We start from the raw sequence: 72,089 nt of genomic DNA, 5'->3' as shown, positions 1-72,089 counted from the left end.
ATTCTGTGATACTCTTAATTTTTTTTGGTGTGGTACCCATATTAAGTAATTTAATAGATTATTATCACGTTATTCAAGGTAAATACTACATATTTAGATTTTACTTTACTTATCAATTAACTTCATCTCAAGAAATTCATTTTTTTAACTAAAAATGAATGAGTGGTGGAAACGAATGATGATGATGGAGATGCGCGTAAAATGACTATGGTTGACGGATGAACAAAGCTCAGAAAACACAACTCACAAATCTCACGTCCCTAAGAATGAAACACTGCATTACTACGATAGAACAAAATTAAAATTTTAACCGGTGCAAGAGTCTTTATTATCAAACCAACTCATTTTGGGTACCACACCTTAATCTGGTGTAAGGTACCACATCAAGCACCATAATTTTAATACAAATAAGATGGATCCACGAATCATATTAGTCACGTTTTTACAAAAACTCAAAACATGATCGGCAAGTCTGGCTCTGATACCACTGAAGAGAATCATACGGTTGATTAGCGCAACAGAATAAAATTCCCTATATATCTTGCAAAATGCATGCTTCAAAGTTCATGTTGCAATCAAACACGTATAGGGGTAATAAGAATTACCTATTGAAGACAGTTTGGGCAAACAAAGCACTGGTAGTCTCGTCTCTACATCAGTCCACGCAAACTCTTCCACTAGATCTCCCTTGCGGCTCCTTGTACTAGGAGAGACAAGAGTGTGTAATTTCTTGATCAAGGGTTTGAACATCTTATGCTCTATTTATAAGCCCCCACAAGGAGGCTAACCTTAATTCTTATTGGAGCCTTATTGGGGTTATCCAATGGGCTGGTCCAATAAGACATATTTTCTAGTGGGCTAATTCTATGTGTGAGACCCTATAGGTATTTCTTACATATTTAGGTTGTAATATTTAAATATGAATATTAAGCTACTAGTGCATAAACCAACATCTTCAACATCAACATCATCAAAATAATAAGTACCTGTCATAGCATATATCTATAAACTCAGTAACCAAGTATTACATCATAACAAAATAACACCCATCATAGGGTCTCAAGGGTACAAACCCTTCAAGCGCTAACATAGTGATATTAATAATTACAACTCAGAACAAGAAAACGACTCTCTATCCCTATGGCTGCATCATACTGGAGTCGACCAAAAAGAACATACTAGCCACCGCACAATGGAGGCATACCAAAGCAAGTGACGACTCTTGGGAAACTCGGCAAAGCCCAGAAATCTGCTACACAGCTGCTTGTGAATCTAAAAAAATGGAAATAATAATGGGGTAAGTCACAAAGACTTAGTAAGGCATAAAAAATAAAGTGTGCGGAAAAAAGAAGCACTTAAGGCACGATCATTAAAACCAGATCTTAGGCATACCATATTTATATAACAAACTTGAAATCAATTTCTCGTGGACATCTTTATATTTATGACAGCTCCGTACACTTTCACACAAGCTTTTGATCCTAAAACAGAATAATAAAATTGGGAAGCAACTTCATCCTCCATCATTCAACAACAATCACCTCCATAAAATATATGCATATAGGCCGCATTGTCTCTTCGTTGCGACAAACTGTACGCTACTATAAAGCACGAATTGCATAGGTCAAATTATCTCTTCGTTGTGACGAATAGTATCATACTATGCCATAGCGTGCATAGGTCGCATTATCTCTTCGTTGCGACGAACAATACATATGTCGTATTATTTCTTCGTTGCGGCTAACGACTTTCCAAAATAGAACTCATCACATATATATTCCAAACATAAGATTTGATAGAGTACAATTTTAGATTTAGCTCAGATACTAATATATATATATATATATGTATGTACTTACATTTCACATCTCATTGAGCTTTATTTCCCCTCTCATAAGTTTAACTTCTAAACTTTCACATAGTCCTCACATCACATTCTTGAATCGTCTAAAATCCTTAAAAGCGTAAAGCTAAAAAAAAAATAGCACATAGAGTCTAGAAAAACATCACAAGTGATCAAAAGTCAAGGATTTACATATAGAGAGGAAAAGGCAGCACCAACAAAACCGAGTTTAGGCACCAATGAAGTCATATGCTTCAAACATGGAATAAAACTCATGGACATAAGATATAATATCTATTAAGAGCTGAAAATATGGTTTTTACTTCTCCCATTAAAAATTAAATGTAAAAACTTGCCACTTTATAAACTATACACTCACAACTATGAAGAGCAAGCTCAAATCCCTTTCGTGCCCTCCGCTGGAACAAGAGAAGCGTCACCTCGTGAATCTGAGCATCAATAACGGGTAACAAAAGAGATTATGCAAAACCCCCAATTTATGAGACTTAGGGTTTTAGAGAAAGTCATGAAAATAAAATAAACTCTTGATTTCCTACTATGCTATGATAATTCCCACTACTAATTCATGCCATAAAATCAAATTTTTAAGTCTTCGGGTTGCAAAGTTTACCTCAAAGAGCTCTAAATACCCGAAGCCAAAATATGGATAACCTTCTAACCACCCAATTTCCAAGCTCAAACAACAACGATATTAATGTTTTTCTTCTGTTGAGTGCGTGAAATAAAAATGGTGAAGATGAAGGTATTAAATGAGGATTAAGAATTTTTAGAGAGAGGAAGATTGGAATGGATATAGAAGGGAGGGGGAAAGCTTTTGGGAGACAGTAGAAAGATACAAATGGGTGTATTGAACTTGAGACAAAGAAGGTGGATGGAGCTTTTGAAAGACCATGACTGCACGATATTGTTTCATCATGGAAAGGCAAATGTGGTCGCTGATGCTTTGCGTAGGAAGTCCATGGGAAGTCTTCCGCACATAGTTGAAGTTAGGAAACCAATAGTGATAGAGTTTCAGGATCTTGTGTCAGGTGGTGTAAGATTTGAAATTGCGGGCACAAAATTACTTTTAGCCCACGTACAAGCTCGTTCTTCTTTGGTAGACAATATTAAAGAATCTCAAGGAGAAGATCCCAACTTAAGGAAGATTATGGAGGAGGATCAAACAGAGAAGGTTTCAGAGTTTGTGATTGATTCTGAGGGTGTTCTTTGTTTTGGTACTCGGTTATGTGTTCCTGATGTTGGTGATTTGAGGAAGAAGGTTTCAAAAGAAGCCCATCATTCCTCTTATACCATTCACCCAGGTTCTACAAATATGTACCGAGACTTGAAGCAATTATATTGGTGGGAAGGGATGAAGAAAGATGTGGCTGAATTTGTATCTAGATTCATGATATGCCAGCAAGTCAAAACAGAGCACCAAAATCCTGGAGGTGTGTTTCAAAGTCTTGAGATACCTGATTGGAAGTGGGAAAGGATCACCTTGATTTTGTGACATGATTTCCTAAAACCTCACGAGGATATCATTTAGCGTGGGTAATTGTAGTTCGGCTGACAAAAACTGCACACTTCTTACCCGTGAAAACTATGTACCCAACGGCTCAGTATGCGAAGCTTTATATAGAGAGGATAGTTTCATTGCATGGATTTCCCTTGTCAATAATATCATATCGAGGACCTAAGTTCACAGCTAAGTTTTGGAGGTCCTTTCAAGCAGCATTAGGGACTAGGTTGGATTTGAGCACTGCTTTCGACCCCAGACAGATGGCCAATCGGAGAGGATGATACAAATTCTAGAGGATATGCTTCGTGCTTGTGTGTTAGACTTTGGAGGTAGTTGGGATTAGTATTTTCCATTGATGGAATTTGCTTATAATAATAGCTACCAGTCTAGTATTTGCATGGCACCATTTGAGGCCTTGTATGGCAGACGTTGTAGGTTGCCGATTGGATGGTTTGAAGTAGGAGAGTCTAAGCTTGTAGGTCCAGATCTAATTCAGGAGGCTATTGAGAAAGTTAAGATGATTCGAGATCACATGATAACTGCTCAGAGTAGACAAAAGTCATATTCAAATCGAAGGCGTCAACCTTTGAGTTTAGTGTTGGAGAACATGTGTTTCTGCGTGTGTCTCCAATGAAGGGTATTCTGAGGTTTGGTAGGAAGGGAAAAACCCATTTGTTTCTTTCTACTGTCTCCCGGAAGCTCTCCTCCTCCCTTCTGTTTCCATTCCAATCTTCCTCTCTCTCAAAATTCTTATTCCTCATTTAATACCTTCATCTTCACAATTTTTATTTCAAGCACCAACTTAACAGAAGAAAAACACTAATACCGTTGTAGTTTGAGCTTGGAAATTGGGTGGTTAGAAGGTTACCCATATTTTGGCTTGCGTGATTTAGAGCTCTTTGAGGCAAACTCTGCAACCCAAAGACTTAGAAATTTTATTTTATGGCATGAATTAGTAGTGGGCATTATCATTGCATTGTAGGAAATCAAGAGTTTGTTTTATTTTCATGACTTTCTCTAAAACCCTAAGTCTCATTCATTGGGGGTTTTTCCTAATCTCTTTTGTTACCCGTTATTGATGCTTAGATTCATGAGGTAACGCTTCTCTTGTTCCAGCGGAGGGCACGAAAGGGATTTGAGCTTGCTCTTCATAGTTGTGAGTGTATAGTTTATAAAGTGGCAAGTTTTTACATTTAATTTTTAATGGGAGAAGTAAAAACCATATTTTCAGCTCTTAATAGATATTATATCTTATGTCCATGAGTTTTATTCCATGTTTGAAGCATATGAATTAATTGGTGCCTAAGCTCAGTTTTGTTGTTGCTGCCCTTTCTTTTCTATATGCAAATCCTTGACTTTGATCACTTGTGATGTTTTTCTAGACTCTATGTGTTATGATTTTTTTTAGCTTTACGCTTTTAAGGATTTTAGGCAGTTCAAGAATATGATGTGAGGACTATGTGAAAGTTTAGATGTTAAACTCATGATAGGGAAAATAAAGCTCAATGAGATGTGAAATGTTAGTACATGATATATATATATATATAATATTTATTTGTATTTGAGCTAAATCTAAATTTGTACTCTATCAAATCTTATGCTTGGAAAATGTATGTGATGAGTTCTATTTTGGAAAGCCATTAGTTGCAACGAAGAGATAATGCGACATATGTACCGTTCTTCGCAACGAAGAGATAATGAGACCTATGCACTGTATGGCATAGTATGATACCGTTAGTCACAACGAAAAGATAATGTGACCTATGCAATTCGTGCTTTATAGTAGCGTACCGTTTGTCGCAACGAAGAGACAATGCAGCCTATATGCATATAATTTATGGAGGTGATTGTTTTTGAATGATGGAGGTTGAAGTTACTTCCCAATTTTATTATTCTTGTTGAATGATGCAGCCATAGGGATAGAGAGTTGTTATCTTGTTTTGCGTTGTAATTATTAAACTCACTATGTTAGCGCCTGAAGGGTTTGTACCCTTGAGACCCTATGATGGGTGTTATTTTGTTATGATGTAATACTTGGTTACTGAGTTTATAGATATATGCTATGCAGGTACTTATTATTTTGATGATGTTGAAGTTGAAAATACTAAGGAAACTCTGTCGAAATTTCAGTAAAACTTGACACTTTGATTTTAAGTGTTCATAGTGTGGTTTATCTTTAAGCTTTCTAGGTTAGTTCAGAGTATGATTGTTGCTAGTCTTTGCGTCGGTAACGCACTTAGAGTGGGTCGTGACTGAGATCTATTAATATCAGACAAAATAATAATGAGAAGATCCAGGTCCCTTCCTTGTAGTTTATTTTTGGCATCATGATCCTCCGGTGTCTTAAGAACCTTCTCAACTTGATTGTGTCGACCTGATTATAGAACGCAGTGCCATTGTACATTTAATCCAGAGTGCTCGACCTGATTATAAGGTGCCCGACCTAATCAAGTCGAGAAGGTTCTGAAGACACAATATCATGGTGCCTAAAATAAAGTGCAAGGAAGGGAGTTGATCTTATCATTGTTATTTTGCTTGATAATAACAACTTTCTCTATTGTATGATTCTTTGAATGATCTTTGTATCTTCCCTTTCTAATAATCAGGTATTCAAACATATACTGATATATTATGCAAGTGATGTCTAACGTATATGGGGGATTGATTTTGGGCTTATTTTTCAATGTTGTTCGACCAAACATGTTTTTAAAATGAGCAAGCAGTACCTTGAAAATGTTGGGTTGATAATTAATTTGAAGGTGAGAGGTAGGATGTAGGAACATTGTGCTTGTTGTAGTTGGTAGACCTTTTTTTAGTGTAACATTACAATTTTTTTTTAAAGTAGTTGTTTTCTGTTTTGTTATCATTTCTCCCTTACATAATTTTATTTATTGATCTATGACTCTTGATCATCAACCTAAAATAATATTTTAATTATGTCTTTTCTAATAAGGAGTAATTATTTTTTGTGATATTAAAATTTTCTATAATTATATGTATTTAGTTTTATGTACATTTAATTCATTGATGATTTTTCAATAAAATTCTCCTTTAATTTCTTATTTAATGAGTTTTATTTTGTGTGTTTTATTTAGAGTTTATTAGTCAAACGATTTTTCTCAAAAACATAAAAAAAAATAAGTCAGTTTTATTTGGGCTTAAATTGGTAAAACTCATTATTAAATTAAACATGACAAATGGAAGACACTATTTAATTCAAGTTTAATTTGAGGTTGGAAATATAAAAGGGCGAGGACATTCACACGAAGACACAACTACTAGAATCTTGAGAGAATGCAAACATAGATGCAACAACAAAAAAATATGCAGCCAAAGCCATTGGCATATAGAGTCGAAATTCCTGGTCCTTGATAAAAGAAAAATTGGAAGAATTCAAAAAAAGAAATAGGAATGAAACATCATTTTCGAAATCTCAAACCCATAACATAAAAAAATCCTAGATAGAAAGTTCCAGTTTTCTCTCACTTTCTCAATTTTATGGAAAACTCATATAGAATGAGAGATCGAAAACTCAAATCACTTACATACAACCAAAAAGAGCAAAATTTACCAGCGAAAGTTGTTGGGGGAGATTCTTAGTGAACTTTCCAAGATCTGAATTATGCAAACATTCACCCGGTAATCAACAACATGCAACAGGCAAAAGAGAGGAGAAAAGAGTGAGATGAAAATGGGTAATAAAGCTAAAAGAAAAAGACCCTATGTATAATGAAAGATTGAAAACAAAAATCACTCACATACAATAAAAAAGAGTGGAAATTTACCAGAGAAAGTTTTTGGGGGCGATTATCAGTGAACTTTCGAAGATCTGAATTATGCAAACATTCACCTGATAATCTGCAACATGCAACGGGAAAAAGAGAGGAGAAATAAGTGAGATGAAAGGTGTAATAAAGCTACATGAAGCAAATCCGGATTTGAAAGCTACCTGGTAATCTGCGATTTCGTTTAGCGATGTAGTCTGACTTGATCTTCTTTCAGATCTTGAGGGATTCCTTATCCTATTCTCAACGGTTGAGGTTGTGACGTCGTGAATGAAGACAAATCTGGAAGCGACGACGATGGTATCATGGTGGCAAGGTTGAGGTGCGATGATGGTGTTGTTTGGGTTCGGTAGTTGAAGGTTAAAGTCGTGAAGGAGAAAAGTGAGAATAAAAGGTTGTGGTGGTGGTTGTGGCTGTTACGATTTGCTTACAAGGGTAGAATTTGGGAGGAACATAGAGGTGGGGTTGGCGGCGGCAGCAGATAGAGAGTGGTAGAGAGATTGAGAGACTTGAGAGAGAGGGGGGGGGAGAGGCTGAAGGTTAGTGGAGGCTAAGGGTGGAGAGTCAGAGAGAGAGAGAGAGAAAGAGGGACGCGTGTGGTGGTGGAGCTTCAGAGGTAGTTGGTGGCTAAGGTTTGTGAGCGAGGCTGAAGGGAGGTTGAAGATTTAGGGTTAATGGGTTCATGTGAGTATTTATATGACTTATGGTTTTTTTGAACGGTGGCTTAGGTTTAGGTTGGATTGGGCCTTTCCTGAGGAGTCTAGTTTTTTTTTTGTTATCAAAGTTGGACCGATCGGTTCAGAGGTCAAATTGAACTCGATTTAACAAACCACCAAAAACTGGTTTTTGACACCTTCAAACCCGCGAACCGCCCCGCCCGGCCTGAGAAGCCTAATTTTGCAGCAGGCCGAACGGTGTCGGACGTGCCGCAAAAAATGGACAGATCTACTATAAAGAAGAGAGTTGAAAAGGGCAGAAGAAAAATGGGATGATGATGATGTATGCATGTATCAAGAACATTTTTTGTGGGCCTAAACTAAGTTAGGAGGTCGTTATATAGTTGAAAAAGTGGTGAGAGGATCAAGGAACCTAAAAGTAGATAAATATTGGCTTTTATTGCCACATTAAATTGCCAAAATTGTCTTTCCCTAAAAGAAAAATTAATAACATGAGAGTAGAAAAATATCTGTTACAAAATATAATATTAATATAAATCATAAAGCATCGTTGAATGTTATAAAAGCATTGACTGTTAAAATAGAAAATATGTTTTAAAAATAAAATATTTAATGTTATTAATATAAAATATATTTAAAATTCAATTTATTTTAACCAATAATATCATTACTAAGTCAACTTGTTCAAGTATGTACCAACCAATGTTCTAAAGCATTGACTGAAAATGAAATATTCAATGAAATCAAAATATCAAATTTTGAAATATAATATTTGATATATTTAATGAATATTTTGCTTAAAAATTGTCAATGAATTAAAAAACATAAATCAAATGCCATAACAAGATAATATATAAAATTCTTTAAAATAAGTATAAATTTACTAATGATATTTTACTTAAAGAAGTATAAAATATAAATTAAAAACTTTTCTGATAAATAGTAATTCTTGACCACATGATGATAGTAGCTTTGACTTATATATTTTTTTGAGTAGGTGTTTTTGCTTCTTAAAAATCAATTCTCGATCACAGAAATATATTATCATTATTATTGTTAATTTTATTATATTTTATCTTAAGATAATACTATCGTTTATAGTTAATACTAACCTAGTTACTAGAGTGGGAAAGGGACGTGTACTTTTTAAAAGCTCAATATTGTAAATTTTTTTAAAGACTCTATGTAGTGTTTTTTTATATTTGTTTATCTTTCATCTCATATTACCTAATCAAATTATTTTATTTTATGGACAATAGTAGCAACCATATTTAGGTAATATTTGGTAATGAACGGGAAAAGACATAACAAAAGAAAACAAAATGTATATCACACGCCTGAAGCGTGGCCGACCTGCAGGTTCCAAAGATAAAAATTCTCGAAAAAGAAAAGGAGATAAGAACCAAAATGGCATAAACGAGGATATGATAGCTCCGGCAGAGCAGCAAGACATAATTAAAAGTACAGTTTCAGAAGAAACTCAAGTACCTGAAATTATTGAAAATGATGAGATTTCAATTAATTATGTCATGAATAAAGTAAGATGAGACCGAAGAAAAGTCAACATTGATGATATTTTTGCACATAGCACATCATTAGATGTGTTAAACGATAGTGAGGATCATGAGCCAAAATCTGTTAATGAATACAAACAAAGAAATGCTTGGCAAAAATGGAAAGACATAATCGAGGCTAAGTTAAAATCGCTTGAGAAGTGTAAAGTTTTTGGGCCTGTAGCTCGTACATCTGAGGGTGTAAACCCAGTTGGATATAAATGAGTTTTGGTACGGAAAAGAAATGAAAATGGTGATATTGTCCGATATAAGGCAAGGCTTGTTTCCCAAGGTTTCTCACAAAGGCTTGGGATTGATTTTGAAGAAACATTCTCGCCTGTGATGGATGCAACTACTTTTCGATACTTAATTAGTCTGGCAGTATGTGAAAAACTTGATTTGAGCTTAATGAATGTTGTTACAGCTTATTTGTATGGATCACTTGATAGCGACATCTATATGAAACTCCTTGAAGGATTTAAGTTTCCTGAAGCACACATTGCTAATACTCGGGGTGATCATTCGATTAAATTGAATAAATCAATCTATGGTCTAAAGCAATCTGGGCGTATGTGGTATAATCGCCTTAGTGAGTATTTGCTGAAAGAAGGATATAAAAATGATCCAATTCGCCCTTCCATATTCATGAAAAGGTCTGGGCATGAGTTCGCCATAATAGCTGTTTATGTCGATGACTTGATCATGATTGGAATTCCAAAAGAGCTTCAAAAAGCTGTAGATTGCCTAAAGAAAGAATTTGAGATGAAAGACTTGGGAAGAACTAAATTTTATCTAGGCCTACAAATTGAGTATCTAAATGATGGAGTATTTATGTGTAAGATCAAGTTTTGATCAAGTAGTACAACTCTATGTTTTGATGATTACAAGTTAACATTTGAGTATGAACAATTATGGTACTCTAACGTGTTTTTCTGAGTGTGCTATTTACAGGCTCTGACCTCAATTCAAGCTCACACAAATCAGAAGCACTATGCATAAAGAGTGACCCAAGCAACGCTTTCGCAACATCTATGTTCACTATGAACAGTAGAAATGCTTCAGAAGATCTGAAGTTATACAAGCTCTGATATGGACTCAGTCACTTGAAGTTCTGAAGATCCAGAAGTTCTGACAACCAAGAAACTCTGAAGGATCAGATGTTCTGATGGTGTAGAAGACTCTGAAGATCCAGAAGCTGAAAAGTGGAAACTCTGATGTCCAGAAGCAAGATGACTTTGAAGACCATGTACTTCCCTCTGAGTTCAGAATCAGAAGATACAACAGTCAGAGGATCTGTGCTTTCCCTCTGACTTTGATCAACTGGCTTCACAAGTTCCAACATGAAGCATTCCCCTGATCAGAAGTCTCCTAGGTTTAAAGGTCAAGTCACTATCCAAGTACAAAAGCAAATGTACTATCCTGACGACCTACCTAACGTTCTCAGCCACAACAGAAGCTGGAATTTCCAGAACTGCCCTCCAACGGTAGCATTTCCATGCAGCGTTCAAACCCTAATCCTTGGAGTATAAATAGAGGCTGAAGATTGAAAGATGCGGTTGGAAGAATTACACACGCGCAAGCTATATTCAAAAAACCTTCTAAGCATTCTTTCATCTGAAATTATTGTGTTTACTATTAGCTTTTCAGAAGCAAATCCTTTGTAAACATTCTTTGTTAAACAGTTTGTTTAGTTACCTTTAGGAGATCAAGGTTGATCGGATCCTAGAGAAGACTAAGAGAGTGAATCTTAGTGTGAGCTAAGTCAGTGTAATTGTTAGTCACTTGTAGGTTTCAAGTGCAGTTGTAACACTTACCTGATTAGTGGATTGCCTTCATTCTAAGAAGGAAGAAATCACCTTAACGGGTGGACTGGATTAGCTTGAGGGATTTATCAAGTGAACCAGGATAAAAATCTTTGTGTGCTTTTCTATCTCTTATCTTTAGCACTTAGTTCTCGAAAGATTTGTTAAAATCTTTAAGGTGGAAGTTTTATCTTGAAAACGTTATTCAAACCCCCCTTTCTACCGTATTTCATCCCTTCAATTGGTATCAGAGCGCAAGTTCTGATTACCACACCTAACAGTGTTCAGTGATCCGGGCCGGTGTGAAAAACAATGGCTACCACCAGTGAAACTCAAAGAGATGGTTACAATGCAAAGCCTCCCATGTTCGACGGTCAAAGGTTCGAATATTGGAAAGATAGACTTGAAAGTTTCTTTCTGGGTTTTGATGCAGATCTCTGGGATATTATTGTGGATGGCTATGAGCGTCCAACTGATGAAGAAGGCAAGAAGATCCCAAGGTCAGAGATGACTGCAGATCAAAAGAAGCTTTACTCACAACATCACAAAGCTAGAGCAATTCTTCTAAGTGCTATTTCTTATGAGGAGTACAAGAAGATTACAGATCGTGAGTATGCAAAAGGCATCTTTGAATCCCTGAAGATGTCTCATGAAGGAAACAAGAAAGTCAAAGAATCAAAGGCATTGTCCTTGATCCAAAAGTATGAATCCTTCATCATGGAGCCAAACGAGTCCATTGAAGAAATGTTTTCCAGATTTCAGTTGCTTGTAGTTGGAATACGACCTCTCAACAAGAGCTACACAACAAAAGATCATGTCATAAGGGTCATCAGAAGTCTTCCTGAAAGTTGGATGCCCTTGGTGACTTCAATAGAGCTCACAAGAGATGTTGAGCGTATGAGTTTAGAAGAACTCATCAGCATACTGAAGTGCCATGAGCTGAAGCGCTCAGAGATGCAAGATCTGAGGAAGAAGTCAATAGCCTTAAAATCCAAATCTGAGAAGGCTAAAGCAGAGAAGCCAAAAGCTCTTCAAGCTGAAGCAGAAGAATCTGAAGAAGCATCAGAAGATTCTGATGAAGATGAGCTGACTCTGATCTCAATAAGACTCAACCGTATCTGGAAGCACAGGCAGAGCAAGTACAAAGGCTCTGGAAAGGCCAAAGGAAAGTCTGAATCCTCAGGTCAGAAGAAGTCCTCAATTAAGGAAGTCACATGCTTTGAGTGCAAAGAATCAGGGCACTACAAAAGTGACTGTCCAAAACTAAAGAAGGACAAGAGGCCAAAGAAGCACTTCAAGACCAAGAAAAGTCTGATGGTGACTTTTGATGAATCAGAGTCAGAGGATGTTGACTCTGATGGTGAAGTCCAAGGACTCATGGCCATTGTCAAGGACAAAGGAGCAGAGTCAAAGGAAGCTGTTGACTCTGACTCAGAATCAGAAGGAGATCCTAACTCAGACGATGAAAATGAGATATCCTTGATAGCTCCACTGAAACACCAGTCATGGTATCTGGACAGTGGATGCTCGCGTCACATGACGGGAGAAAGGCGTATGTTCCAAGAGCTAAAACTTAAGCCTGGAGGTGAAGTTGGCTTTGGTGGCAACGAAAAGGATTTGAGTATAAATGTTTCTTACAAAGGCAAAGCTCCAGAGGAAGCTGAGCCAGAGGAAGATGAACCAGAAGAAGCTGGTCCCTCTGATTCACAAACTCTGAAGAAGAGCAGAATCACTGCAGCTCATCCTAAGGAATTGATTCTGGGCAATAAAGATGAACCAGTCAGAACCAGATCAGACTTCAGACCCTCTGAAGAGACCCTGCTTAGTCTGAAAGGATTGGTGTCCTTAATTGAACCCATGCCAATTGATGAAGCTCTTCAGGACAAGGACTGGTTTCTGGCAATGGAAGAAGAATTGAATCAATTTTCCAAGAATGATGTTTGGAGCCTAGTGAAGAAGCCTGAAAGTGTCCATGTAATTGGAACAAAATGGATGTTTAGAAACAAGTTGAATGAGAAAGGAGATGTAGTCAGAAACAAGGCAAGGCTAGTTGCTCAAGGCTACAGCCAGCAGGAAGGAATAGACTACACAGAGACATTTGCTACAGTAGCAAGACTAGAAGCAATCAGGCTGTTGATCTCTTTCTCAGTAAATCACAACATAATTCTACATCAGATGGATGTTAAGAGTGCCTTCCTAAATGGATACATATCAGAGGAAGTCTACGTTCATCAACCCCCAGGTTTTGAGGATGAGAAGAACCCAGACCATGTTTTCAAGTTGAAGAAATCACTCTATGGTCTGAAGCAAGCTCCCAGAGCATGGTATGAGAGACTCAGCTCATTCCTTCTGGAGAATAAGTTTGTAAGGGGTAAAGTAGATACAACTCTCTTTTGCAAAACTTACAAAGATGATATCTTAATTGTGCAAATTTATGTTGATGATATTATATTTGGTTCTGCTAATCAATCTCTATGCAAAGAATTTTCTGAGATGATGCAGGCTGAATTTGAGATGAGTATGATGGGAGAACTCAAGTACTTTCTGGAAATACAAGTTGATCAAACACCAGAAGGAACATATATCCATCAGAGCAAGTACACGAAAGAATTTCTGAAGAAGTTCAATATGCTGGATTCTACAGTGGCCAAAACTCCAATGCATCCTACATGCATTCTGGAGAAAGAAGATGCAAGTGGTAAAGTCTGTCAGAAGCTCTATCGTGGTATGATAGGATCACTTCTATACTTAACTGCTTCTAGGCCAGATATATTGTTTAGTGTTCATTTATGTGCTCGTTTCCAATCAGATCCAAGGGAAATCCACTGAACTGCTGTTAAGAGGATCCTAAGGTATCTGAAAGGCACCACTAACCTTGGCTTGATGTATAAGAAAACATCAGAGTATAAGCTTTCAGGTTATTGTGATGCCGATTATGCTGGAGATAGAACAGAGAGAAAAAGCACTTATGGAAATTGTCAATTTCTGGGAAGCAACCTAGTCTCATGGGCAAGCAAGAGGTAATCAACCATTGCACTATCAACTGCAGAGGCAGAATATATCTCAGCAGCAATATGCAGCACTCAGATGCTCTGGATGAAACATCAGCTGGAGGATTATCAAATCCTTGAGAGCAATATCCCAATCTATTGTGATAACACTGCTGCAATTTCATTGAGTAAGAATCCTATCTTACATTCAAGGGCAAAGCACATTGAGGTAAAGTATCATTTTATTAGAGATTATGTACAGAAGGGCGTACTTCTTCTGAAGTTTGTTGATACTGACCATCAATGGGCAGATATCTTTACAAAGCCCTTAGCAGAGGATATATTTAATTTCATTCTGAAAAATCTGAATATGGACTTTTGTCCAGCATGAAGATGGATCAGAACCTCTGACTATGATGCTTCTTCATCAGAAGATGTCTAGTCCAGAAAGTAACTCTATCAGAGTTTATGTGCCCATTGGTACTGACTCTGAAGCTGAGACAGTAAACGTGTGTTAGTATCTATGACACATAGTTCCTTGTGCCCGTGCTGACAAGTCTGTTGTAATGAGTGTTGATGTGCTTCTCTCCTGCGTGTGATAGGTGTATTTACTGTTACTATCTATCTTTAATTTTTAACCGTTGATTTTAAATTGCTTTTTGAATCAACAACGGTTATTTGTCAAAACCCACTATACACACACGATCTCAACGGTTTTACACTCTCTCTCTTCAGTTTTTCAAAACTTCTTACCCACGATCTCTCTCTCGCTCTCTATTCATCCTTCACCTTCACCTTCAACCCAAAACCTTCAACCAACTCAAAAATGGTGAGACAAACCAGAACTGAAGCTGCCGATGCAACCAGGTTCCATCACATGGTAGTAGGTCAAGCTACATGCCAATTGGGTCCTGAAAATCCAAATCAAGGTCAAGCGTCAGAGAAGATGATCCCAATCACAGAACGAGGCTGTGCCGTTCACTGCGTTTATGCTCCGGAAGAACTCCAAGTACTTGCAGAATGGAGATTCGACCTAGACAACATTGCTGCAAATGGGTATGACCTGCGTCCTGACGTTCAAGCTCAGGGATGGGAAGAGTACTTCAACAGGCTCAGAGGACCAATTTATGACAAATTGGTCAAGGAATTCTGGAAGCATGCCGACTGCGATGACACTCAAGTGGTCTTCTACATTGCTGGAAGGAGGATCATCATCACTGAGAAGTCGATTGTGAATCTGCTGGGTGCAGACACTGGAAATGTGTATCGATTTCAACTGACAGAATCGAAGCTGAAACCCAGAACCAAGGATGAAACCAACAAGGCTCTGTACACCACCTACAAACCGGGCAAGACTGACTACAAGGTGGTGGATCTTCATCCCAAGCTCAGAATCTGGCACAAGATTCTTCTTCACTGCATCAATCAAAGGCCGAAGGGTAGCTCTCCTGACTACATCAACTTCTGCCAGAAGGCGATGTTATTCTTCATTCAAGATAAGAAGAAGATCTGCCTCCCCTTCTTCTTGTTCTCTTACCTGAAGGAATGTATCAGGAAGTCAAGAACTACTGCCTCCATCAAGTCTGCCATCAAGTACATCCCTTTTGGGAGACTGCTATCAGATCTCTTCATTGAAAGTAAATTCGTAGAAGATCTGATCAATGCAGGATGCACAGAGGATCTGTCCACAATCGTTAGTGATGTCTTCACAGCCAATTCTTTGAAGAAGATGGGCTTGGTCAAGAAGAAAATAGCCCCTGCTCATGAAGATACGTTTGCTAAAATCAGACAAAGAAGGGTGCCTCTGAATGACTTCCCTCTGTGGACCCAAGCAGACAACCCTGAAGCAATATTGTGCTATATTGATGGTCTGAAGCAACAAGGATATGAAATTGATGTAGATGAGTTCTTCAGAAGATTGCCCCCAGCTCCAGAGTTTGACTCTCCTCCCAAGAGGAAAGTTCAGAGGAAGATGGTCTTAGAAGAATCCTCTGAGGAGTCTGATGTTCCTCTGAAGAGGAAGAAGAAGGCTGACTAGCCTAAGAGGAAACATGCTGAAACCACCAAGCCAGATGATGGTGATGATGGTGATAATGAAGATGGTCCTTCTCCTCCCAAGAAGAAGAAGAAACAAGTCAGAATCGTGGTGAAGCCTACACGTGTGGAACCTGCTGCTGCAGTCATCAGGATGGAGACTTCTGCCAGAGTGACTCGGTCTGCCGTGCGTACAAGTAAGTCTGCTATCATTGAATCTGACGATGATTTAAATTCTATTGATGCACTTCCCATTTCTACCCTCCTTAAACGCACCTCCACCCAACTCACTACTATCCCAGAGTCTCAACCAACTGCACAAACCACATCTCCACCAAATTCCCCAAGGTCTTCCTTTTTCCAACCTTCCCAACAAGAAGCCCCTCTGTGGAATATGCTTCAAACCCCACGACCAGATGAACCAACCTCACCCATCACAATCCAACAAGAACCCATAATTCTTGAACCCTCTGAACATGAACCAATCATTCCTGCACAACCAGACCATGAACCCAGAACGTCTGATCACTCTGTCCCTAGAGCATCAGAACGTCCGGTTGCAAGAACCACTGATACAGATTCTTCCACTGCCTATACTCCTGTATCATTCCCAATCAACGTTGCTGACTCCTCACCTTCCAACAACTCTGAGTCACTTCGTAAATTCATGGAAGTCAGAAAAGAAAAAGTGTCTGCCATTCCAGAGTATTACCTTACGGTCCCAAGCCCTAGGAGATACCCTGGACCTAGACCAGAACGTCTAGTTGACCCAGATGAACCTATCCTGGCTGACCCTTTACATGAGGCAGACCCTTTAGCCCAACAAGCTCAACCTGACCCTGTCCATCAAGAGCCAATTCAACCAGAACCAGAACACTCTGTGTCTAAAACCTTTGACATTGGCTCATCTGGTTGAAACTTCTGAACCTCACCTTGGAGCCTCTGAACCAAATGTCCAAACCTTTGACATTGGCTCTCCTCAAGGTGCTTCTGAGGCAAACAATAGCAATCACCCAACCTCTCCTGAAACCAACCCCTCCATAGTTCCCTACACTTACCTCAGACCAACCTCTCTCTCTGAGTGCATTAATGTTTTTAATCATGAAGCTTCATTGATGCTACGCAATGTGCAAGGTCACACTGACCTGAGTGAGAATGATGAATCTGTTGCTGAAGAGTGGAATAATCTGAGTACTTGGTTAGTAGCTCAGGTTCCTATTATGATGAGGCATCTGACTGCAGAAAGGGATCAGAGGATTGAGGCTGCTAGGCAGCGGTTTACAAGGAGAGTGGCTCTGCATGAACAACAGCAACGAAATAAGCTCCTTGAAGCTGTTGAAGAGACCAGAAGAAAGAAAGAGCAAGCAGAGGAAGCTGCACGTCAAGCAGCAGCTCAAGCTGAATAAGCACGATTAGAAGCTGAGAGACTTGAAGCTGAAGCTGAAGCCCTTAGATGCCAAGCACTTGCACCAGTGGTCTTTACTCCTGCTGCATCTGCTTCCATTCCAGCACATCAATCTGCTCAGAATGCTCCTTCTAGTTCTACACAGTCAAGTTCTTCCAGACTTGATATCATGGAACAACGTCTGGATACTCATGAGAATCTGCTGATGGACATGAAGCAAATTCTTACAGAACTTCTGCGTCGCTCTGACAAGCCCTAGTCTTAGGATCTCTTCGTTTTCTCTCTTAACTTAGTTTTATTTTAACTTCTTTTTCTTTTTCTTTAAGTTTCTTTAGTTGTGATGCTTTGTTAGTTGTTGTTTATCTTTGCACATACATACATATATATATATATATATATATATATATTTATCACATTGTGTTTGCAAAATTTTCTTTTCTTTATTCATAATCATTATGCTTTTACATCAAACATTTCCTTTTCCCTAAAATCTAGAATGGAGGAGCCCTCCTCATTCTTCTGCACTCTTGGCGCTGCTCTGACCTCTCTTTCTCCAGACGATCCAATGAATACTGGATGTTGTTGAGATTGACGTTTAGCTCATCTCTCTCCAGAATCTCTTCTGTCGTCTTGAGCTTCTTTTCTATGGTTTCTTTCTCTCCCAGCAGCCTCAGCTCAAGCTGGCTGAGTTATTGAATTTCTTCCACGAAGGCAAGGAATTCCTTCAAGTCATTCTTCAGCTCTGGACAAAGGTCCTTTTCAAGTAGTGTCTTTGTCAGCTCGTGTATGGTCTTTGTACCATCTGGATGTCTTATGTTAAGTAACATGTCCTCCTCGAAGGCTTTCCTTCTGAGCTCTTCCAGTGCAACCATGTATGATGCCATTTTCTTTTTATGGAATTGATCGAGTGGTGAAGCTTACCCTCTTCTAAATCGCTTTATATAAGCTTCATTCTCTTCTTGGAAGTTATTGCTCCTACAGTTTCTCGAGGTTAAGTCCTTGGTAACTGAAGTTCTCTTTACTCCCGTGGCCGGTGGTAAACGATTCTTATTCTGCCTTAACTCCCTTTCTTAATTCGCGTAACTCTCATTCTTACCGCGTTTATTTCTCCATCTTTTCACTCAGACCTTCTCTGAGGGGGAGTACCTTGTACTTCTAGCTGAGTTTTTCACACCCCATTCTTTTTGCTTATGACAAAAAGGGGGAGTACACCTAGTTTTTGATGTGTAAGTGTGATTTATTTTGGAGAATTTAAGAGTTCCACTGTTATGACCATAGATGTGTCACTGGGCAAATACAAGGAATACATTTCACTTCTTCTGAAGTGATTCTATTTGACTCTGATACCACTTAACGTTGACTCTGAATACTTATGCGCTCTGATTATTCTATTTCATCTATGTCATGCGCCTTCACTCTGAACTCTTACATTATTTAGCTCAGAATCTAGACATTTCTAACGTTTTCATTAAGTCTTAGATTCAGGGGGAGCTATGCTCAGAATCAAGCTGTGACTTGGATTCAGAATGAGCAAGATAAACTATTCACATCAGGATAAGTCTTATTCTATATCTCTAAACTCTGAGTGAATTCAGTTTATTGTTTCAGAATTGTTCATCAAAATACTTAGTTTTGTCATCATCAAAAAGGGGGAGATTGTAAGATCAAGTTTTGATCAAGTAGTACAACTCTATGTTTTGATGATTACAAGTTAACATTTGAGTATGAACAATTATGGTACTCTAACGTGTTTTTCTGAGTGTGCTATTTACATGCTCTGACCTCAATTCAATCTCACACAAATCAGAAGCACTGTGCATAAAGAGTGACCCAAGCAACGCTTTCGCAACATCTATGATCACTATGAACAGTAGAAATGCTTCAGAAGATCTGAAGTTATACAAGCTCTGATATGGACTCAGTCACTTGAAGTTCTGAAGATCCAGAAGTTTCGACAACCAAGAAACTCTGAAGGATCAGATGTTCTGATGGTGTAGAAGAAGCTGAAGATCCAGAAGCTGAAAAGTGGAAACTCTGATGTCCAGAAGCAAGATGACTCTGAAGACCATGTACTTCCCTCTGAGTTCAGAATCAGAAGATACAACGGTCAGAGGATCTGTGCTTTCCCTCTGACTCTGATCAACTGGCTTCACAAGTTCCAACATGAAGCATTCCCCTGATCAGAAGTCTCCTAGGTTTAAAGGTCAAGTCACTATCCAAGTACAAAAGCAAATGTACTATCCTGACGACCTACCTAACGTTCTCAGCCACAGCAGAAGCTAGAATTTCCAGAACTGCCCTCCAACGATAGCATTTCCATGCAGCGTTCAAACCCTAATCCTTGGAGTATAAATAGAGGCTGAAGATTGAAAGATGCGGTTGGAAGAATTACACATGCGCAAGGTATATTCAAAAAACCTTCTAAGCATTCTTTCATCTGAATTCATTGTGTTTACTATTAGCTTTTCAGAAGCAAATCCTTTGTAAACATTCTTTGTTAAACAGTTTGTTTAGTTACCTTTAGGAGATCAAGGTTGATCGGATCCTAGAGAAGACTAAGAGAGTGAATCTTAGTGTGAGCTAAGTCAGTGTAATTGTTAGTCACTTGTAGGTTTCAAGTGCAGTTGTAACACTTACCTGATTAGTGGATTGCCTTCATTCTAAGAAGGAAGAAATCACCTTAACGGGTGGACTGGATTAGCTTGAGGGATTTATCAAGTGAACCAGGATAAAAATCCTTGTGTGCTTTTCTATCTCTTATCTTTAGCACTTAGTTCTCGAAAGATTTGTTAAAATCTTTAAGGTGGAAGTTTTATCTTGAAAACGTTATTCAAACCCCCCCCTTTCTACCGTTTTTCATACCTTCATTATGTACCAAGAGACTTATGTCGCAAAGTGTTATATCCAAGAACATAGAGATAAGGTATAGTACCTAGAGTGAAGGGATTGCAATGTGAGAATCTAGAAAGAGAGAGCGCGTAACCGCTTAGAGAGAGAATATAACTGAATTTTAAGTTTGTTATTTCTCAAATGAGTTAAGAGTCCCTTACAATTGGTAACCGCCCCCTATTTATAGGCTTGAGGTTGGACCTAGCGTCTCTAACCGTCCTTAGTGGGCCAGTCGGGCCTCTCGGGGGAGGCCCAACTCCCTGGCTTGTGCGTCGCCCGGAGGCAAGCATCCCTGGGCGAGGGACATTGGGGTCTTGGCCAGTCCACAAGTCCACAAGACACCGAGCTCGAAGTATGAGAGCTAAGAGTGTCTTTAATAACGGGGCGACAAGAATAAGAAAAACTATCTAATGTCAAGGCCTAGTGATCGAGGCTGATTGCCGACATGGCATAGTAAGCAAAGCTAAAGCTGAACTTTGATTCACTCAACAGGTCCCTCTGAGTCCACGGGTGATCCCGCAACGACAACGCTTGACTCTCTCGCCCAACTTGCGCTGTGACCGTCGTGAGTTATGGTGGCTTGACACGTGTAGGCCGCGTTTGACATACTGGAGAAATGCAGAGGTCAGCGAATCTTTAGAATCTCAACCGCTTTCTTCGAAGCGTCCCCTCAAGTCGCAATAAAGCCTGCTAATTTGAATTCAAACCAATCAGCTTCAGCTGTTGGAACTTCCATTTATTGTGCCGTTCCCACTCCCCAAAATCCCTCAACTGCAATAATTTTCCTGCCATTATGGTGCACGATTCTCCACCTTTCCCCCACGTTCACCAGCAACTAACCATAGAATTCCTACACGCGTCTCCCCTTGACAACCACCTCCTTCCTATGAAGACGTTGTTACCTCGCCCCTCACTTCTTTTGCAACCTCAACTCCTAGCCACCCTCTTTGTACGCAAAAGCCCTTCAACAACCGCTATTTCGGCACCGGCAACGCCCCTCGCGCCGCCCCTCTTTCCGCTGAGTTTCTAGAACCTCAAAGTCGCTTTTGTTTCTCCCATTTCATCCCAAAATCACGTGCCCTTTTCTCCCATGGCATCAAGACGCCGAACCAAGAACTCCTCCCGCGACGTTACCGTCGCCACCCCCTTGCTGTATGTTCCACTGGTTGACCTTCCCCCCCTGGGGAGTTCCTCTTGACCAAAAGGATATTGCCGCTTTCCGTCTTAAGTCCTCAGAATCCTTGCCAACTCCTGCTCTGAGGGGCCTTCCAGCTGGGACAATCCCCAAACAACCATCCTGTTTAGAGCAGTGGAAATCAATTTGTGACCTCTCCTCGAGATCCGGTGGGTTTTGTCATGAGAAGCCCCTTGACAACATTCTCTACTACGGCGGTTGCTCAGCCTCCGAACGTCATTGGCTTCGCCGCTCTTATAATGACGTGAGCGACTCTCATTTTTTCTACGTGTACGAGGAGAATATCCCAGCTACCACCTCCACCTCTAGTGAGCCCGGCAGGCCTCCCCAGACGACTCATCCTAACGGGCCTCCCAAGACGACTTAGCCCAGCGGGCCTCCCGAAATGACTCTAATCCCCTCATCTGATGTACGGGGTGGGCCCATTAACAGAGCGTCCCCTGGTGGAACGGTTGCCCCGCCGCTTGCCGGGCAAAGCTTGAAACCACCCGCTAGTTCAACGCAGCCGCCGCCTCCGGGTCATAAGCCGCTTCAATTCCCGGCTTCTGAGAATCTAGGGATGCAAATTACCCTCTCCTTCCCACCGGCGCAATCTGTGAAGATGGACGGAGTTGTTCAAAGGCAGGGCTTAGACAGAGTGTCCGAGGGCGCCTTGGCGACACTGCTCCATGCCTTTCATCGCTACAAGTGGTCTGACAGAGATGCCGAAGCTCTGCGGCCAGAGGTAGTTCGCCTTCACACCCTTAACTCCAAATTCGTTGAGGAGCGCAAGGTGATCCTGGCTAAGCTAGCTTCCGAAGAGGCCGCTTCCTCCGAAAAGCTAGCCGAACAAGCTAGACGTTCTGAGGTCAGCCTGGAATTCCGAGACAAAAAGATTTTGGAATTGGTGGGCGCGCTTGAGAAATTCAAACAGGAGGCGTGATTGGAGTCTGACGCAAAAGAGGATTTGGTGGCCTCCAAAGATCAAACCATCTCTTATGTGGGAGAGGAACTTGAGGCTCTCCGTGCAGAACTGGTAAGGAAAGACGAGGCTCTGTTTGCAGCAAAGGTCCAAGCCCAGTCCGACGCAGAGGTTCTTGAAGATAAATTAAGGTCAGATGCCATTGCAGTTGCTGTTTTCGAGAGCGGTCGCGGCTTCTTCCTCGCCAAAACCCAAATTCAACACCTCCACCCTCAGCTAGACCTTAGCCTGATGGGGGCGTTCAAAAAGATCACTCAAAAATGATTAGCCGGTCCCGAAGATCCTCCGGGCTTTGTCGCTGAGCATTTCCTAAATGAAGAAGACGTAGAGCAAGACCAAAACATTAATAGTCCTTAGATCAATCGTGTAATAAATAAATAATTTAATTATTTTTAAAAAAAACGCTTGTAACTTTTCTGTCCCCTTTAATGAGAATAGTTGTTTTGAGCACCTTCGTTCTCCCTTTGCTTGTCGCCTCGCCGTTCTTTGCTTTTGTGTGCTGGGTATAACTAGGACTTTTGCTCAGTTTTGGACTGAGGCTTTGTTCACACGCTTTTCCCGTAAGATCAGGTGTGGCCTCGACAGCTTTATTTGGCGAGGACTTACGGTGGCTCGGGTCCCAATGGCCATGTGGGTTGCCCGAGGCTTAGCCTAGTTAGAAATGCTCGCCCATGTTTCGAGGAGGCTTTTGCTCGCCCATATTTCGGGGAGGTTCTTGGGATAAGAAGCTTATCCGCACACATCGCCAACGGGCGGTAGCGGTTCATGCCGGACTTTCCGGAGCGATCCCTAGACATCAAGGTCGTGTTGGGATCGCCACCTTCAGGGAATTTTTCCCACTGGGCGACCATTTCAATTTAGTTGAATGTTAGGAGTATTGCTGAGAATATCCTTTTGTATTTGATTGTAAAAGAGATTTTACATTTCTTGAGGGATGCCTCATTAAAAAACTCCCGTGGTGGAGAAAAAGAGTGCATCTTTATTTTTTGACCTAATTCCTGCTTCCCCTTGCTGCGCCACTGCTCCTGTCGTTGGCCCTCCCGATCAGAGCAATGTAAGATCAAGTTTTGATCGAGTAGTACAACTCTATGTTTTGATGATTACAAGTTAACATTTTAGTATGAACAATTATGGTACTGTAACGTGCTTTTCTGAGTGTGCTATTTACAGGCTCTGACCTCAATTCAATCTCACACAAATCAGAAGCACTGTGCATAAAGAGTGACCCAAGCAACGCTTTCGCAACATCTATGTTCACTCTGAACAGTAGAAATGCTTCAGAAGATCTGAAGTCACACAAGCTCTGATATGGACTCAGTCACTTGAAGTTCTGATGATCCAGACGTTCTAACAACCAAGAAACTCTAAAAGTTCAGATGTTCTGATGGTGTAGAAGACTCTGAAGATCCAGAAGCTGAAAAGTGGAAACTCTGATGTCCAGAAGCAAGATGCTCTGAAGACCATGTACTTCCCTCTGAGTTCAGAATCAGAAGATACAACGGTCAGAGGATCTGTGCTTTCCCTCTGACTCTGATCAACTGGCTTCACAAGTTCCAACATGAAGCATTCCCCTGATCAGAAGTCTCCTAGGTTTAAAGGTCAAGTCACTATCCAAGTACAAAAGCAAATGTACTATCCTGACGACCTACCTAACATTCTCAGCCACAGCAGAAGCTGGAATTTCCAGAACTGCCCTCCAACGGTAGCATTTCCATGCAGCGTTCAAACCCTAATCCTTGGAATATAAATAGAGGATGAATATTGAAAGATGCGGTTGGAAGAATTACATACGCGCAAGCTATATTCAAAAACCTTCTAAGCATTCTTTCATCTAAATTCATTGTGTTAACTATTAGCTTTTCAGAAGCAAATCCTTTGTAAACATTCTTTCTTAAACAGTTTGTTTAGTTACCTTTAGGAGATCAAGTTTGATCGGATCCTAGAGAAGACTAAGAGAGTGAATCTTAGTGTGAGCTAAGTCAGTGTAATTGTTAGTCACTTGTAGGTTTCAAGTGCAGTCGTAACACTTACCTGATTAGTGGATTGCCTTCATTCTAAGAAGGAAGAAATCACCTTAACGGGTGGACTGGATTAGCTTAAGGGATTTATCAAGTGAACCAGGATAAAAATCCTTGTGTGCTTTTCTATCTCTTATCTTAAGCACTTAGTTCTCGAAAGATTTGTTAAAATCTTTAAGGTGGAAGTTTTATCTTGAAAACGTTATTCAAACCCCCCCCTTTCTACCGTTTTTCATACCTTCAATTGGTATCAGAGCTCAAGTTCTGATTAACACACCTAACAGTGTTCAGTGATCCGGGCCGGTGTGAAAAACAATGGCTACCACCAATGAAACTCAAAAAGATGGTTACAATGAAAAGCCTCCCATGTTCGACGGTCAAAGGTTCGAATATTGGAAAGATAGACTTGAAAGTTTCTTTCTGGGTTTTGATGCAGATCTCTGGGATATTATTGTGGATGGCTATGAGCGTCCAACTGATGAAGCAGGCAAGAAGATCCCAAGGTCAAAGATGATTGCAGATCAAAAGAAGCTTTACTCACAACATCACAAAGCTAGAGCAATTCTTCTAAGTGCTATTTCTTATGAAGAGTACCAGAAGATTACAGATCGTGAGTATGCAAAAGGCATCTTTGAATCCCTGAAGATGTCTCATGAAGGAAACAAGAAAGTCAAAGAATCAAAGGCATTGTCTTTGATCCAAAAGTATGAATCCTTCATCATGGAGCCAAACGAGTCCATTGAAGAAATGTTTTCCAGATTTCAGTTGCTTGTAGCTGGAATACGACCTCTCAACAAGAGCTACACAACAAAAGATCATGTCATAAGGGTCATCAGAAGTCTTCCTGAAAGCTGGATGCCCTTGGTGACTTCAATAGAGCTCACAAGAGATGTTGAGCGTATGAGTTTAGAAGAACTCATCAGCATACTGAAGTGCCATGAGCTGAAGCGCTCAGAGATGCAAGATCTAAGGAAGAAGTCAATAGCCTTAAAATCCAAATCTGAGAAGGCTAAAGCAGAGAAGTCAAAAGCTCTTCAAGCTGAAGCAGAAGAATCTGAAGAAGCATCAGAAGATTCTGATGAAGATGAGCTGACTTTGATCTCTAAAAGACTCAACCGTATCTAGAAGCACAGGCAGAGCAAGTACAAAGGCTCTGGAAAGGCCAAAGGAAAGTCTGAATCCTCAGGTCAGAAGAAGTCCTCAATTAAGGAAGTCACATGCTTTGAGTGCAAGGAATCAGGGCACTACAAATGTGACTGTCCAAAATTAAAGAAGGACAAGAGGCCAAAGAAGCACTTCAAGACCAAGAAAAGTCTGATGGTGTCTTTTGATGAATCAGAGTCAGAGGATGTTGACTCTGATTGTGAAGTCCAAGGACTCATGGCCATTGTCAAAGACAAAGGAGCAGAGTCAAAGGAAGCTGTTGACTCTGACTCAGAATCAGAAGGAGATCCTAACTCAGACGATGAAAATGAGGTATTCGCTTCTTTCTCAACCTCTGAACTAAAACATGCTTTGTCTGATATTATGGATAAGTATAACTCTTTATTGTCTAAGCATAAGAAGCTGAAAAAGAACTTATCTGCTGTTCCTAAGACTCCTTCTGAACATGAGAAAATCATTTCTGATTTGAAAAATGATAACCATGCTTTAGTGAATTCTAACTCTGTGCTTAAGGAACAAATTGCTAAGTTAGAAGAAGTTATTGCCTGCGATGCCTCTGATAGTAAGCATGAATCTAAGTATGAAAAATCTTTTCAAAGATTCCTGGCTAAAAGCGTAGATAGAAGCTTAATGGCTTCAATGATCTATGGCGTAAGCAGAAATGGAATGCATGGCATTGGCTATTCTAAACCAATTAGAAATGAGCCTTCTATGCCTAAAGCTAAATCTTTGTATGAATGCTTTGTTCCCTCTGGTACCATTTTACCTGATCCTTTACCTGCTGAAGTTGCCAAACCTCCTCTTAAAAAGGGATCCTTCTCCATGTCTAAATATCTTGCAAAAATTCCTTTACATTACCATGTTGAGAAACCCAAGGTGATCAGAACCTCTGGGGTAACTAACAAGAGAGGACCTAGAAAGTGGGTACCTAAGGATAAGATTATGTGTGTTGCAGATATCCTTGATAGCTCCACTGAAACACCAATCATGGTATCTGGACAGTGGATGCTCGCGTCACATGACGGGAGAAAGGCGTATGTTCCAAGAGCTAAAACTTAAGCCTTGAGGCGAAGTTGGCTTTGGTGGCAACGAAAAGGGTTAAATTGTTGGTACTGGTACTATTTTCGTAGATGGTAGTCCATGCATTGACAATGTTTTATTGGTACACGACTTAACTCATAACTTATTGTCTATAAGTCAATTAGCTGACAAGGGTTATGATGTTATCTTTAATCAAAAGTCCTGCCGGGCTGTAAGTCAGATCGATGGCTCTATACTGTTTAACAGCAAGAGGAAGAACAACATTTATAAGATCAGATTATCTGAGTTGGAGGCTCAGAATGTGAAGTGCCTTCTGTCTGTTAATGAAGTTCTCTTCAGACGCTCTTTGTGAAGCATGTCAGAAAGGCAAATTCACAAAAGTCCCTTTCAAGGCAAAGAATGTTGTCTCAACCTCAAGGCCGTTGGAACTTCTGCATATTGACCTATTTGGACCAGTGAAAACTGAGTCTATAGGTGGCAAGAGATATGGGATGGTCATTGTTGACGACTATAGCCGCTGGACATGGGTAAAGTTTCTAACCCGCAAGGATAAGTCTCATGCTGTGTTCTCTACCTTCATAGCCCAAGTGCAAAACGAGAAGGCTTGTAGGATTGTGCGTGTCAGAAGTGACCATGGTTGAGAGTTTGAGAAAGACAAGTTTGAGAGTCTGTTTGATTCCTATGGTATTGCACATGATTTCTCTTGTCCCAGAACTCCTCAACAAAATGGTGTTGTTGAGAGGAAGAACAGAACTCTTCAGGAGATGGCTAGAACCATGCTCCAAGAAACTGGCATGGCTAAGCACTTTTGGGCAGACGCAGTAAACACAGCGTGTTACATTCAGAACAGAATCTCTGTGAGACCAATTTTGAATAAGACTCCCTATGAATTGTGGAAGAACATAAAACCCAACATTTCTTACTTTCATCCATTTGGTTGTATTTGTTATGTTCTTAATACGAAGGATAGATTGCATAAATTTGATGCTAAATCATCTAAATGTCTATTACTTGGTTACTCTGAGAGATCTAAAGGTTTTAGATTCTATAATACTGATGCTAAAACAATTGAAGAATATATTCATGTTAGATTTGACGATAAGCTTGACTCTGATCAGTCAAAGCTAGTTGAGAAATTTGCAGATTTAAGCATAAGTGTTTCTGACAAAGGCAAAGCTCCAGAGGAAGCTGAGCCAGAGGAAGATGAACCAGAAGAAGCTGGTCCCTCTGATTCACAAACTCTGAAGAAGAGCAGAATCACTGCAGCTCATCCTAAGGAATTGATTCTAGGCAACAAAGACGAACCAGTCAGAACCAGATCAGCCTTCAGACCCTCTGAAGATACCCTGCTTAGTCTGAAAGGATTGGTGTCTTTAATTGAACCCAAGTCAATTGATGAAGCTCTTCAGGACAAGGACTGGATTCTGGCCATGGAAGAAGAATTGAATCAATTTTCCAAGAATGATGTTTGGAGCCTAGTGAAGAAGACTCAAAGTGTCCATGTAATTGGAACAAAATGGGTGTTCAGAAACAAGTTGAATGAGAAAGGAGATGTAGTCAGAAACAAGGCAAGGCTAGTTGCTCAAGCCTACAGCCAGCAGGAAGGAGTATACTACACAGAGACATTTGCTCCAGTAGCAAGACTAGAAGCAATCAGGCTGTTGATCTCTTTCTCAGTAAATCACAACATAATTCTACATCAGATGGATGTTAAGAGTGCCTTCCTAAATGGATACATATCAGAGGAAGTCTACGTTCATCAACCCCCAGGTTTTGAGGATGAGAAGAACCCAGACCATGTTTTCAAGTTGAAGAAATCACTTTATGGTCTGAAGCAAGCTCCCAGAGCATGGTATGAGAGACTCAGCTCATTCCTTCTGGAGAATAAGTTTGTAAGGGGTAAAGTAGATACAACTCTCTTTTGCAAAGCTTACAAAGATGATATCTTAATTGTGCAAATTTATGTTTATGATATTATATTTGGTTCTGCTAATCAATCTCTATGCAAAGAATTTTCTGAGATGATGCAGGCTGAATTTGAGATGAGTATGATGGGAGAACTCAAGTACTTTCTGGGAATACAAGTTGATCAAACACCAGAAGGAACATATATCCATCAGAGCAAGTACACTAAAGAACTTCTGAAGAAGTTCAATATGCTGGATTCTACAGTGGCCAAGACTCCAATGCATCCTACATGCATTCTGGAGAAAGAAGATGCAAGTGGTAAAGTATGTCAGAAGCTCTATCGTGGTATGATAGGATCACTTCTATACTTAACTGCATCTAGGCCAGATATATTGTTTAGTGTTCATTTATGTGCACGTTTCCAATCAGATCCAAGGGAAACCCACTTAACTGCTGTTAAGAGGATCCTAAGGTATCTGAAAGGCACCACTAACCTTGGCTTGATGTATAAGAAAACATCAGAGTATAAGCTTTCAGGTTATTGTGATGCCGATTATGCTGGAGATAGAACAGAGAGAAAAAGCACTTATGGAAATTGTCAATTTCTGGGAAGTAACCTAGTCTCATGGGCAAGCAAGAGGTAATCAACCATTGCACTATCAACTGCAGAGGCAGAATATATCTCAGCAGCAATATGCAGCACTCAGATGCTCTGGATGAAACATTAGCTGGAGGATTATCAAATCCTTGAGAGCAATATCCCAATCTATTGTGATAACACTGCTGCAATTTCATTGAGTAAGAATCCTATCTTACATTCAAGGGCAAATCACATTGAGGTAAAGTATCACTTTATTAGAGATTATGTACAGAAGGGCGTACTTCTTCTGAAGTTTGTTGATACTGACCATCAATGGGCAGATATCTTTACAAAGCCCTTAGCAGAGGATATATTTAATTTCATTCTGAAAAATCTGAATATGGACTTTTGTCCAGCATGAAGATGGATCAGAACCTCTGACTATGATGCTTCTTCATCAGAAGATGTCTAGTCCAGAAGGTAACTCTATCAGAGTTTATGTACCCATTGGTGCTGACTCTGAAGCTGAGACAGTAAACGTGTGTCAGTATCTATGATACATAGTTCCTTGTGCCCGTGCTGACAGTCTATTGTAATGAGTGTTGATGTGCTTCTCTCCTGCGTGTGATAGGTGTATTTACTGTTACTATCATGTCTTTAACTTTTAACCGTTAATTTTAAATTGCTTTTTGAATCAACAACGGTTATTTGTCAAAACCCACTATACACACACGTTCCCCTACACTTACGGTTTTACACACTCTCTCTCTTCAGTTTTTCAAAACCTCTTACCCACGATCTCTCTCTCTCTATTCATACCTTCAACTTTCATACTCTCTATTCATCCCTCACCTTCAACCCAAAACCTTCAATCGACTCCAAGATGGTGAGACAAACCAGAACTTAAGCTGCAGATGCAACCAGGTTCCCTCATATGGTAGTAGGTCAAGCTACAGGCCAATTGGGTCCTGCAAATCCAAATCAAGGTCAAGCGTCAGAGAAGATGATTCCTATTGCAGAACGGGGCTGTGCCGTTCACTGCGTTTATGCACCGGAAGAACTCCAAGTGCTTGCTGAATGGAGATTCGACCGGGATAATATAGCTGCAAATGGGTATGACCTGCGTCCTGAAGTTCAAGCTCAGGGATGGGAATAGTACTTCAACAAGCTTAGAGGACCAATCTATGACAAATTGGTCAAGGAATACTGGAAGCATGCCGACTGCGATGACACTCAAGTGGTCTCCTACATTGCTGGAAGGAGAATAATCATCACTGAGAAGTCCATTGTGAATCTGCTGGGTGCAAACACTGGAACTGGGTATCGATTTAAACTGACAGAATCGAAGCTGAAACCCAGAACCAAGGATGAAACCAACAAGGCTCTTTACACCACCTACAAACCTGGCAAGAGCGACTACAAGGTGGTGGATCTTCATCCTAAGCTCAGAATCTGGCACAAGATTCTGCTTCACTGCATCAATCAGAGGCCAAAGGGTAGCTCTCCTGATTACATCAACTTCTGCCAGAAGGCAATGCTATTCTTCATTCAGGATAAGACGAAGATCTGCCTCCCTTTCTTCTTGTTCTCTTACCTGAGAGAATGCATCAGGAAGTCCAGAACCACTGCTTCCATCAAGTCTGTTGTAACACCCCGATTTCGGTGGCGTCACTTTAGTAACCAAAATAAACTTAAGGCGGAAAAACGTGAATATTTTTTTTTTTTATAATAATAACTAAGACAAGACGGAATTAAATAAAACCCAACAATAACAAAATCAGAACTATTATACAATGTATAAACAGCCCCCGCTGTAGTAGTAACCTCGTCACGAGTAAACCTCCAGTGACGGAAAGAAAAGTGTAACGCCCGAAGGCAATATATACAAACCAAAAGAAAAGGGTGAAGTGCCCGCAACACCATCCCTCAAAACTGAGAATCAGCTGACCCAATGGCCTGAAAATAAGACCTCCTAAGTCCAACCAACTCTCTGTGATTCCCGTAAGGAAACCACACAAAAAGCTATAGGCGGATCTACCCTGTCCCCTACGTAACAAATGAAGCAAGACTGTCAGAGCTAAAACTCTACTCCTACACTAATCCTAACTCGAGGAGCTCATACCAACACTCAAAACTATGTGCTAGCATGATCGTCGTCTGAATCAGAATCCAGAACGACCAAGTCTACTAACCCTATCCGTCCTCTCCTCGCAACCGCAGTGCGCTCCGATGCTGGACTCACGGGCTTAGGGCCCGAACCCTGATCATCGATGATCGCAACGGTGGGTGCACTAGACCCTGCCGAAGGCACTCCCACTGGAATCTCCTCTGAGGGATCCTCCTCGTTTGAAGACAATGGTGGTGGTGGTGGTCCTCCAAGTCCTGGTCCATAGTGAACGCCCGGTGGCAAGTTGAAGCTGATAGAGCATCGCCTCAACACTCCTGACCTCAGAAGTCCTCCGCTATCCACGTGATCCTCCATGATGCGCCCCGAATACGTCGCTCGATGGCTCGCGGGGTCAACCACCCACGACCCGGGGTCGTCCTGATCGATCATCTCATACCTAATCCCCCCTGAAGGGTGGACCATGGTGTACCAATCCGCAATATTCATCTGACAAAAGGCGTTGTCCGCCAAAACACACACAGAAGACGCGAGGGTCAACTCTAAAGAACTATGTAGATAATAAACCCAATAGGTACAAGTAATAGATAGCCACTTAGGCTTATAACTAGAGATATCATTCCTAGGGTTGCATGTTCCACAAAATCATAACGACAATAATAACAATTAGCATGTTCCAAGTAAGTTTATCAAATAGCAACCACACTCATCAACTAAGTCAGTATGCATGTTGCGTGATATGTATGCAGGTTAACCCAGTCAACCAATATGCAATCCGGAACGGATGGACATCAACGGATCAGCCCTTCACCAGCCACGGTGGTGCCATTTCGGCCCGCGTGTCTCTTACTCCAACAGGGGTAGTCAGATCAGCAGTAAACCCGTAGGTCTGCCATTTCGGTCTGCTACAAGAGACGTCTACAAACGCTCTTTCACGGCATTCCGGGTCTTATGACCATTTTGGAAACCGACGAGGTCCAGAGTACGTCCTGTGTTAATACCTCATTAATGTTGCATGTATGCAAAATGATTAGTCAAACAACGTCTCCGACCTCACTCGACACGTCGCCACGTGTTCTAGGGAAGTTAAAGTCTCTAAAAGCTTACCCTAAGGTAAATTCGATTCTGCGACCAAAAGACACACTTCATAACGACACATAGCTGCTCCAACAGCACCACAACACACGCTGCTCCAACAGTACAATAACACACGCTGCTCCAACAGCACAACAATAAACGCTGCTCCAACAGCACAACATCAAACGCTGCTCCAACAGCACAACGACAACATACTCAACACTTGGATCCGACGACACTCCTCGCTTTTCCAAAACCATGATTTGACTTCCAATGCCTTCCTTCGAGGTTGTTATCATTACTTAAAGATTTTGAGGTTATTTAAGGTCTTATGAATTTTCTTTATAAAATAGATTCCATTTTGTCTTATCGCAAGTCTTATACATTTGCAGGATCTCCCAATCCCAAGTCGCTTCCAGAGGATGTCTCGATCCACTAAACAAAATCAAGGCCCGAACCTCGTTCGTCCTATAAAACTTTCTCAAAAATCAAGTTTTGATCTTGTAGTACAACTCTATGTTTTGATGATTACAAGTTAACCTTTTGATATGAACAATTGTGGTACTCTAACGTGTTTTTCTGAGTGTGCTATTTACAGGCTCTGACCTCAACTCAATCTCACACAAATCAGAAGCACTGTGTATAAAGGGTAACCCAAGCAACGCTTTCGCATTCACCATGTTCAGTATGAACAGTGGAAAAGTTTCAGAAGTTCTGAAGCTATACAAACTCTGATGTGGACTCAGTCGCTACAAGCTCTGAAGATCCAGAAGTTCTGATAACCAAGAAACACTGAAGGTTCAGATGTTCTGATGGTGTAGAAGACTCTGAAGATCCAGAAGCTGAATAGTGGAAACTCTGAAGTCCAGAAGCAAGAAACTCTGAAGGCCATGTTCTTCCCTCTGAGTTCAGAATCAGAAGATACAATGGTCAGAGGATCTGTGCTTTCCCTCTGACTCTGATCAACCGGCTTCACAAGTTCCAATATGAAGTATTCCCCTGATCAGAAGTCTCCTAGGTTAAAAGGTCAAGTCGCTATCCAAGTACAAAAGCAAGTGTACCTTCCTGACGACCTACCTAACGTTCTCAGCCACAGCAGAAGCTGGATTTTCCAGAACTGCCCTCCAACGGTAGCATTTCCCATGCAACGCTCAACCCTAATCCTTGGAGTATATATAGAGGCTGAAGATTGAAAGAAGCGACCAAAAAAGAAACACATATACGCGCAAGACATATTCAAAATATTCTAAGCCTTCTTTCATCTGAAATTCATTGTGTTTACTATTAGCTTTTTAGAAGCAAATCTCTTGTAAACAATTCTTTGATAAACAGTTTGTTTAGTTCCTTTAGGAGATCAAGGTTGATCGGATCCTAGAGAAGACTAAGAGAGTGAATCTTAGTGTGAGCTAAGTCAGTGTAATTGTTAGTCACTTGTAGATTTCAAGTGCAGTTGTAACTCTTACCTGATTAGTGGATTGCCTTCATTCTAAGAAGGAAGAAATCACCTTAACGGGTGGACTGGAGTAGCTTGAGTGATTTATCAAGTGAACCAGGATAAAATCCTTGTGTGCTTTTCTATCTCTTATCTTTAGCACTTAAGTTCTCGAAAGATTTGTCAAAATCTTTAAGGTGGAAGTTTTGTTCTGAAAACGTTATTCAAACCCCCCCTTTCTACCGTTTTTCATACCTTCAATTGGTATCAGAGCGCAAGTTCTGATTACCACACCTAACAGTGTTCAGTGATCCGGGCCGGTGTGAAAAACAATGGCTGCCACCACCAGTGAAACTCAAAGAGATGGTTACAACGCAAAGCCTCCTATGTTCGATGGTCAAAGGTTCGAATATTGGAAAGATAGACTGGAAAGTTTCTTTCTGGGTTTCGATGCAGATCTCTGGGATATTATTGTGGATGGCTATGAGCGTCCAGTTGATGCAGATGGCAAGAAGATCCCAAGGTCAGAGATGACTGCAGATCAAAAGAAGCTGTACTCACAACATCACAAAGCAAGAGCAATTCTTCTAAGTGCTATTTCCTATGAGGAGTACCAGAAGATTACAGATCGTGAGTTTGCTAAAGGCATTTTTGAATCTCTGAAGATGTCTCATGAAGGAAACAAGAAAGTCAAAGAATCAAAGGCATTGTCTTTGATCCAAAAGTATGAATCCTTCATCATGGAGCCAAATGAGTCCATTGAAGAAATGTTCTCCAGATTTCAATTGCTTGTAGCTGGCATACGACCTCTCAACAAGAGCTACACAACAAAAGATCATGTCATAAGGGTCATCAGGTGTCTTCCTGAAAGTTGGATGCCTTTGGTGACTTCAATAGAGCTCACGAGAGACGTTGAGAATATGAGTTTAGAAGAACTCATCAGCATTTTGAAATGCCATGAGCTGAAATGCTCAGAGATGCAAGATCTGAGGAAAAAGTCCATAGCCTTGAAATCCAAATTTGAAAAGGCTAAGGTTGAGAAGTCAAAGGCTCTTCAAGCTGAAGAAGAAGAATCTGAAGAAGCATCAGAAGATTCTGATGAAGATGAGCTGACTCTGATCTCCAAGAGACTCAACCGCATCTGGAAGCACAGGCAGAGCAAGTTCAAAGGCTCTGGAAAGGCAAAAGGAAAGTATGAGTCCTCAGGCCAGAAGAAGTCTTCAATCAAGGAAGTCACATGTTTTGAGTGCAAAGAATCTGGGCACTACAAAAGTGATTGTCCAAAGTTGAAGAAAGACAAGAAGCCAAAGAAGCACTTCAAGACGAAGAAGAGTCTGATGGTGACATTTGATGAATTAGAGTCAGAGGATGTTGACTCTGATGGTGAAGTCCAAGGACTCATGGCAATTGTCAAAGACAAGGAAGCAGAGTCAAAGGAAGCTGTTGACTCTGACTCAGAATCAGAAGGAGATCCTAACTCAGACGATGAAAATGAGGTATTTGCTTCTTTCTCTACCTCTGAACTGAAACATGCTTTGTCTGATATCTTGGATAAGTATAACTCTTTATTGTCTAAGCATAAAAAGTTGAAAAAGAACTTATCTGCTGTCTCCAAGACTCCTTCTGAACATGAGAAAATTATTTCTGATTTGAAAAATGAAAATCATGCTTTGGTAAATTCTAACTCTGTGCTTAAGAACCAGATTGCTAAGTTAGAAGAAATTGTTGCCTGTGATGCCTCTGATTGTAGAAATGAATCTAAGTATGAAAAGTCTTTTCAAAGATTCCTAGCTAAAAGCGTGGATAGAAGCTTAATGGCTTCAATGATCTATGGCGTACGCAGAAATGGAATGCATGGCATTGGCTATTCTAAACCAATTAGAAATGAGCCTTCTGTGTCTAAAGCTAAATCCTTGTATGAATGCTTTGTTCCCTCTGGTACCATATTGCCTGATCCTGTACCTGCTAAAATTGCTAAAAACCCTCTTAAAAAGGGATCTTTCTCTATGACTAAATATCATGCAAATATTCCTTTAAAATATTATGTTGAGACACCCAAGGTGATCAGAACCTCTGGGGTAACTAACAAAAGAGGACCCAGAAAGTGGGTACCTAAGGACAAGATTATCTATGTTGCAGATATCCTTGATAGCTCCACTGAAACACCAATCATGGTATCTGGACAGTGGATGCTCGCGTCACATGACGGGAGAAAAGCGTATGTTCCGAGAGCTGAAACTTAAGCCTGGAGGCGAAGTTGGCTTCGGAGGAAATGAAAAGGGTAAAATTGTTGGTACTGGTACTATTTGTGTAGATAGTAGTCCATGCATTGATAATGTTTTATTGGTAGATGGCTTAACACATAACTTATTGTCTATAAGTCAATTAGCTGACAAGGGTTATGATGTTATATTCAATCAAAAGTCCTGCCGGGCTGTAAGTCAGATCGATGGCTCTGTTCTGTTTAACAGCAAGAGGAAGAACAACATTTATAAGATCAGATTATCTGAGTTGGAGGCTCAGAATGTGAAGTGCCTTCTGTCTGTTGATGAAGAGCAGTGGGTATGGCATAGACGGTTAGGGCATGCCAGTATGAGAAAGATTTCTCAGCTGAGCAAGCTAAATCTTGTCAGGGGCTTACCCAATCTGAAGTTCGCTTCAGACGCTCTTTGTGAAGCATGTCAGAAAGGCAAATTCACAAAAGTCCCTTTCCAGGCAAAGAATGTTGTCTCAACCTCAAGGCCGTTGGAACTTCTACATATAGACCTTTTTGGACCAGTGAAAACTGAGTCTATAGGTGGCAAGAGATATGGGATGGTTATCGTTGATGACTATAGCCGCTGGACATGGGTAAAGTTTCTAACCCGCAAGGATGAGTCTCATGCTGTGTTCTCTACCTTCATTTCTCAAGTGCAAAACGAGAAGGCTTGTAGGATTGTGCGTGTCAGAAGTGACCATGGTGGAGAGTTTGAGAATGACAAGTTTGAGAGTCTGTTTGATTCCTATGGAATTGCACATGATTTCTCTTGTCCCAGAACTCCTCAACAAAATGGTGTTGTTGAGAGGAAGAACAGAACTCTTCAGGAGATGGCTAGAACCATGCTCCAAGAAACTGGCATGGCTAAGCACTTTTGGGCAGAGGCAGTAAATACAGCATGTTACATTCAGAACAGAATCTCTGTGAGACCAATTCTGAATAAGACTCCTTATGAATTGTGGAAGAACATAAAACCCAACATTTCTTATTTTCATCCTTTTGGCTGTGTTTGTTATGTTCTCAATACTAAGGATAGATTGCACAAATTTGATGCTAAGTCTTCTAAGTGTCTATTACTTGGTTATTCTGATAGATCTAAAGGTTTTAGATTTTATAATACTGATGCTAAGACTATTGAAGAATCTATTCATGTTAGATTTGATGATAAGCTTGACTCTGACCAGTCAAAGCTAGTTGAAAAGTTTGCAGATTTAAGCATTAATGTTTCTGACAAAGGCAAAGCACCAGAGGAAGTTGAGCCAGAGGAAGATGAACCAGAGGAAGAAGCTGGTCCCTCTAACTCACAAACTCTGAAGAAGAGCAGAATCACTGCAGCTCACCCTAAGGAATTGATTCTGGGCAACAAAGATGAACCAGTCAGAACCAGATCTGCCTTCAGACCCTCTGAAGAGACCTTGCTGAGTCTGAAAGGATTGGTGTCCTTAATTGAACCCAAGTCCATAGATGAAGCTCTTCAGGACAAGGATTGGATTCTGGCCATGGAAGAAGAATTAAATCAATTCTCCAAGAACGATGTTTGGAGCTTAGTGAAGAAGCCTGAGAATGTCCATGTTATTGGAACGAAATGGGTATTCAGAAACAAGCTAAATGAGAAAGGAGATGTAGTCAGAAACAAGGCAAGGCTAGTTGCTCAAGGCTACAGCCAGCAGGAAGGAATAGACTACACTGAAACATTTGCTCCGGTAGCAAGACTGGAGGCAATCAGACTGTTGATCTCCTTCTCAGTAAATCACAACATAGTTCTACATCAGATGGACGTAAAGAGTGCCTTCCTAAATGGTTATATCTCAGAGGAAGTCTATGTTCATCAACCCCCAGGTTTTGAAGATGAAAAGAAACCAGACCATGTATTCAAATTGAAGAAATCACTCTACGGTCTGAAGCAAGCTCCCAGAGCATGGTATGAGAGACTTAGCTCATTCCTTCTGGAGAATGAGTTTGTAAGGGGTAAAGTAGATACAACTCTTTTTTGCAAGACTTATAAAGATGATATCTTAATTGTGCAAATTTATGTTGATGATATTATATTTGGTTCTGCTAATCAATCTCTATGCAAAGAATTTTCTGAGATGATGCAGGCTGAATTTGAGATGAGTATGATGGGAGAATTAAAGTACTTTCTGGGAATACAAGTTGATCAAACACCAGAAGGAACATATATCCATCAGAGCAAGTACACTAAAGAACTTCTGAAGAAGTTCAATATGCTGGAATCTACAGTGGCCAAGACTCCAATGCATCCTACATGCATTTTGGAGAAAGAAGATAAAAGTGGTAAAGTATGTCAGAAGCTCTATCGTGGAATGATAGGTTCACTTCTATACTTAACTGCATCTAGGCCAGACATATTATTTAGTGTTCACTTATGTGCTCGTTTCCAATCAGATCCAAGGGAAACCCACTTAACTGCTGTTAAGAGGATCCTAAGGTATCTGAAAGGCACCACTAACCTTGGCTTGATGTATAAGAAAACATCAGAGTATAAGCTTTCAGGTTATTGTGATGCTGATTATGCTGGAGATAGAACAGAGAGAAAAAGTACTTCTGGAAATTGTCAATTTCTGGGAAGCAATCTAGTCTCATGGGCAAGCAAGAGGCAATCAACCATTGCACTATCAACTGCAGAGGCAGAATATATCTCAGCAGCAATATGCAGCACTCAGATGCTCTGGATGAAACATCAGCTGGAGGATTATCAGATCCTTGAGAGCAATATCCCAATCTATTGTGATAACACTGCTGCAATCTCATTGAGTAAGAATCCTATCTTGCATTCAAGGGCAAAGCACATTGAGGTAAAGTATCACTTTATTAGAGATTATGTACAGAAGGGCGTACTTCTTCTGAAGTTTGTTGATACTGACCATCAATGGGCAGATATCTTTACAAAGCCCTTAGCAGAGGATAGATTTAATTTTATTCTGAAAAATCTAAACATGGACTTTTGTCCAGAGTGAAGATGGATCAGAACCTCTGACTATGATACTTCTTGATCAGAAGATGTCTAGTCCAGAAGGTAACTCAATCAGAGTGTGTGTGCCCACTGGTACTGACTCTGAAGCTGAGACAACAACACGTGTGTCAGAATTTATGATGCATAATTCCTTGTGCCCGTGTGACAGTCTGTTATGATTGCGTGTAGATATGCTTATCTCCTGTGTGTGATTGTGTATTTTACTGTTACTATCTATCTTTAATTTTCAACCGTTGATCTTAAAGTGCTTTTTGAATCAACAACGGTTATTTGATAAAACCCACTATACACACACGTTCTCGTTCACTTCCGGTTTTCACTCTCGCACTCTCTGCTTTTCAAAACCGCCTCTTTCTTGATTTCTCTCTCGATCTCTCTTCATCCTTCAAACTTCATCTTCTACCTCAAACCTTCAACCTCTTCAAAATGGTGAGACAAACCAGAAGATCTACTGCAGATGCACCTCAGTTCCCTCACATGGTAGTTTGTTTGGCAACGGGTCAAAGGGGCTCTGAGAACCCGGCACAAGAACAAGTTCAAGCTCAAGAGCAGATTGTTCCAATTGCAGAACGGGGATGTGCCGTTCACTGCGTATTTGCTCCTGAGGAACTCCAAGTCCTGGCAGAATGGAGATTCGACCTCGACAACCTGGCTGCAAATGGGTTTGATCTTCGTCCTGAAGTCCAAGCTCAAGGTTGGGGAAACTACTTCAACCGACTTCGAGGACCGGTGTATGAGAAGTTGGTCAAGGAATTCTGGAAGCACGCCGACTGCGATGATACTCAAGTGGTATCTCATATTCTTGGCAGGAAGATCATCATCACGGAGAAGTCATTCGTGAATCTGCTAGGTGCAGACACTGCTTATGGGTTTCGATTCCAATTCACTGAGTCGAAGCTGAAACCCAGCACCAAAGACAAAACCAACCAGAGCCCAACCAAACAGAACCACAACCCAGAACGTCTGATCACTCTGCTCCCAGAGCATCAGCACGTCCTGCTGCCAGAACCACGGATACAGACTCTTCAACAGCCTTTACACCTGTATCCTTCCCAATCAATGTTGTTGATTCTTCTCCCTCCAATAACTCTGAATCAATTAGAAAATTCATGGAGGTTAGAAAAGAGAAGGTGTCTGCCTTGGAAGAGTATTACCTTACCTGTCCAAGCCCTAGGAGATATCCTGGCCCTAGACCTGAACGTCTAGTTGACCCAGATGAACCTATCTTGGCCAATCCTATCCAAGAGGCAGACCCCTTAGTTCAACAAGCTCACCCTGTCCCTGACCAACAAGAGCCCATTCAACCAGACCCTGAACCCGAACAATCAGTGTCTAACCAATCCTCGGTTAGATCACCTCACCCTCTGGTTGAAACTTCAGACCCTCACCTTGGAACCTCTGAACCCAATGCTCCCATGATTAACATTGGTTCTCCACAAGGTGCCTCTGAAGCTCATAGCAGCAATCACCCAGCCTCTCCTGCACCCAACCTCTCCATAATTCTCTATACTCACCTTCAACCCACATCTCTCTCTGAGTGCATCAATATCTTCTATCATGAAGCCTCCTTGAGGCTCCGCAATGTGCACGGTCAGACTGATCTCAGTGAGAATGCTGAAAATGTGGCTGATGAGTGGAACAATCTGAGCACTTGGCTAGTGGCTCAAGTTCCGATTATGATGCAGCTCCTGCATGCAGAGGGCAGTCAGAGCATTGAGGCTGCAAAGCAAAGGTTTGCTAGAAGGGTGGCTCTTCATGAACTAGAACAGAGAAATAAGCTTCTTGAAGCTATTGAAGAAGCCAAGAGAAAGAAAGAACAAGCAGAAGAAGCTGCACGTCAAGCAGCAGCTCAAGCTGAACAAGCCAGACTTGAGGCAGAGCGACTTGAAGCTGAGGCTGAAGCTCTTAGATGCCAAGCACTTGCACCAGTTGTGTTTACTCCTGCTGCTTCTGCTTCCATTCCAGATCCTCAAGCTGCTCAGAATGTTCCTTCCAGTTCTACTCAGACAAGCTCATCCAGACTCGACATCATGGAACAACGTCTTGACACTCATGAATCCATGCTGATTGAGATGAAGCACATGATGATGGAACTTCTGCGACGCACTGACAAACCTTAATTTTAGGATCTCTTCTTTTTCTTCTTTTTCGTTACCTTTGTTTTCCTTCGTTAAACTCTGTTTCTTTTTATTTATTTATTCTCTTTTGTTCGTTTGTGATTATATATGCATAACTATATACTTATGTCACATATGTTTACTAAACTCGTTTTATTCATAATTGTTTTGTGTTTACATCATATTTCTTTCCATCATATAATCTAGAATGGAGGATCTCTCCTCATTCTTCTGCACTCCTGGCGCTGCTCTGACCTATCCTTCTCCAGACGCTCCAGTACATGCTGGATGTTGCTGAGCCTGATCTTTAGCTCATCCCTCTCCAGAATCTCTTCTGAAGTCTTGAGCTTCTCTTCCAAACTCTCTTTCTCTTCCAGCAGCTTGAGTTCAAGCCGGCTGAGTTCTTGCACCTCCTCCACGAAGGCAAGAAATTCCTTCAGGTCTCTCTCCAACTCTGGACGCAGGTCGTCTTCCAGCAGTGTCCGTGTCAGCTCCGCGATGGTAGTTGCACCCTCTGGATGCCTGATGTTCAGGAACAAGTCCTCTTCAAAGGCCTTCTTCCTCAGCTCTTCTAGTGCTACGTTGTATGATGCCATTTTTTTTTACTGAAAATTATTCGAGGTGTGAAGCTTACCTTTCTCTCCAACGCTTTTTATAGGCTTCACTTTCTCTCTGAAAGTTAATGCTCTTACAGTTTCTCGAGATTAAGTTCTTGGTAACTGACCCTTCTATTTACTCACTTGACCGGTGGTAAACGTTCATCCCTTGCATTAACTCTTCTATTTATTTTCGCCTAACTCTGATTCTTACATCGTTTTCATTTTCTTTTAAACTTAGACCTTCTCTAAGGGGGCGTACCTTGTACTTCAAGCTAAGTTTTTCACACCCCAAGCTTTTTGCTTATGACAAAAAGGGGGAGTAAACCCAATTTTTGATTTGTAAGATGTGTTAGTGTGACTTATTTTTCTTTTGGAGATTTTAAGAGTTCCACCTTCATGACCATAGATGTGTCACTGGGCAAATACAAGGAATACATTTCACTTCTTCTGAAGTGATTCTAAGTTGACTCTGATACCCAAGACTCTGATACCTTGTCCATGACTCTGATCACTTATGCGCTCTGATTATTCGTTTTTCATCTATGTCATAAGCTTTTCACTCTGAACTCTTATATTTTTTAGCTCAGAATCTAGACTTTACTAACGTTTTCATCAAGTATTAGATTCAGGGGGAGCTAAGCTCAGAATCAAGCAGTGACTTGAATTCAGAATGAGCAAGATAAACTATTCACATCAGGATAAGTCTTATTCTATATCTCTAAACTCTGAGTGAATTCAGTTTAATGTTTAAGAATTGTTCATCAAAAATCTTAGTTTTGTCATCATCAAAAAGGGGGAGATTGTAAGATCAAGTTTTGATCTAGTAGTACAACTCTATGTTTTGATGATTACAAGTTAACCTTTTGATATGAACAATTGTGGTACTCTAACGTGTTTTTCTGAGTGTGCTATTTACAGGCTCTGACCTCAACTCAATCTCACACAAATCAGAAGCACTGTGTATAAAGGGTAACCCAAGCAACGCTTTCGCATTCACCATGTTCAGTATGAACAGTGGAAAAGCTTCAGAAGTTCTGAAGCTATACAAACTCTGATGTGGACTCAGTCGCTAGAAGCTCTGAAGATCCAGAAGTTCTGATAACCAAGAAACACTGAAGGTTCAGATGTTCTGATGGTGTAGAAGACTCTGAAGATCCAGAAGCTGAATAGTGGAAACTCTGAAGTCCAGAAGCAAGAAACTCTGAAGGCCATGTTCTTCCCTCTGAGTTCAGAATCAGAAGATACAATGGTCAGAGGATCTGTGCTTTCCCTCTGACTCTGATCAACCGGCTTCACAAGTTCCAATATGAAGTATTCCCCTGATCAGAAGTCTCCTAGGTTAAAAGGTCAAGTCGCTATCCAAGTACAAAAGCAAGTGTACCTTCCTGACGACCTACCTAACGTTCTCAGCCACAGCAGAAGCTGGATTTTCCAGAACTGCCCTCCAACGGTAGCATTTCCCATGCAACGCTCAACCCTAATCCTTGGAGTATATATAGAGGCTGAAGATTGAAAGAAGCGGCCAAAAAAGAAACACATATACGCGCAAGACATATTCAAAATATTCTAAGCCTTCTTTCATCTGAAATTCATTGTGTTTACTATTAGCTTTTTAGAAGCAAATCTCTTGTAAACAATTCTTTGATAAACAGTTTGTTTAGTTCCTTTAGGAGATCAAGGTTGATCGGATCCTAGAGAAGACTAAGAGAGTGAATCTTAGTGTGAGCTAAGTCAGTGTAATTGTTAGTTACTTGTAGGTTTCAAGTGCAGTTGTAACTCTTACCTGATTAGTGGATTGCCTTCATTCTAAGAAGGAAGAAATCACCTTAACGGGTGGACTGGAGTAGCTTGAGTGATTTATCAAGTGAACCAGGATAAAATCCTTGTGTGCTTTTCTATCTCTTATCTTTAGCACTTAAGTTCTCGAAAGATTTGTCAAAATCTTTAAGGTGGAAGTTTTGTTCTGAAAACGTTATTCAAACCCCCCCTTTCTACCGTTTTTCATACCTTCAGACTTCCCTCTGTGGACCCAAGCAGACAACCCAGAAGCAATTCTGTGCTACATTGATGATCTGAAGCAACAAGGGTATGATTGATGTAGATGAGTTCTTCAGACGATTGCCACCCGCTCCAGAGTTTGACTCTCCTCCCAAGAGGAAAGCTCAAAGGAAAATGGTCTTGGAGGAATCTTCTGAGGAGTCTGATGTTCCTCTGAAGAAGAAGAGGAAGGCTGACAAGCCTAAGAGGAAGCATGATGAAACCACCAAGCCTGATGATGGTGATGATGGTGATAATGAAGATGGTCCTTCTCCTCCCAAGAAGAACAAGAAACAAGTCAGAATTGTGGAGAAGCCTACACGTGTGGAACCTACTGCTGCAGTCATCAGAATGGAGACTTCTACCAAAGTGACTCGGTCTGCCGTGCGTACATCAAGTAAGTCTGCTATCATTGAATCTGATGATGATTTAAATTCAATTGATGCACTCCCCATTTCTACCCTCCTTAAACGCACAGGTTTTGAAGATGAGAAGAAACCAGACCATGTGTTCAAATTGAAGAAATCACTCTACGGTCTGAAGCAAGCTCCCAGAGCATGGTATGAGAGACTTAGCTCATTCCTTCTGGAGAATGAGTTTGTAAGGGGTAAAGTAGATACAACTCTTTTTTGCAAGACTTATAAAGATGATATCTTAATTGTGCAAATTTATGTTGATGATATTATATTTGGTTCTGCTAATCAATCTCTATGCAAAGAATTTTCTGAGATGATGCAGGCTGAATTTGAGATGAGTATGATGGGAGAATTAAAGTACTTTCTGGGAATACAAGTTGATCAAACACCAGAAGGAACATATATCCATCAGAGCAAGTACACTAAAGAACTTCTGAAGAAGTTCAATATGCTGGAATCTACAGTGGCCAAAACTCCAATGCATCCTACATGCATTCTGGAGAAAGAAGATAAAAGTGGTAAAGTATGTCAGAAGCTCTATCGTGGCATGATAGGTTCACTTCTATACTTAACTGCATCTAGGCCAGACATACTATTTAGTGTTCATTTATGTGCTCGTTTCCAATCAGATCCAAGGGAAACCCACTTAACTGCTGTTAAGAGGATCCTAAGGTATCTGAAAGGCACCACTAACCTTGGCTTGATGTATAAGAAAACATCAGAGTATAAGCTTTCAGGTTACTGTGATGCTGATTATGCTGGAGATAGAACAGAGAGAAAAAGTACTTCTGGAAATTGTCAATTTCTGGGAAGCAATCTAGTCTCATGGGCAAGCAAGAGGCAATCAACCATTGCACTATCAACTGCAGAGGCAGAATATATCTCAGCAGCAATATGCAGCACTCAGATGCTCTGGATGAAACATCAGCTGGAGGATTATCAGATCCTTGAGAGCAATATCCCAATCTATTGTGATAACACTGCTGCAATCTCATTGAGTAAGAATCCTATCTTGCATTCAAGGGCAAAGCACATTGAGGTAAAGTATCACTTTATTAGAGATTATGTACAGAAGGGCGTACTTCTTCTGAAGTTTGTTGATACTGACCATCAATGGGGGGATATCTTTACAAAGCAATTAGCAGAGGATAGATTTAATTTTATTCTGAAAAATCTAAACATGGACTTTTGTCCAGAGTGAAGATGGATCAGAACCTCTGACTATGATACTTCTTGATCAGAAGATGTCTAGTCCAGAAGGTAACTCAATCAGAGTGTGTGTACCCACTGGACCTGACTCTGAAGCTGAGACAACAACACGTGTGTCAGTATTTCTGATGCATAGTTCCTTGTGCCCGTGTGACAGTCTGTCATGATTGCGTGTAGATGTGCTTCTCTCCTGTGTGTGATTTGTGTATTTACTGTTACTATCTATCTTTAATTTTCAACCGTTGATCTTAAAGTGCTTTTTGAATCAACAACGGTTATTTGTTAAAACCCACTATACACACACGATCTCTTTCACTTCCGATTTTTACTCTCGCTCTCTCTACTTTTCAAAACCGCTTTTTCTCGATTTCTCTCTCGATCTCTCTTCATCTTCCAACCTTCATCTTCTACCTCAAACCTTCAACCGCTTCAAAAATGGTGAGACAAACCAGAAGATCTACTGCAGATGCACCCCAGTTCCCTCACATGGTAGTTGGTCTAGCAACGGGTCAAAGGGGCCCTGAGAATCCGACACAAGATCAAGTTCAAGCTCAAGACCAGAGTGTTCCAATTGCAGAACGGCGCTGTGCCGTTCACTGTGTATATGCTCCTGAGGAACTCCAAGTCCTGGCAGAATGGAGATTCGACCTCGACAACCTGGCTACAAATGGGTATGATCTTCGTCCTGAAATCCAAGCTCAAGGTTGGGGAAATTACTTCAACGGACTTCGAGGACCGGTGTATGATAGACTGGTAAAGGAATTCTGGAAGCACGCCGACTGCGATGATACTCAGGTGGTATCTCACATTCTCGGAAGAAAGATCATCATCACAGAGAAGTCTTTCGTGAATTTGCTGGGTGCAGACACTGCTTATGGGTATCGTTTCCAACTCACGGAATTGAAGCTGAAACCCAGCACCAAGGATACAATCAACCAGGCCCTGTACACCACTTTCAAACCGGGCAAGACGAGTTACAAGGTGATGGACCTTCATCCCAAGCTCAGGATCTGGCACAAAATTTTGCTACACTGCATAAACCAGAGACCAAAGGGCAGTTCTCCAGACTACATCAACTTCAACCAGAAGGTGATGTTGTTCTTCATCCAAGACCAGAAGAAGATCTGCCTTCCCTACTTCCTGTTCTCCTACTTGAAGGAATGCATCCGGAAGTCTCGCACCACTGCCTCCATCAAGTCAGCAAACAAATATATCCCCTTTGGGAGACTGCTCTCAGACTTTCTCATTGAAAGCAACCTGGTGCAAGATCTGGTCAATGCTGGATGTGTAGAGGATCTGAGCACCATGGTCAGTGATGTCTTCACTGCAAATTCTCTGAAGAAGATGGGTTTGGTCCAGAAGAAGATTGCTCCTGCTCGTGAAGACACATCTTCTGAGATCAGAAGCAGAAGGATGCCTCTGAATGACTATCCTCTGTGGACTCAGGCAGACAATCCTGACGCCATTAGGTGCTATGTTGATGACCTAAGGGCTCAAGGATTCGAAATTGATCTTGATGATTTCGTCAGCAGACTGCCGCCAGCTCCAGAGTTTCCTTCTCCTCCCAAGAAGAAAGCTCAGAGGAAGATGTTACTGGACGAATCTTCTGAGGAATCCGATGTCCCTCTGGTCAAAAAGAAGAAGAGAAAGCCTGATGATGGTGATGATAGTGATAATGAGGATGGTCCTCCTAAGAAGAAGAAGAAGCAGGTCAGAATCGTGGTGAAGCCTACTCGGGTGGAACCAGCTGCTGAAGTGGTCAGAAGGACTGAACCTCCTGCCAGAGTGACTAGATCATCAGCACATTCAAGTAAGCCTGCACTTGCTTCTGATGATGATTTGAATTTATTTGATGCACTCCCTATATCTGCCATGCTCAAACACTCCTCAAATCCCCTCACTCCTATTCCTGAATCCCAACCAGCTGCACAAACCACCTCTCCACCACATTCCCCAAGATCTTCATTCTTTCACCCTTCCCCTACTGAAGCACCTCTCTGGAATTTGCTTCAGAACCAACCCTCAAGGTCAGAAGAACCTACCTCTCCCATTACCATTCAGTACAACCCATTATCTTCTGAACCCGTCATTCATGCACAACCAGAGCCTACCCACACAGACCATGAACCCAGAACCTCTGATCACTCTGTTCCAAGAGCATCAGAACGTCTGGCTCTCAAACCCACGGATACAGACTCTTCCACAGCCTTTACACCTGTATCCTTCCCAACCAATGTTGCTGATTCTTCTCCCTCCAATAACTCTGAATCCATTAGAAAATTCATGGAGGTCAGAAAAGAAAAGGTGTCTACCTTAGAGGAATATTACCTCACTTGTCCAAGCCCTAGGAGATATCCTGGCCCTAGACCTGAACGTCTAGTTGACCCTGATGAACCTATCTTGGCCAATCCTTTACAAGAGGCAGACCCTTTGGCTCAACAAGCTCACCCTGCCCCTGACCAACAAGAGCCTATTCAACCAGAACCTGAACCCGAACAATCAGTGTCTAACCAATCCTCGGTTAGATCACCCCATCCTCTGGTTGAAACTTCAGACCCTCACCTTGGAACCTCTGAACCCAATACTCAAATGATTAACATTGGTTCTCCACAAGGTGCCTCTGAAGCTCATAGCAGCAATCACCCAGCCTCTCCTGAAACCAACCTCTCCATAATTCCTTATACTCACCTCCAACCCACATCTCTCTCTGAGTGCATCAATAATTTCTATCATGAAGCTTCTTTGATGCTCCGCAATGTGCACGGTCAGACTGACCTCAGTGAGAATGCTGAACGTGTGGCTGATGAGTGGAACAATCTGGGCACTTGGCTGGTGGCTCAAGTTCCAATTATGATGCAGCTCCTGCATACCGAGGGAAGTCAGAGGATTGAGGCTGCCAAGCAAAGGTTTGCTCGAAGGGTGGCTCTTCATGAACAAGAACAGAGACATAAGCTTCTTGAAGCTATTGAAGAAGCCAAGAGAAAGAAAGCTCAAGCAGAAGAAGCTGCACGTCAAGCAGCAGCTCAAGCTGAGGCTGAGGCTGAACGACTTGAGGCTGAGGCTGAAGCTCTTAGATGCCAAGCACTTGCACCAGTAGTGTTTACTCCTGCTGCTTCTGCTTCCATTCCAGATTCTCAAGCTGCTCAGAATGTTCCTTCCGGTTCTGCTCAGTCAAGCTCATCCAGACTAGACATCATGGAACAGCGTCTTGACATTCATGAATCCATGCTGATTGAGATGAAGCACATGATGATGGAACTTCTGCGACGAACTGATAAACCTTAGTTTTTAGGATCTCTTCGTTTTTCTTTTTCTTTAACATTGTTTTATTTTTGTTAAACTCTGTTTCCTTTTATTTATTTATTCTACTTTATTCGTTTGTGATTCTATATGCATATCTATATATAATTGTGTCACATATGTTTGCAAAAACCCTTTTATTCATAATATTTTTCTGTTTACATCATACATTATTTATGTTTACATCATCCATTCCTTCCCTAAGTCTAGAATGGAGGATCCCTCCTCATTCTTCTGCACTCCTGGCGCTGCTCTGACCTATCCTTCTCTAGACGCTCCAGTGCATGCTGGATGTTGTTGAGCCTGTCCTTTAGCTCATCCCTCTCCAGAATCTCTTCTGCAGTCTTGAGCTTCTCTTCCAAACCTTCTTTTTCTTCCAGCAGCTTGAGTTCAAGCCGGCTGAGTTCTGGCACCTCCTCCACGAAGGCAAGAAATTCCCTCAGGTCTCTCTTCACCTCTGGACGCAGGTCCTCTTCCAGCAGTGTCCGTGTTAGCTCCGCGATGGTCGTTGTACCCTCTGGATGCCTAATGTTCAGGAACAAGTCCTCCTCAAAGGCCTTCTTCCTCAGCTCTTCTAGTGCTACGATGTATGATGCCATTTTTTTCCTTACTGAGAATTGTTCCAGGTGTGAAGCTTACCTTTCTCTCCAACGCTTTATATAGGCTTCACTTTCTCTCTGAAAGTTAATGCTCCTACGGTTTCTCGAGGTTAAGTTCTTGGTAACTGACCCTTCTCTTTACTCACTTGACCGGTGGTAAACGTTCTTCTCTTGCATTAACTCTTCTATTTATTTCGCCTAACTCTGATTCTTGCATCGTTCTCATTTCCTTTAAACTTAGACCTTCTCTAAGGGGGAGTACCTTGTACTTCAAGCTAAGTTTTTCACACCCCAAGCTTTTTGCTTATGACAAAAAGGGGGAGTAAACCCAGTTTTTGATGTGTAAGATGTGTTAGTGTGATTTATTTTTCTTTTGGAGATTTTAAGAGTTCCACCTTCATGACCATAGATGTGTCACTGGGCAAATACAAGGAATACATTTCACTTCTTCTGAAGTGATTATAAGTTGACTCTGATACCCAAGACTCTGATACCCTGTCCATGACTCTGATTACTTATGCGCTCTGATTACCCGATTTTCATCTATGTCATAAGTTTTTCACTCTGAACTCTTATATTATTTAGCTCAGAATCAGAACTTGCGCTCTGATACCAATTGAAGGTATGAAAAACGGTAGAAAGGGGGGGGGGGTTTGAATAACGTTTTCAGTATAAAACTTCCACCTTAAAGATTTTGACAAATCTTTCGAGAACTTAAGTGCTAAAGATAAGAGATAGAAAAGCACACAAGGATTTTATCCTGGTTCACTTGATAAATCACTCAAACTACTCCAGTCCACCCGTTAAGGTGATTTCTTCCTTCTTAGAATGAAGGCAATCCACTAATCAGGTAAGAGTTACAACTGCACTTGAAACCTACAAGTGACTAACAATTACACTGACTTAGCTCACACTAAGATTCACTCTCTTAGTCTTCTCTAGGATCCGATCAGCCTTGATCTCCTAAAGGAACTAAACAAACTGTTTATCAAAGAATTGTTTACAAGAGATTTGCTTCTAAAAAGCTAATAGTAAACTCAATGAATTTCAGATGAAAGAAAGCTTAGAAGAATTTAAGTTTGTCTTGCGCGTATGTGAATGCTTCTAGCCGTTTCTTTCAGTCTTCAGCCTCTTTATATACTCCAAGGATTAGGGTTGAGCGTTGCATGGGAAATGCTGTCGTCAGGAAGGTACAGTTGCTTTTGTACTTGGATAGCGACTTGACCTTTAATCCTAGGAGACTTCTGATCAGGGGAATGCTTCATATTGGAACTTGTGAAGCCGGTTGATCAGAGTCAGAGGGAAAGCCCAGATCCTCTGACCATTGTTTCTTCTGATTCTGAACTCAGAGGGAAGAACATGGTCTTCAGAGTATCTTGCTTCTGGACAACAGAATTTCACTAATCAGCTTCTAGATCTTCAGAGTCTTCTACACCATCAGAATATCTGAGCCTTCAGTGTTTCTTGGTTATCAGACTATCTGGATCTTCAGAACTTCTAGTGACTGAGTCCACATAAGAGTTTGTATAACTTCAGAACTTCTGAAGCTTTTCCACTGTTCATACTGAACATGGTGAATGCGAAAGCGTTGCTTGGGTCACTCTTTATACACAGTGCTTCTGATTTGTGTGAGATTGAGTTGAGGTCAGAGCCTGTAAATAGCACACTCAGAAGAACACGTTAGAGTACCACAATTGTTCATATCAAAAGGTTAACTTGTAATCATCAAATCATAGAGTTGTACTACTAGATCAAAACTTGATCTTACAACTTGGATTCAGAATGAGCAAAATAAACCATTCACATCAGGATAAGTCTTATTCTATATCTCTAAACTCTGAGTGAATTCAGTTTATTATTTAAGAATTGTTCATCAAAATACTTAGTTTTGTCATCATCAAAAAGGGGGAGATTGTAAGATCAAGTTTTGATCGAGTAGTACAACTCTATGTTTTGATGATTACAAGTTAACATTTTAGTATGAACAATTATGGTACTCTAACGTGCTTTTCTAAGTGTGCTATTTACAGGCTATGACCTCAATTCAATCTCACACAAATCAGAAGCACTGTGCATAAAGAGTGACCCAAGCAACGCTTTCACAACATCTATGTTCACTCTGAACAGTAGAAATGCTTCAGAAGATCTGAAGTCACATAAGCTCTGATATGGACTCAGTCACTTGAAGTTCTGATGATCCAGACGTTCTGACAACCAAGAAACTCTGAAAGTTCAGATGTTCTGATGGTGTAGAAGACTCTGAAGATCCAGAAGCTGAAAAGTGGAAACTCTGATGTCCAGAAGCAAGATGCTCTGAAGACCATGTACTTCCCTCTGAGTTCAGAATCAGAAGATACAACGGTCAGAGGATCTGTGCTTTCCCTCTGACTCTGATCAACTGGCTTCACTAGTTCCAACATGAAGCATTCCCCTGATCAGAAGTCTCCTAGGTTTAAAGGTCAAGTCACTATCCAAGTACAAAAGCAAATGTACTATCCTGACGACCTACCTAACATTCTCAGCCACAGCAGAAGCTGGAATTTCCAGAACTGCCCTCCAACGGTAGCATTTCCATGCCGCGTTCAAACCCTAATCCTTGGAATATAAATAGAGGCTGAAGATTGAAAGATGCGGTTGGAAGAATTACATACGCGCAAAATATATTCAAAAACCTTCTAAGCATTCTTTCATCTGAATTCATTGTGTTTACTATTAGCTTTTCAGAAGCAAATACTTTGTAAACATTCTTTCTTAAACAGTTTGTTTAGTTACCTTTAGGAGATCAAGTTTGATCGGATCCTAGAGAAGACTAAGAGAGTGAATCTTACTGTGAGCTAAGTCAGTGTAATTGTTAGTCACTTGTAGGTTTCAAGTGCAGTTGTAACACTTACCTGATTAGTGGATTGCCTTCATTATAAGAAGGAAGAAATCACCTTAACGGGTGGACTGGATTAGCTTGAGAGATTTATCAAGTGACCAGGATAAAAATCCTTGTGTGCTTTTCTATCTCTTATCTTAAGCACAGTTCTCGAAAGATTTGTTAAAATCTTTAAGGTGGAAGTTTTATCTTGAAAACGTTATTCAAACCCCCCCCCCCTTTCTACCGTTTTTCATACCTTCAAGCACCACGCCAAGCACCTCATCCTTCAGCCCTGATGTGCTCGCCTCCCATTCATCGCTCCCTGGCGAGCCGATCGCCTTGCTCAACTACCCGGTAGTAGAAAAGAGGCTTGCCTAGCCTGTTCTCTCGCCTGACGCGTCGGGCCTCCTTTGTCAACCTCTCATTTGCAGCCCCCGATGGTTTCCCGTACTCTACCTTCCTCTTTCCCTTATCCCTGCGACACTGTACCTGGCCCCGCTCTTCTCCAATCTTCCGTTCGCCCTGAAACTGATCGTCTTTTCCCAATTTGTTCCGGGTCGCTTCCCGTAGCGCCCCCCTTTGCTCTCTACTTTCCACCAGCTGTGTTGGCATGTTGAGTATGGGCAACCTCCAGAGTGCCGCGTCTCTTTGATCCCAATTGAAGAGGTCGACGTTGTCCTCCACCAACTTTTCGAGGCGCCCTTCCTGCTCAGCTGTGAGCCTGGGTTTGATCACTAACACGCCCCTACTAGATGTATCCATTTCCAGGTCCTCCCAGCACTCCTTTGCATGAGCATCAGTAGATTGCCCATTCGGCCCCGTCCTTTGACCTTCTCTTTCCTGACTTTGATCCCTCCTTGATATCCTTATCCTTTCACTAATCTGTCGTTCCCGCCTTCTCGCGCTGCTTTGCCCCTGTATAACCTGCTGACCCTGTTCGCCTTCCAAGATCTCAATCTCATGATATCTGTGCCCATCGCTGGCTCCCTTCTTCCCATATAAACTAAGATAGTTGTTATAGCATTCCCTTGCCCGCCGCTGATCGACCGCGATCTTTCCTATCTTTCCGTAGATTAGCGGGTACTTTACCGCCAGGTGCGCTGTTGATATCACTGCGCATAGGCGATTTAGCGTATTCCGACCAATGATGACATTGTGCGACGCCACCACCTGAAAACCAAGTATCTCACGCGCAAAAGCTTCGCGTTCTCATCAACACCAAAAACCGTGTCCAAATCCAAGTAGCCACGCACCCAGACCTGTTCCCCCGAGAAGCCAACTAGAGTCCCTGAGTATGGCTTCACAAGTCTTGGTCTGTCAACCCTAACTGGTCAAATGCGTCGCCATAGATGATATCCGCAGAGCTACCCTGATCTAAGAGCACTCTCCGCACATTGAAACTATTGATCCTTACTATTACCACCACAGGATCGTCTTTATGTGTCTTAATTCCCTCAAAGTCCGCAGACGATATCACTATGTTTGGGTGTTGAAAACCGAATGGGGTTGAAAACTCTTGCACTGAAGTTACCGCCCTCACATGCCTGCATCTCGCCGAGGGCGTGACACCGCCTCCGCCGAAACCCCCTGCGATTATATTTATCGTCCCAACCGGCAGTTTAAGGTCTTTGTTGAAGGTTTCTTCAGCTCCTTTCTTTCTTGTCGCCAATGTCTCCTTCTTGTCTGCTGTTGGTGTCTGACGACGGTCGTCTCGCCTGCGATCATCGCGTTGACGGTTCCCCTTGTGCCAATTCCCTTGTTGTCGATCGCCTTGCCAACGATCACCTCGATCATTCAACTGTGAGCGTCCCGCCCTGATTAGCCTTTCAATCTCATTTTTCAGCGTGAAGCAATCTATGGTGCCATGACCTGCCGAGCGATGGTACTCACACCACTTGGTTTTATCTATCGCCGCCCGAGGCGGGTTGAATTCCCTCTCGCCCTCTTCGACTGCATGCGTGGCCTTGACCTCCCGAAGTAGTTCTATCAAATGTGCACTCAGACTTTTGCCCGACTCCTCTCGCCGGCGAGAGTCGGCTTGGAGCCATGGGCTCCGACGCTCAAAACTTTCCTTCTTTGGATAGAGTTGCTCCTTTGCAAATTTCTCCGGTTGCTTGACCTTCTTATCCTTTCGCTTACTGCTTTCTCCCTTCTCCCATCCTTGCTTTCCTGCCGGTGACACGTCCTTTTGCCCGCCATCCTTTTCCGTTTTCGCACGCCTTCTCTTGAACGCGTCGTCCTCCTCATCCAGGATGTAGGTATTCGCCCGAGCGCGAACTTCCGTCATCGAGCGAGCTGGTTTCCTACTTAACTTGTTGTTCAGCTTTCCAGGCAGCAGTCCATTTTTAAAGGCGCGCGCACAGGCTTGTGGTTCCAACTCCTCGATCTTCACAGATGCAGCACTGTACCGCTTCACATATTGCTTCAAGGTTTCCCGTTCTAACTGACGAACATTGTACAGATCATCAATTGTGACATGCTTGATCTTGCTTGCGGAGAACTTAACGAGGAACTTTGACGAGAAATCACGGAATTTCGCAATGGATCCCCAAGGCAAAGTCGTGAACCAAGCCATCGTTGTGCCTTTGAATGTGGATAGGATCATCTTGCATTTCACCGCATCGGAAGCAGCGCTTATCACCATCTTCATATTGAAATAAAGCAAATGGTCCTTCGGATTGGTTCTTCCACTGTACACCTCCAGAACAAGGTTCTTCATGTTGTTCGGTGTGGCCACTTCCCTCACCGCTGCCGAGAACGGCTTAAACCCTGCCACGACCTCTGCCTCCCGCTCTCCTTCGTCTTGCTAGTCGAGGCGATAGTACTCTAACTGCACTTGCAAATAATCATTCCGCTGCCGTATATCATCAATGCAGCGGATCAGACGTCTCCAATCTCTGTCAGTGATCGGAGCTTGAGGCAGCGACGTTCCATCTCCTGAGACCTCCGGCGATTGCGCCAGAGATCCCCGTTGCTCGGGTGAGGACGGTGGAGAAGGTAACGAAGGTGTCGGAGAAGGAGGAGGAGGAGGCGGCGGAGGCGGAGGAGAAGTCCGTTGCTCGGGTTGCTCGCGACGGACCTCTTTGCGGCGCGGCCTTCCTCTCACGCGACGCGGTGGTGAACCGCGCCTCTGCTCCAGCGCTCCATCGCGTCGTCGACGACGTGTCTCCATCAAATTCCAACCGCAAACCAGGAATTCAACCGAAAATATGAAAATAAAAAAAAATTGCACGGAAAATCGAACTTCTCTCAACCAAATCACAATCCACGTAGTCCGGGAATCAAAATCTACCGATCCCCACAGACAGCGCCAAATGTTCTATCCAAGAACATAGAGATAAGGTATAGTACCTAGAGTGAAGGTATTGCAATGTGAGAATCTAGAGAGAGAGAGAGCGCGTAACCGTTAGAGAGAGAATATAACTGAATTTTAAGTTTGTTATTTCTCAAATGAGCTAAGAGTCCCTTACAATTGATAACCGCCCTCTATTTATAGGCTTGGGGTTGGGCCTAGCGTCTCTAACCGTCCTTAGTGGGCTAGTCGGGCTTCTCGGGGGAGGCCCAACTCAGTGGCTTGTGCGTCGCCCTGAGGCAAGCATCACTGGGCGAGGGATCCTGGGGTCTCGCCCAGTCCACAAAGGTTCTAAAAAGATTCTACATGGACAAATCACATCCATTGTGTACTCCAATGGTTGTAAGGTCATTATATGTAAACAAAGATCCTTTCAGGCCTCGAGAAAATGATGAAGAATTAATTGGTCCCGAAGTACCATACCGCCGTGCGATCGGAGCATTAATATATCTTGCTAGTCATACTCGACCTGATATATCATTTTCCGTTAACTTATTATCAAGATATAGTTCTTCTCCTACACGAAGACATTGGAATGGAATAAAACAATTCTTTCGTTATCTTAAAGGCACAATGGATATGGGTTTATATTTTCCTTATATGTCCAAACTTGACCTGATTGGTTATGCATATGTTTGATATTTTTCAGACCCACATAATGGGAGATCTCAAACATATTATTTGTTTACTTGTGGTGGAACAACTATTTCATGGAGATATACGAAACAAACTATAACCACCACCTCAGCTAACCATGCAGAAATATTAGCATTACACGAGGCAGGTCAAGAATGCGTTTGGCTGAGATCTGTGATTCAATGCATACGTGATACTTGTGGTTTGTCCTCTGGAAAGATGCATCCAACAACCATATATGAAGATAACACCGCATGCATTGCTCAAACAAAGGAATGATACATCAAGGGAGATAGAAACAAAGCAAATATCACCAAAGCTCTTCTTCACTCATGATCTACAAAAGAATGGTGACATAGATATCCAACAAATTCGTATAAGTGATAATTTGACAGACTTACGAAGGCTCTTCCAACAACGACATTGGAAAAGCTTGTGCGATACATCGGAGCTCGTCGGCTAAAAGATCTGAATTAATATGCATTGTACTCTTTTTTCCTTAACCATGATTTTTTCCCATTGGGTTTTTCATGGTAGGGTTTTTAATGAGGCAATATACAAAGCCGAACTATAGAATGATGTACTCTTTTTCCTTCACTAGGTTTTTATCCCACTGAGTCTTTCCTAGTAAGGTTTTAATGATACAAATTTTTAAGGGATGGTCATCCAGGGGGAGTGTTGTAAATAGATGACCACCATGGGCCAATAGGCCAAGCCTATATTTCTTGTCTCACTTGTAGCTCCCTAAGGCTATAAATAAAGGATGATGCATCAAGGATCAAGTACCTCCAATTCCATAATATTAGTTGTCTCACTCTAGCATTCTCTCTTCTCCCCTCTCTCTTTTACTATTTCTCAACAATAATTTATTTTATATTCAATTTTTATATCATAATCATATTAATCATTTATAGGATTATATTTGTATTTATCATTTATATCTAAAATTTAATAAATATAAAAATTTAATATAATCCTATAATGATTTTTAATCAACTTTTTTTATTATATATTAAAAATGAATTTTCCTTTATTGAGAATTATCTCCGTGAAATGCACGGGTAACTATAGTAGTAACAGGACTCCCTAGTTACGGCTTATGAAATGCACGGGTAACTTTAGTGTTGTTTCTAATTAACAGGACTCCCTAACTATTAGTTATATCGATTGCCGTCGCTTTTTATTTCTGATTTGCACATTGAGAGTGGATTGTGCACGATGTGATGATCGTAACATGGAAGTAGTGTAACATGCTCTACAAGTGTCAATTTGAAAGTAGCTCTTTTTTTATTGTATTTCTTTACTTTTAGGTGTTGTATTGGAGGAGATATAAGAAGTTATCTGATGATGGCACCCCAAGGATGCTTGAGTACTCGAAGTGTAAAATTTTCAAGTAAAGCTTGAAATGTTGATTTTTCTTTTAAGATCCATAATGATGCTTCCGCCAAGGGTGTGAAGAATACAAGTGTTCTTATGAGTTAGAGATAAGAACATGGACTGGGTGAGACCCCAGGGGCCCTCGCCCAGGGACGCTTGCCTCACGGCGGCGCCTAAGCCAGGGAGTTGGGCCTCCCCCGAGAGGCCCAACTAGCCCACTAAGGATAGCTATGGACGCTAGGCCCAACCCCCTGCCTATAAATAGGGGGCAGTTACCAATTGTAAGGGACTCTTGATTCATTTGTGAAATAACAAACTTGAAATTCAGTTACATTCTCTCTAAGCGGTTATACGCTCTCTCTCTCAAGATTCTCACATTACAATCCCTTGACTCTAGGTACTGTACCTCATCTCTATGTTCTTAGATAGAACGCAGTCTGTGGGGACCGGTAGATTTCGATTCCCAGACTACGTGGATTGTGATTCGGTTGAGAGAAGTTCGATTTTCTGTAGAAATTTCTTTGAGTTTCATATTTTCGGTGGAATTCCTGGTCTGCGATTAGAATTTGATGGAGACACGTCATCGACGACGCGACAGAGTGCTGGAGCAGAGGCGCGATTCGCTGCCGTGTCGCATGCGGAGAAGGCCGCGCTGCGAGGAGCAAGAGTCTCCAACGCTTTCGCCGGAGGTCTCAAAAGGCAGATCGCTATAGCCTTAGGCACCGACAACTCACAAGGATGGGAGACGTTTGATCCTCAACGTTGATAGTTATCTAGAGCAGCATGCAAGTGAGAGCAAGCCGGTTGCGATTGATGATCTGAATAGTGTTCGTCAGATAGAGCAAGAAACGCAGAAGCAGTATGTCGCGCGCATTTAAGAATGGATTGCTGCCAGGGGAATTGAGCAGCAAGTTGAGTCGAAAACCGGTTGGCTCAATGACGGCAATGCGCGTTCTGGCGAATGCGTATATCCTTACGAAGGAGAACAACGCGCGAAAGAACGCACACTTATCGCTTGAAGGGCGGAAGGAGAACAGCAGGTCGTCTTGTTGGCGAGGGAACCTTAGAAGGAAAGGTCAGCAGAAATCGCAATTTTCCCCTTAAATAGAAGAGCCGATGCTGGCATATTCCCCGGGCCAGACGGAAATCTTCGAAGTAATGAAGGCGACACGAATGATCGGCGGGCCAAGGGCACCAAGGCGACCAACTACGGATCGCGTACCGGATAAGTGGTGCGAATATCACCGGGCGACGAGCCACACTACAGAGGAATGCCACCCTTTGCAGCGCGAGATCGAGAAGGTAGTGGCGGCAAGGAGGCCCATAAGTGCTCAGGGCGGCAAGGGTTCAACGTTTAAAGAGGTGGGCACGATCACCGGGGGATTCGGAGGAGGTGGAGTCACGAATGCGGCGAGGAAACGATATGCTAGGGCGGTGAACGCGGTCACGGAGGTACCTTTCGGTTTTCCACTCCCTGACATTACAATTTCATCTGCAAACTTTTTTGGAATTAAGCCACATCTTGATGACCCGATTGTAGTCCTGCTCCGTGTCAACCAGCTCAATGTACAACGAGTGCTTTTGGACCAGGGGAGTTCGGCGGATATAATCTACGGCGACGCGTTTGATCGGCTCGATTTGGACGAGAGAGACCTAACTCCCTACACAGGATCTCTTGTGGGGTTTGCGGGCGAGCAAGTGTGGGTGATCGGCGTCCTCGACCTTGATACTACATTTGGAGAGCTTGAGAACGCTAAGATGCTGAAGGTAAGATACTTAGTCTTGGGGGCGGTGGGATCTTATAACATGATAATCGTCCGAAACACCTTGAATCGGTTGTGTGCCGTGATCTCAACAACACATCTGGCGGTCAAGTATCCATTGACAGGCGGGCGTATTGGGAGAATTATTGTGGACCAGAAGATTGCAAGAGAATGCTACTGCAATGCGGTGGATCGACAGGACACCGATGCCATGAGGTCGATGTGCCAGAGGAGAACCTGGATCCGAGAGGCGAAGGGCGCGTTAACAGGCCCACACCGATTGAAGAAACTAAGGAGCTGAAATTTGGAGACAGGGTCCTTAAAATCGGGAGTAGGCTAAGTGAGAGCCAAGAACAGAGGCTATCAACGCTGTTGGGCGAGAATCTGGACCTTTTCGCGTGGAGTCACAAGGACATGCCGGGAATATATCCAAACTTCATTTGCCATAGGCTAGCATTGAACACCGGGATCAAGCCAATAACCCAGACACGCCGGCGCATGGGCGACGAAAAGGAAAAGGCAATTTGTAACACCCCGATTTCGGTGGCGTCACTTTAGTAACCAAAATAAACTTAATGCGGAAAAACGTGAATATTTTTTTTTTTGATAATAACTAAGACAAGACTGAATTAAATAAAACCCAACAATAACAATAATCAGAATTAATATACAATATATAAACAGCCCCCGCTGTAGTAATAACCTCGTCACGAGTAAACCTCCAGTGACGGAAAGAAAAGTGTAACGCCCGAAGGCAATATGTACAGACTGAAAATAAAGGTGAAGTGTCCGCAACACCATCCCTCAAAACTGAGAATCAGCTGGCCCATCGGCCTGAAGCAAGACCTCCTAAGTCCAACCAACTCTCTGTGATTCCTGTAAAGAAACCACACAAAAAGCTATAGGTGGGAAGCTACCCTGTCCCAAAAGAAACAAATGATGTTCAGAGCTAAGACTCTACTCCTACACTAATCCCATCTTGAGGAGCTCACACCAGCACTAAAACCTACATGCTAGCATGATCGTCGTCCGAATTCGAAATCCAGAACGACCTAGTCTATGTACACCATCCGTCCTCCTCTCGCTACCGCGACGCGCTCCTGTTCCAGCATCCCAACCTAGTTCCCCCCGAAGGGTGAACCATGGTATACCAATCCGCAATATTCATCTGACAAAAGGCGTTGTCCGCCAAAAGACACACAGAAGACGCGAGGGTCAACTCTAAAGAACTATGTAGATAATAAACCCAATAGGTACAAATAATAGATAGCCACTTAGGCTTATAACTAGAGATATCATTCCTAGGGTTGCATGTTCAACAAAATCATAACGACAATAATAACAATTAGCATGTTCCAAGTAAGTTTATCAAATAGCAACCACACTCATCAACTAAGTCAGTATGCATGTTGCGTGATATGTATGCAGGTTAACCCAGTCAACCAATATGCAATCCGGAAACGGATGGACATCATCGGATCAGCCCTTCACCAGCCACGGTGGTGCCATTTCGGCCCGTGATGTCTCTTACTCCCACTGGGTAGTCAGATCAGCAGTAAACCCGTAGGTCTGCCATTTCGGTCTGCTACAAGAGACGTCTACAAACGCTCTTTCACGGCATTCCGGGTCTTATGACCATTTTGGAAACCGACGAGGTCCAGAGTACGTCCTGTGTTAATACCTCATTAATGTTGCATGTATGCAAAATGATTAGTCAAACAACGTCTCCGTCCTCACTCGACATGTCGCCACGTGTTCTAGGGAAGTTAAAGTCTCTAAAAGCTTACCCTAAGGTAAAGTCGATTCTGCGACCAAAAGACAACACTTCACGACAACACATAGCTGCTCCAACAGCACAAGAGTATCACATACTCGGGAACTATCAATTCCCCGGACTTATCCCCAGGATAGCCCAACAACATAGCTGCTCCAACAGCACAACAACCAACGCTGCTCCAACAGCACGACATCAAACGCTGCTCCAACAGCACAACAACGACATACTCAACACTTGGATCCGACGACACTCCTCGTTTTCCAAAATTAAGATTTCACTTCCAATGCCTTCCTTCGAGGTTGTTATCATTACTTAAAGATTTAGAGGTTATTTAAGGTCTTATGAGTTTTCTTTATAAAATAGATTCCATTTTGTCTTATCGCAAGTCTTATACATTTGCAGGATCTCCCAATCCCAAGTCGCTTCCAGAGGATGTCTCGATCCACTAAACAAAATCAAGGCCCGAACCTCGTTCGTCCTATCAAACTTTCTCAAAACTCTCAAAATAAAATCGGCATGACCTGCCCGCTATTCTCACCATTCAGAATCTCAGATTTCCAGTGTAAAGCATATTTAAATCATCACAATCAACAACATGTCATATATCAAGAAATCTCAACATTAACACTTAGCACTTAGCATATAAAGCATGCACCACACATCCTAGATTACCCACATAGCACATAGCATGTAAGTCAATCTTCAAAAACATTCAGTAGATGAATCATCTACATTGTCAGCCGAAGCCTCAGAAAACATTTTCAATCACACACAATCTCAGTGCATAAACAGTAAACAATGTCGAAACATCGACCCTAAGCATTAACTAGAGATTCAGTGAGAAGCCCTCACCTGAAAGTTCTCCAGAATGATCAACTAGTGCTTCCTCGCACTCAAAGTGTTGGTCCTCGGGGAAATCCTCAAAAGTACCTTTACAATGAAATCACAGAATACTATAAGAATCTATCGAAAACTAAGCTATCGATACTTACTAAGGTTACTCGAAGTAATCTATACTCTAAGGTACGATAATCTAGCGCGAAAGGACAAGTTTTCGGAAAAGGAAATTTCTTCCTTCCCCTCTAATAGGCTCGGCCACTTTTCACAATTAAGGGGCTCGATTTTTCTTCGATCAAACTTGGTTCCTATGCATTCATAAGCCGTAACTAAGGGTATTCTGAACTCGGAAAAATTATCGGATCAAAAACTGTCGCAGGGGTATTTTGGTCATGATTTTTAACTTAGGATTTTCAAAACTGAAATCCCAAAAATAAAATTTTGCAGGGACGTCACCAACGACGTTTATGACAACTAATCCTACTAGCACTAAGCTAAGGCGATAGTTTTCAGCCTAAAGGTTGGAACTTTACTCAAAAACTACATAAAATGGGTATTTTAGGTTCAAATTGATTCCGGCGGAATTCCGGCGACATAACGGAAAATCTAATCCGGCAGAAGTGATCTTGGGCACATGTAGAAGAGGTTTAGAATCAGAAATGAAAGATTCAGGATAGTTTTGCAAAAACCCATAAACTATCCACTCAGAAAACTCTATAGAAAAGCTATGGAAAAAGCGATCGGAGGTAGGGATTAGCGACTATACCTCGAAGCCTTGAAGTAGCAACTGATTGATCGACGATCAAGCAAGGTTTGAGGAAAAGCTCTTCTTCCTCTTCCTTCTATGGAGCTCGCGGCCTTGGAGAGAAAATGGAGGAGTTCTTGTAATTTTTCTCACCTTTCTTGCTATATATAGAAAATGGTAATTCGCGGGAAAATGAAAGTTTCGCGAATCAGATTTTTCCGGCATCATTCTCCATGAATTCTAAGATAGGTTTTGGAAAAGGAATTCCTAAGCTAAGAAGATGTCTCCTTGTATTTTTGGCAACTAATGCAAAGTCGGTGCAAAGTCGGTGCAAACTTCCGATGATTGGAATCGGACGTTCGTAGATCCTAGAGTTTCGCCTCGAAACGATTTTGATATATGGAAAAAGAGAAGTTCTAACATTTCTCTGAAGATTTTTGGAATTAACTTCCGTCGTGCCTAAAAGTGAAAATTAGCTATATACTAGGGTTTCTGACCTAGGTTTAAGCGTAAAACGTTCGTGCTATATCTTTTATCGACATCCATACGATCCTCAGACTTTTCCTGAACTTTCTCCTTCATAAATTTATTTCATTTGGTAAACTCTAGTTCAGGTTTCCCTTCACGATACATCAACCCTAATCGTGAATAAGAAGTTTATTCACTTAGCATAAGCTTAAAAAACTTGGGTCTTACATTACTACCCTCCAAAAAGAAAGTTTCGTCCTCGAAACTTAAGGGTCCGTAAAAGTTCTGGATATTATTCCTTGATCTTTTCTTCTAATACCCATATAGCACCGTCCGTGTCTTTGTTCCAAATAACTCTTACTAAAGCACTCTGTTTTCCCTTCGATTGTTTCACTCTTCTAGTCCCAATGTTGATTCGACGGCGTCTCAAAAGACATTTCATCTTCCAACTCTATGTTGTCCGGTTCGACCACTTGCGTTGGGTCTCCGTTTGAAGTAATACTTGTTGGCATTCGTGCAATTGCACAACATTAACCACTCGTTCCTTTGCTTTTGTTCGTCCAAAATGTTGATTAGAAACTCGGTACATCTCTATGCTCCGGAGTGAATGCTCAACTTGAGTCTTAATACCTTGTGCATCACAAGACTCATCCCCTTTAACATTAACTTATCAACAACTTATAAGCTAACCTTCATCTTAATATCTACAATTCATTATTATCGTCTTCGTCCTCAAAACCCTCCTCGCTCAAACCAACTCAGACTTACTGAAATTCCTAACACTTCGCATAAATCGAGATTTATCCTCTAGAAGATCAAATCATAACTATACCTCAAGGGTCTTAACTAGTCATTTTATCATCCGATCCTCCAACCTTCTGAGGTTTAACTACTATCGTAACTGCCATCACCACTACATCCCTTATTCATACATGATTTTCAACTCCCTAAGTCAATCTTAATCATAGGATTCTTATTCAACTGAGCAAAATTCACTTGCTAACTCTAGCATGCATCACCGAAATCCATGACAAGGTTCCATTCACTATTAGACTCTGAGTAGCCTGTCCAAATATGATAACTTCAAGTATTCATCTTAATACTAACACTTTCCTTCTTGTAACTTGATTACCATCTCGTCGATAAACTTCTTAATCCCTCAATACTTCTTAAGTGAGTATCCATTTCTTAAAACTATAACTCCTCCGCTTACCCAAACAACCTGATAAGTGTCGTCACGTTCTCACACTCATAACTGGATCTTGATATCCATAGTCATAACTTGTTATGCTAACATCATTCAAATCTTATCACACGGTTCATTATGTCCGCAGTCTCATAATCAACATCAATCGATTACCAACTTATAACCAACTTTAACACTCTACACAACTCAGAATTTCTTTACTTCAAGATCTCTCTTATACTATACCTCAAGGTCTTAATCCGCAACTCATCTTCAGATCTCCAATCTCCTACTCGTACGTGATTCTCAACTCTCAAGGTCAATCTTAACCCTAAGATTCCAATCCAACTTAGTAAATCTCACTTAGTAATCTGAGCATATTTTCTTTGAAATCCATATTAACAACCTCAAGGATTCAACTTATGCTACAACTTTCTTTTTCTACTTAATCATTGATTCAACACTTAGTCACTCCCGAAAACTCCTGACGATTCTCTAAGTCTTACACATTCAAGTTAAACTTCCTGGGCTTAAAATCTAAACTTTTATCTAGTTTGCATCGGTAATGTCCTTTGACCCTTTAACACTTTTCAAGTGAAAATTCATTTCTTAAGACTATAATGTCTCCACAAATTAATCATGTACTTAGCAAAACTTATTCCTCGAACTCGACTTCAACCATCTAGTTCAAAGTTAATTCTTCTCCATCTTGCTACTTATCAAGCTATCATCTATAACCTGATTAAATCCAACCTATTTGGTCTCTAACAATTCCACTCTGTAATCACATAACCTATGACTTCATAACTTCCGAGAAAATACCTAATATGTTTCCAACATTAAATCTTTTGACTGAGTCTACTTCTACTTGGAGTAATCACACGAACCAACCAATTAATGTCTATACGACAATCATCAACTTCCAAAGGTTCAATTCTTAATCTTGTACAATCAAGTGCTCAACACGAACTTTCCTCCCAAATTCAACTAATCTTCGATCAGATCAAGTTAATCTTACCAATCCTTCTATCAAAGTCCATAGCCAGCTGTGATTCCGAATATCACCCCCTCAATATTAAGTTGATCAGACCTAATACATCGAAGGTGGAAATCTAGAAAAACCTACTGGATCAGTCAATGAGTTCCTATCATCCAATAGTCACAAATATCTTGATATTAAATCCTCAATGATGTCGCTTCGGAACTACACACTCCCGACATCATAGGTATAATATCCATACGAAATCTCTCTAAGATTCATTCTTCAGCTTCTAGCTTCCTTTTAAACGCATCGGTAGAAGACTACTTTCTAAGCTTAGCGTGTCATTCTAAACCTCGTATAACTTCTATAGCTAAAATACGAGCTACGGTCAAATAAGGTATTAGTAGGCGTAATAACTATAAGGTCAAAGCTTAGACAGTATAAATAAGTTAGGTGTGTTTGCACACGCTACGAGAGTAATGGAATATATTATACTGAAATGAGAAAGAATGGTTAGAAAGTTACCATCGTTCTGTTAAGTTAGACAAACAGTTAGTACTCATCATAAGATAGCATTTCCATAACTATACAATATGATTAAGCAATAACTTCAATCAATTTTTAAGCGAAAAATCGCTTGCAGACAATCAATTTTCACTCTTTGCAGAGTCACACAACCTAGCACAGAAGACCTATTCCCCAACAACTCCCGAAAGACTCGACCGTGCTCTGATACCACAATGTAACACCCCGATTTCGGTGGCGTCACTTTAGTAACCAAAATAAACTTAATGCGGAAAAACGTGAATATTTTTTTTTTTTTGATAATAACTAAGACAAGACTGAATTAAATAAAACCCAACAATAACAATAATCAGAACTAATATACAATATATAAACAGCCCCCGCTGTAGTAATAACCTCGTCACGAGTAAACCTCCAGTGACGGAAAGAAAAGTGTAACGCCCGAAGGCAATATGTACAGACTGAAAATAAAGGTGAAGTGTCCGCAACACCATCCCTCAAAACTGAGAATCAGCTGGCCCATCGGCCTGAAGCAAGACCTCCTAAGTCCAACCAACTCTCTGTGATTCCTGTAAAGAAACCACACAAAAAGCTATAGGTGGGAAGCTACCCTGTCCCAAAAGAAACAAATGATTTTAAGAGCTAAGACTCTACTCCTACACTAATCCCATCTTGAGGAGCTCACACCAGCACTAAAACCTACATGCTAGCATGATCGTCGTCCGAATTCGAAATCCAGAACGACCTAGTCTATGTACACCATCCGTCCTCCTCTCGCTACCGCGACGCGCTCCTGTTCCAGCATCCCAACCTAGTTCCCCCCGAAGGGTGAACCATGGTATACCAATCCGCAATATTCATCTGACAAAAGGCGTTGTCCGCCAAAAGACACACAGAAGACGCGAGGGTCAACTCTAAAGAACTATGTTGATAATAAACCCAATAGGTACAAATAATAGATAGCCACTTAGGCTTATAACTAGAGATATCATTCCTAGGGTTGCATGTTCAACAAAATCATAACGACAATAATAACAATTAGCATGTTCCAAGTAAGTTTATCAAATAGCAACCACACTCATCAACTAAGTCAGTATGCATGTTGCGTGATATGTATGCAGGTTAACCCAGTCAACCAATATGCAATCCGGAAACGGATGGACATCATCGGATCAGCCCTTCACCAGCCACGGTGTTGCCATTTCGGCCCGTGATGTCTCTTACTCCCACTGGGTAGTCAGATCAGCAGTAAACCCGTAGGTCTGCCATTTCGGTCTGCTACAAGAGACGTCTACAAACGCTCTTTCACGGCATTCCGGGTCTTATGACCATTTTGGAAACCGACGAGGTCCAGAGTACGTCCTGTGTTAATACCTCATTAATGTTGCATGTATGCAAAATGATTAGTCAAACAACGTCTCCGTCCTCACTCGACACGTCGCCACGTGTTCTAGGGAAGTTAAAGTCTCTAAAAGCTTACCCTAAGGTAAAGTCGATTCTGCGACCAAAAGACAACACTTCACGACAACACATAGCTGCTCCAACAGCACAAGAGTATCACATACTCGGGAACTATCAATTCCCCGGACTTATCCCCAGGATAGCCCAACAACATAGCTGCTCCAACAGCACAACAACCAACGCTGCTCCAACAGCACGACATCAAACGCTGCTCCAACAGCACAACAACGACATACTCAACACTTGGATCCGACGACACTCCTCGTTTTCCAAAATTAAGATTTCACTTCCAATGCCTTCCTTCAAGGTTGTTATCATTACTTAAAGATTTAGAGGTTATTTAAGGTCTTATGAGTTTTCTTTATAAAATAGACTCCATTTTGTCTTATCGCAAGTCTTATACATTTGCAGGATCTCCCAATCCCAAGTCGCTTCCAGAGGATGTCTCGATCCACTAAACAAAATCAAGGCCCGAACCTCGTTCGTCCTATCAAACTTTCTCAAAACTCTCAAAATAAAATCGGCATGACCTGCCCGCTATTCTCACCATTCAGAATCTCAGATTTCCAGTGTAAAGCATATTTAAATCATCACAATCAACAACATGTCATATATCAAGAAATCTCAACATTAACACTTAGCACTTAGCATATAAAGCATGCACCACACATCCTAGATTACCCACATAGCACATAGCATGTAAGTCAATCTTCAAAAACATTCAGTAGATGAATCATCTACATTGTCAGCCGAAGCCTCAGAAAACATTTTCAATCACACACAATCTCAGTGCATAAACAGTAAACAATGTCGAAACATCGACCCTAAGCATTAACTAGAGATTCAGTGAGAAGCCCTCACCTGAAAGTTCTCCAGAATGATCAACTAGTGCTTCCTCGCACTCAAAGTGTTGGTCCTCGGGGAAATCCTCAAAAGTACCTTTACAATGAAATCACAGAATACTATAAGAATCTATCGAAAACTAAGCTATCGATACTTACTAAGGTTACTCGAAGTAATCTATACTCTAAGGTACGATAATCTAGCGCGAAAGGACAAGTTTTCGGAAAAGGAAATTTCTTCCTCCCCCTCTAATAGGCTCGGCCACTTTTCACAATTAAGGGGCTCGATTTTTCTTCGATCAAACTTGGTTCCTATGCTTTCATAAGCCGTAACTAAGGGTATTCTGAACTCGGAAAAATTATCGGATCAAAAACTGTCGCAGGGGTATTTTGGTCATGATTTTTAACTTAGGATTTTCAAAACTGAAATCCCAAAAATAAAATTTTGCAGGGACGTCACCAACGACGTTTATGACAACTAATCCTACTAGCACTAAGCTAAGGCGATAGTTTTCAGCCTAAAGGTTGGAACTTTACTCAAAAACTACATAAAATGGGTATTTTAGGTTCAAATTGATTCCGGCGGAATTCCGGCGACATAACGGAAAATCTAATCCGGCAGAAGTGATCTTGGGCACATGTAGAAGAGGTTTAGAATCAGAAATGAAAGATTCAGGATAGTTTTGCAAAAACCCATAAACTATCCACTCAGAAAACTCTACAGAAAAGCTATGGAAAAAGCGATCGGAGGTAAGGATTAGCGACTATACCTCGAAGCCTTGAAGTAGCAACTGATTGATCGACGATCAAGCAAGGTTTGAGGAAAAGCTCTTCTTCCTCTTCCTTCTATGGAGCTCGCGGCCTTGGAGAGAAAATGGAGGAGTTCTTGTAATTTTTCTCACCTTTCTTGCTATATATAGAAAATGGTAATTCGCGGGAAAATGAAATTTTCGCGAATCAGATTTTTCCGGCATCATTCTCCATGAATTCTAAGATAGGTTTTGGCAAAGGAATTCCTAAGCTAAGAAGATGTCTCCTTGTATTTTTGGCAACTAATGCAAAGTCGGTGCAAAGTCGGTGTAAAACTATTTTACCCGATAAGTTGCTTTTTGCATCGAATGTCGGAATGGAAAACTTCCTTCTGAAGAAAGATTGAAATCATCAAGAGAAATGGGTGTATGCGTGTAGAATATTCATTTGAAGCTCTGAATAGATAAAGTCCCCATAGTCGGGTGATTCTAGGGTTTTGAAATACCAGGGATTCGGTTTCGGCAAACTTCCGATGATTGGAATCGGACGTTCGTAGATCCTAGAGTTTCGCCTCGAAACGATTTTGATATATGGAAAAAGAGAAGTTCTAACATTTCTCTGAAGATTTTTGGAATTAACTTCCGTCGTGCCTAAAAGTGAAAATTAGCTATATACTAGGGTTTCTGACCTAGGTTTAAGCGTAAAACGTTCGTGCTATATCTTTTATCGACATCCATACGATCCTCAGACTTTTCCTGAACTTTCTCCTTCATAAATTTATTTCATTTGGTAAACTCTAGTTCAGGTTTCCCTTCACGATACATCAACCCTAATCGTGAATAAGAAGTTTATTCACTTAGCATAAGCTTAAAAAACTTGGGTCTTACACAATTCAACAAGAAGTAAACAAATTACTGGCGGCGGAATTTATCCGTGAAATCAATTATCCCACGTGGTTGGCGAATGTGGTGATGGTAAAGAAGGAAAATGGGAAATGGCGCTTGTGTGTGGACTACACAGATCTGAACAAGGCATGCCCCAAGGATTCTTATCCATTGCCGAGTATAGACAAACTGGTGGACGGAGCATCTGGCAATGAATTGTTGAGTCTGATGGATGCCTACTCAGGTTATCACCAAATCAAGATGCACCCGTCAGACGAGGACAAAACGACCTTCATGACCGCCTGAGTGAATTATTGCTATCAAACAATGCCTTTTGGTTTGGAGAATGCCAGGGAGACATATCAACGACTGATGGATAGGGTCGTCGTAGATCAGGTAGGAAGAAACATGGAGGTCTACGTAAATGACATGGTCGTAAAGTCCGTTTTGGGACCGAATCACCATGAGGATTTGTCGGAAGCTTTTGGCAGGCTCCGGAAGCACAACATGAGACTCAATCCAGAAAAGTGTTCTTTCGGGATACAAGGAGGAAAGTTTCTAGGCTTCATGATAACATCGAGAGGAATTGAGATCAACCCGGACAAGTGTAAAGCGATTCAAGAAATGAAGAGTCCGAGCAGTGTGAAAGAGGTGCAGCGTCTGACAGGGCGGATTGCGGCCCTTTCCAGATTCCTCCCTCATTCGGGCGACAAGTCAGCTCCGTTCTTTAAATGCCTTAAGAAAAATACGGCTTTTGAGTGGAGTCCAGAGTGCGAGGAAGCTTTCAATCGCCTCAAGGAACTGCTGCCCTCGTGACCGCCAGACGCCTAAGGCCTTACTTCCTGGGCTTTCAGGTAAAAGTAAGAACTGATCTTTCTTTGAAGCAGGTGTTGCAGAATCCAGAATTGTCGGGAAGACTCGTCGCGTGGTCGGTGGAGCTGTCGGAGTATGGTTTGTAGTATGACAAGAGAGGAAAGGTCGGAACGCAGGCTTTAGAAGATTTCGTGGTAGAATTAACACCCGAAGCCGGCGAAAGAGTAAGTATGCAATGGACGTTGTTCGTCGATGTATCGTCAAATGAGAATGGAAGCGGAGCAGGGGTAACGTTGCAAGGACCTGGGGAATAAATACTAGAGCAGTCTTTAAGATTATAGTTCAAAGCAAGCAATAATCAGGCGGAATATGAAGCGTTAATCGCGGGTTTGAAGTTGGCAATTGAGGTTGAGATCGACAGTCTTCTGGTTAGAACAGATTCATTGCTAGTGACGAATCAAGTTAACGAGGTATTTCGGATGAAAGAGCCTGCTCTGATAAAATATCTGGAGCGTGGGCGACTCTTAATGGGTCGATTGCGGGAAGTGGTGGTTGAGTTCGTGCCGAGAGCGCATAATCAAAGGGCGGACGCCCTGGCAAAACTAGCAAGGACTCGGAAGCCTGGAAACAATCGGAGTGTGATTCAGGAAACACTAGCCAATCCAAGCATAGAAGGGGAGCTGGTGGCCTCCGTGACCGCCAGAAAACTTGGACAGCCCCCATCGTGGACATCTTGGCGGGAGAGCCATGTGGGGTAGTGAGGTATATGAAGGAGCAAATGTGAGAGGCTGAGAAGTGAATACTCTGAAGTCCAAGAGTAAGCTGGCTCTGAAGACCAAGTACTTCTCCTCTGAGTCCAGAAGCAGAAGTTACAAAGGTCAGAGGATCCAAGCTTCCCTCTGACTCTGATCACCAAGCTTCACAAGTTCCAACATGAAGCGTCGCTCTGATCAGAAGTCATCCAGGTTAAAGGTCAAGTCGTTATCCAAGTACAAAAGCAACTGTTCTATTCCTGACGACCTTACCTAACTTATTCAGCCACAACAGAACTTGGAAATCCCAGATCTGCCCTCCAACGGTAGCATTCCATACAAATGTCCAAACCCTTATCCTTGGAGTATATAAAGAGGCTGAAGATGAAAGATGCCGCCTAAGAAACTTTGTTCAAGAAAGCTCACGCGATATTAAAAAATTCTCTTAGCAATCTTTCTTCAAACTGTACTTATTGTGTTTACTTTAGCTTTCTGAGAAGCATTTCTTTGTAAACTCAAACTTTCAAACAATTGTTTGTTTTTTCCTTA

General features: G+C 41.5%; 1 protein-coding gene across 1 annotated transcript; it reads right to left on the bottom strand.

Moving 5' to 3' along the window:
• Window positions 1-53,690: 53,690 nt before the first annotated feature.
• LOC130739366 (uncharacterized) lies at window positions 53,691-54,965 on the bottom strand. The gene has a single exon (XM_057591641.1). It carries the CDS (start codon window positions 54,963-54,965, stop codon window positions 53,691-53,693), a length of 1,275 nt encoding a protein of 424 aa, XP_057447624.1.
• Between the last annotated feature and the right edge of the window lie 17,124 nt (window positions 54,966-72,089).

Source organism: Lotus japonicus, chromosome 1 (genome assembly GCF_012489685.1).
Source record: "Lotus japonicus ecotype B-129 chromosome 1, LjGifu_v1.2".
Taxonomy (NCBI): domain Eukaryota; kingdom Viridiplantae; phylum Streptophyta; class Magnoliopsida; order Fabales; family Fabaceae; genus Lotus; species Lotus japonicus.
The sequence above is the reverse complement of the archived record's forward strand: the minus strand, read 5'-3'. Positions and strand labels throughout refer to the sequence as shown.

Bases quoted from the DNA above. Each gene is read 5' to 3' on its own strand.
- LOC130739366 (XM_057591641.1), bottom strand. From the start codon at position 54,965: ATGGCTTGGTTCACGACTTTGCCTTGGGGATCCATTGCGAAATTCCGT.